The 72089-nt window shown below is 38.3% G+C and overlaps 1 protein-coding gene across 1 annotated transcript; it reads right to left on the minus strand.

Annotated features, from left to right (window-relative positions):
- Positions 1–25079: 25079 nt before the first annotated feature.
- On the minus strand, positions 25080–26724 carry LOC113724345 (GRAS family protein RAM1-like). The gene has a single exon (XM_027247256.2). It carries the CDS (start codon positions 26578–26580, stop codon positions 25192–25194), a length of 1389 nt encoding a protein of 462 aa, XP_027103057.1. The 5' UTR covers positions 26581–26724; the 3' UTR covers positions 25080–25191.
- Between the last annotated feature and the right edge of the window lie 45365 nt (positions 26725–72089).

The following is a 72089-nucleotide window of genomic DNA, read 5'->3' on the forward strand; positions in this document are numbered from 1 at the left end:
GGTCAAACTTGATTTTAATAAGAAATTAATAAAGTAAGAATGTTAGGAACCTTAATACTAAATAGTAAACGATAAAGATTCGATAAAACGGTTTAAGTATACTAACGTTTAATTAGGCCACTAAATCATACTTGAGGAAAATCGTTGATACTAAGTTCGAATCTAAATTCAAGTAGAGGTTAGAGGCAAAGTGAAAGGACCAAAATGCCCTTCGCAGTTCACCAAATCCCCACTGCACCACAACCATCACCACTCACGGCCAAACGACTCCTTGGACACCATGATCGTCCGCCACTCCAGCTAACCAATCGGCAACTTCTCCACTGCAATACACAAGCTATCCCAACACTCCAGCCCTTCCACCAAGCCGCCCCATACCACCAATCCAAATCCATCACCAACTCCACAAGTAAACCAACTCTTACACTCAATCAACTCCAAAATCCCGGCACTCCTTCATTTCATCTCCACTCCACATATCAGACCAGACTCCACCTTCACTTCGCTATTATCGACTGAGTTAGAGAGGGAGAGACCGGGCTTCACTCTGCCATCCGAGAGAGGAGAAAAGAAAGGAAGCCGCACGAGCTGCAACTCTTCCAAGGTTCTGTCTGCAAGCCAGAGTGGAACTAGGAAGAAGCCGTGAGCAAGCTCCATCCCTTTCCGCATCAACAACCAGCTGCAACCCAGCTTCACCTTCACCAGTCGTACCCAGAAAACCGGAACCATCAAACCTGTGCGTGAGCCGAGAGAAAATTTCGTAGCTTTCTTATTCGTGAGCTGAGCTATTCTGAGGTAATTTTCTGGACTATTTTGGGTTGATCAGAGGTAGATAGAGTCACGTAGGGGCATGCATGCTTTGGTTGTGTAGTCGGATGAGGAAATCAAAGTTTCAGAAAAATCTGTTTTGATTAAATGACTCTGCCGAGAAACTGAACTGGAAAATGCAGCCTTAATCTCGGCCATTTGTGGTAATGTGAGCTCAGAAATATGATTACTTATCTCAGGACTAGAGGATTAAGCTTTGCATGTTGAATATTAAACCATCGGATGAGTCATTGGAAAAAGAAAATCTGATTTGCGTAAGAATCTGTTTCTGCCGAGAACTTGAGCTGGAAATTTTGGTTTTAATTTGCTGGGTGCGATGAGTTGAGCTTAATCTTGGATTAACCTGATAGATAAGCTCCTTACTTAGTGATGCATGTGAACTTTAAGGCTCGGAATTTCGGTTGCATGGCTGGAAAACTTATTAGAAAATTCTGGACTGCTGAACTAATTTTCCAGATTAGCCGTTGAAGTTGTTTTGGAAATTGCTTGGGTATTTTAGCATGCAATTTGCTGGAACGTGTTTGATTTCCACTTGGTTAGGTGTTTGACTAATTAAAACTAAATGATTAAGCCTTGCATGAAGTGTTTTGGTCCGGCTAATCTAGAAACAAAAATAAACAAGAAAATCTGCTGCATGCAAGATTATCCAAGAAGAGCCGAATGAATTCCTGGATTTTTGGGATGTTTGTAGTTGTTAATTGAATCTGATTTTGAACGAGAGATGTTAATTACCTAGCTAAGTGGTGGCATGTTGAATTTGAGTAACTAATACCCTGTTTTGGCCAAGGAAAAGTTGGAGTTAAGAACATACAATTGCTGGAAATTTCTTTGTAAACTGCCGTGAATTTGAACCTGGAAATTTTGAAGATTATAACAGTTGTTTAAATTCAACTCTTGAACTGGAAATGTTCATTGTTTAGCTAAGAAAGTGTATGATGAAGCTGAGAGCTTAATAGCATGTCTTAGCCACGGAAATTGTGAATTTATAAACAACGAAGTGCTGGAAATTTTAATGACCGAAAGGTTGAACTGAATTTTTAAGTGGTTCCTGGAATTTTCCTTGGAGTATTATGAGCTCGAAACGCATGACAAAATGTACACGTTAAACTGTGAAAGCTGTTTAGCAATGAAACGTTTTGACATCTCGAAAGATTCAGCCAAAAAAAAAAATGTGGGTATACAACTGCTGGAATTTTCCTTGCGGTTGCCAAAGTTTGAGTTAGAATTTCCAGCTTGAGTGTGAAACTTTCTTTGAAAACATAATGGTTGAAAATGCCTGGAAAATGTGGTGTTAGAATTCTACAAGAGATGTATGGATGGTTTGAATGAAAGTCTTATAGTTTTAAAGGAGAAAAAGGAGTTTTTCACAAGTGAAAAATGAGTTTCCAGATTTTCGGTTTTCACTGACCAGCCTCAGTAAAATGTTTATATCTTAGTGTAGGAAAATCCGATTAAGGTGCCGTCAGTGGCATTTGAAACTAGATTCATGGGCCTTTGTTCTGTAGAAATTTCGTATTTTTACTCCATGTGTACTGCTGTCGGTGAATTTTCAAAGTGAACTGTTTGGCATGAATAACCTGTTTCATTTTGAAACTAAACTTGAATTCGGATTGAGCTTTTATCTTACTAGTGATTCAAATTCTTGACTGAATTGTGGTTTGAGGTAATTGATGATGTCAAGGGCTAATGATTGATGAAGTCCTTGGCCATGTGAATGACTTTATAATTATTACTGGATGACGAACATTGATTGTTGGAATGTCTTGGAAGTTTTACTTTTACTTTTACTTGCTTATGTTGGGTTTGCTAAGACCAAGTGCTAATGATTGATGAAGCCTTGGTTGTTCAATTTTATTTTCATCAGAAATGCATTTATTGAAATCTGGGGCTAATGTTTGACGAAGCCTTAGTAATTTGCTAAGTGATTTTTGCCCTCCATAAGATGATTTCGAAACGGAATTGGAGCTACGGAAATTGTATCGACCTTGCGAACTCGAGTAGCTGTGATCAAAAATATTTCCCAGCTAGTATTAAATTATAAAACTCAAAATCTAGTGTTTTAGCTTAAAACTTTCCAACTTGATAATTCCCTTTAGTTCAAACTAGCCTCGATAACTATCGTAAATAAATTCTATAGCTTTTGAAAATCCTAAGCTTTATATTAAATCCTTTTCTTTCCTTAAGTATTGCTTCTGGCTAGTTAATTATAGGAAAAGTTCCAAAATACGAGTTTCAATAACTCTAGTGAAAAACATGGGAAACTTGTTCGGCAAGAAACCCTATTTTAGTAAAATAGTTTTAATAATAATTTTTGCAAGAGCCATAGCTTTAAAAGAAATGTTCAAAGTAACTTCCTAACATTGATACTAAGAGGCTTATCGACTTATTTCAAGAAAGTAATACCAGTTATTTTCCGCAGGAAAAGTATCTTAAGGAAAACTATGATAAACATTCATTCTATTTTTGTCAAAGTTTCTAAAGAAAAGTAAACTAGTAATATATTAGGTATACCTCGATATTTACAAAGCTCAGAAACTGTATAGTAACTTATAGTTTCAAAACCTGATTTTTTTTAGGATATTGCGAGGACGTGGAATTCGATTCCCCATTCGATATCTGAACTTCACTCTTGGTGAGTGTCTCTGCTTGTTTTATGCCTACGTGGTTAAGTGCTTTATCAACTCGCTATGTGATAATTGTCAAAATGCAATAAATGGTTTCTGATCCATCGAAGTGAGCAGTGTGTACTTTATCGCACTAGCCGTTCGAGTGGTGATGTGTGTGAAACATTTTCTAATGAATCCATGAATCTAAACGTAGTTGCGTCGTTGGGTGAATCCCTCGACTTCTGAATCCAACTACCATAACATCTGAATCCATGAATCTAAATGTAGTTGCGTCGCTGGGTGAATCCCTCGACTTCTGAATCCAACTACCAAAACGTCGTTGGGTGAATCCCTCGACCAATCAATTACGGGTATATCTCGAGTATACTGCGTCGGTAGACGAAGTCGGGCCCGAAGCAGAGGTATGAACGGTGACGGGTTAGGATTAAAATAAGTGGATCGGCATGGACTATAAGTAGTGAAAGTTGACGGAGGGTCAACTACGAGGGTATCTGATCAAGCGAGGAGAATGGCTCCCGAGAGCCCCTGTATCCTACCTTGTGCTGTTATACGCTTTCTTAATTGATTAAATTTGTTTAAATTGTTATCCGTTGTTTGATTTATGTGATTGCATGTTTTGGGGCACCACTGAGCTTTAGCTCACCCCACGTTTATTGTTTTCCTTAACAGGTTCTGGAAACTGAAAGTTGGATGCTTACTTATGTTTCCCTTCTGGATTGTATTTGAATACCATAACCTATTCTATGGGTTGTAATGTGTTTTGGAATAATGCATTTCCTTTTCTTTGGATTGCCACTTGAAGCTGGAAAATGTGTAAACCCTAATTCGGTTACTTGGCTTGTACGTTTGTAATAGAGATTTATGTAGTTATCTATCCGGATTGGCACGACTTTATACTTTAGTACGTAGTACGTGGGAAGTTTAAGAGCCACGACTGGCAAATTTACCATTGCTATCTCTGAAGTTAATGTGGTTTTAAGGATGATCCTAGTTGTGAAAAATTATTTTATCATAGACTAAGTTATCCTTCGGATGGATTTGGGTTAAAATGCTTGCGTGAGTCCTGGCGAGAGTTGGGCAGACGGCCCGCCAACCCTTTGGTTCGCCTTAGGGGGAAGTGGGGTCGCCACAAAAGTTGTGCTTAAGTTCCTTAAACGGAACATATTTTGTAGGTTTGGAGTCCCAAAGGCAATAATAAGCGATGAAACTAAGCATTTTTGTAATAAAATTATTGACACCTTGTTGGTTAAATATGGATGCAGGCATAAAAAGTCACTTCCCTATCATCTTCAAGCTAATGGTCAAGCAGAGTTGGCCAACCGGAAAATTAAAATCATTTTGGAGAAAACTGTCAACCGATCGAGAAAGGATTGGACAAACAAACTTGAAGATGCTCTGTGGGCGTATAGAACGGCATTTAAAACGTCATTGGGAATGTCTCCATATAAACTTGTTTATGGGAAAGTGTGTCATTTACCTGTAAAAATAGAACATAAATCTTATTGGGCCATTAAAGCTATTAATTTTAGTTTTAAATCTGCAAGTGAAAAGAGAATGCTCGAGCTTAGTGAGTTGGAGGAATCGCGGTTAACCTCGTATGAGAATGCCAAAATTTACAAAGAAAAAATGAAATTTTGGCGTGATAAACACATTCTCCCTAAGCATTTTGAAGAAGGGCAAAAGGTATTATTGTTTAACTCAAGGCTTAAATTATTCCCTGGAAAGCTTAACTCTCGATGGTCCGGGTCATTTGAAGTGGTTCGCATGTTTCCTTATGGAGCAGTGGAAATAAAAAGAAAAAATGGTGCCCTATTCAAAGTAAATGGTCAAAGATTGAAACCCTATTTCGCCGGAAAAAAGGTTCCTAAAGGAGTAATTTACTCCTTAGGAACCGCAATGGAGAGTTAAAAAAGCAGTAGGAAAGTCGAGCTTAATGACTTTAAGCAAAGCGCTTGTTGGGAGGCAACCCAATAATAATATTGCAGTTGTGTGTTTTTATATGTTTCTTCCATTTTGGTGTCATTTGATTGACTAATTATATGTATTTCATGTGTTTGTAGGAGGTACCTGAGTTTCAACATCCATCTTGGAGGTGCACTTGAAAAACAATCGTAAATATGGAGGTTTTCTTACCAAATTTGTTTTAAGTGTTTAAATTTCCCATTCATATATAAAATGTTGCATTTCCATTGTAGTCAAGTAAGTTTCGGTGATATCATATTTATAAATGCTCATGGACTCATTTGATGTGCATATCATACCCAAAGGTGTCATTTTGGTGTAAAAATGCAAAAATGATCAAAGAACCTCACCCCTCGAGTTTCAATGTAGATGTATTTGATGTGTTTTGAGAGGTTGAATATAGTGTTTATGGTATATTACATTTGCATGGGGAGTTGGAATTGATAAAAAGTTTGTCCAATGCGTAATTTGAAATTGGCTGGAAAAGGGAGAAAAAGTTTGAAAAAAATGTAGTTTTTGCAAATTAGTGCAAAAAATGACAAATCCGAGCTCGGATCCGACTCAACCCAGACGGATCCGACCTCGGATCAGCTTGATGATCAAAAGCGGAATTGGAGATCCGACCTCGAATCCAAAAGAATCCGAGGCCACGTCTGTGTTTCTGGTGAGACGGATCTGAGCCTTAGGATCCGAGCCATTACTTAAAAAGGATCCGAGTTCGGATCGTGAGTTTTTGAAAAATGCACAAGGGAATCCGAGCTCGGATCCAACAAAACCAAGTAAGATCCGAGAGCTCGGCTGAACTTCTGGAGTGGCGGATCCGATCCGCGGATATAGCAGAACCGATGCCTCGTTTCTACATTTTTCAAATTTCATCTTCCCTCAACCCAAATTTTTTTTTCCAATCTTCCATTTCATCCAATAATTATTCAATCTTTCACCATAAAAACATCTCCCAACCTCTTGTGATCATAAACTCTAAACAATTTCATTTTAAAAACATCAATTTGAGGGGGTTTGATCTTCAAAACGGGAATTAGGGCCGCACTGTACTTCTTCCATTTTGGGGTGAATTTGGGCTTGTTTCTTTATCACTTTTGCATCATTATCATTCTCCACCATCAATCTACACATTTGAGGTAACATTTTGCAATTTTCTTTGAGATTTTATAATTCCCAATTTTACATTTTTCTATTTTTGGGCATATTTTGGTAATTGCTTATAAGTTGAAGTCTCTTGATAAAATTGTGCTACATTGTGCTTAAATAGATTGTCACAACTATTTTCATGCTTAGTTTTGAGAGAATTATGGATTTGGTATTATTTTGTAGATTTTTCTTCTCAAATTTTAGGTTAATGCACATGAACTCTTTAATGAATGAAATTACCCCTCTATGTGAACTACTTGCATGCTTAAAATTGAGAAAATTGCTATTACGGTGATATTTTTGTATATTTTTCTCAATTTTTAAGTTAAATCTTTTGCTTGAACATTCCTTGTTCTTAGAAATAATTGGCATTCATTAAAAAGAATTGGAGCTCATTAGTTGGCACTTTGGTGATAATGTGTATAGTCAATTGGAGTGTAATTCTTGGATAAAATCATGAGATAATTGGCCTGTACATTCTTGAAGTAATGAAATTGATCTTTTGAGAGTCCTTTTTACTTTGAGATTATATGTTATTGTTGAAATATGCATCAATTCTCAAGAGATTGGACTTTTTAATGAGTTTCTAATTAAAATATGTTGTTCAATTGTTGAAAGTGGAATATTCAAACCATGTGTTGAGATTGTAGATTGAAATTGATATCATACATGTGCAATGAGTTTGTGAATTGGTTAAATACAATATGGTTGTGAATTTGTTGATTGTTGGCAGGGAGTTTCTTCCTTTTATTAGTGGAAACTCTGCCTAAATTTTCCCAAATCATTTTTAAACATTGATTGATCGTGTATTTTCAAGGGATTTAGAATTCTTCTAATGTGTGTTTGTTCTTGTTTTTGATATAGGTACCATGGCTCGCACAAGACGATCTCGTGTTCGCACTCCTTCCCCCTTTTCAAGCAAAAAACGCACTCCGTCACCCGAGGAGTCACCAGTGGAGGGATCTCCTTCACCTGAGTAGCCTCCACACTCACGGTGTAAGAGAGCATCTACGAGCCATGAGGAGCCAGCTCCAGATTATGACACCACTCGTTTCACCTCGCTCAAGAATCAACAGTGGTACAAAACCAGTTTAGACAAAGAGATCATAATTGAAAAACACTTGGCACCGGAGGTGGATGACCACTACAAGATCTCCACGGCATTCAAATGACTTGGATGGGAGACTATACTAAATTTGCCGAAGCATTACTATCCCAATCTGGTCCGGGAGTTCTACGCCAATGTAGAAAACAAATAGAGTCATAGTGGCAACCTCATCGTCTCCTGGGTTCGAGGCAAGAGAGTGGCTTTCAATCGGGATACAGTTGCCAACTTCGTCAAACTCAAAGACGAAGGAGTTGATGTCAAATTAACCAAGGAGTTCAAGGCACGTGACGTTTGGCAGGTGCGAGAAGCGGTAGCACGCCTAAAAGGTCAATATAGAGAGCGAGAAAGTTCGAAAAAGCTTACCGTATATGCCGACTCCTTCGAGCCTAGGTACTACTTGATATTCTATCTTGTCGCCTTCAATGTGGTACCAAAAGAAGTGGAAAACGGGAGCTCCACAACAGTGACCTCTACTTCCTAGATAAGATGATGCATGGTTTGGGTGGGCAGCTAACTGGTATTTCACTACCTAGCATCATCATCAGCTACATGCGGACCACCGCTCGAATGAGGGTCGGCGAAACCTGCTTTGGGTTCCCCCGCCTGCTCTCCCTGATTTTTGAGAAGCTCAAGGTTCCTCTTGTAGCCGAGCGAGCTATCGTCACTAGGTCCGCCGAGGAGGTTAGTGCCTCGATACTAAAATCCTTGAGTATCTCAACGGATTTTGGAGCTGCTCTGGTTCGAGACACTGGAGAAGCTTCGACCTCGGCTCAGCCTCCACCTCACACTGAACCACAAGAAGAAGCTCAAGAGACGAAGGCACAGCAAACTCTGCCTCCTCCCGTTCCACGACCACCACCTCCGCCGCGATCCAAGTGACAAGAGCCTCAATACCATCTGCTGTATAGAGACACGGGTCCTGGAGCGCATTGAGCAGATGGAGCGGATGATGACAAAGCGACTCGACAGGCATGATCGCCGTCTTCATGCGATCGAGGATTATTTCCACATTCACCGATCACCCACTCCGATGCCTCACCATGAGGAGGGGCATATTGGAACATCACATGGTCCCCATGGAGTTGAGGAGGTAGTAGACCCTCATTCCGATCAGCCATGAAGATCCTCAGTTGATTGGATCTTTTGTTTCTTTACTTTTTTTTTATTTTGTACCCTTTTATTTTAAACATTGTAGTTTTCCTTTGGAATATCTTGTGCTACTTATGATTTTTCGTACCCTTTTGTTTCATTTTGGACAGAATTTCGATGTTCGGGAGGATTAATGGCTTCGAGTTGCATCACCATTTCTTTTGAGGGGAGTATTAGTTTCTTTTATCTTCCTCTCAATGAGGACATTGTGAATTTTAAGTGTGGGGGGGATTAATTTATCTTATGGATGATTGTGTCTTGAAATGCATGATTTTAGTTGTCTATGGCTTAAAAATGTTGGAATTATATTTGGAAATATTGTCATGAGGTTAATTTTCTTGAAATATATTTTGTTGGTAGGAAGTTTTGTCCATTTTTAAGGGAAAACTTTGTCACAAATTTTTCCAAAATATTTTCCAATATTTCAAGTTAATGGCCAAAATGTTCAATTGTAAGTACCTAATTCTTCCATTGGATAAAATGTTATATGTATTTTGGGAAGGTTTAGTCCTCATTTTGCTTGGAATAAATTATTATGCAATTAGGATTTTTACATTTTAGAAAGTATATTCGGTTAAAAAAAGAAAAATTATGTTTAAAATTTTGCATGTTTAATGATATTTCTCAGTTTTACTTAATTTTATAAGTAAGTGATTGATATAGTCAAGACAAGGCCAGATTCTTCCTTTAAAAATGCTTAGAGGGAAAAGAAGTTTGATTTTAAAATATATATATATAAATATATATATTATAATAATTGTTCTACTCCAATAATTTTTGTGCCGAGTAACCGGGGGTTGGCATTTACAAATGCCGACATTCGCATAAAAAGGTATTTTGAGTATGCATAGCAATTTGAATAAGTGAAATTTTGAATAACCGGGGATCTTCACCTAAAAGTGTCGATTTTCGCGTAAAAAGACATTTTTACTATTTAAGTAAGATGAAGTATAAATAAATCCCTCTTAGTTATGAAAATTTTGATGGATATATGATGAGAAAGGCCATAAATTGACGATGTGATTTACTTATTTGTGAAATTAGGATAGACTGAGAGATTGATTTGAAGTTGTTAAAATTAAGACATAATTATCTTTCTTTAACTTGATATTATGAGTATTTGGTGTAATCTGAGAAATGACATAATGATTGGTTTCTAGGTTTTGAGGAACTAAATTTGACAAAAGTACGTATATTGTTTTATCTCGTGAATCATTGTAGTAAGTTATGTGTGAAATTGCTTGAAAACAAGCAATGATTCAAGTGTGGGGGAATTTGATAAGAGAATATTTAACGTACATTTTGTACAAGTTTGGCATGAACTTTTGGTATATTTTGAGAAGATTAAAACCATATTTGAACTTTTTTGGTGATAATTGCTTAAATATTGTTTAAGTGTTCAAAACTTGATAAATGAGTGGATTAATGCGTTAATTTTGTGAAATTGTGAAGGATATTAATGTATGAAATTCATGCACGAGATGAAAGAAATATAAGGATCGTCCAGAGGATAAAGTACACAAGAAATTAGGAGCAAAAATGAAGAAAAGGAAAAGAAGTGAAAAACTGGAAAATGACCAGCACGGATCCCAGCTCGGATCCGTGTGAATCAAGGGCAATCCGAGACCTCATCTGCACTTCTGGAGCAGTGCATCCGACGCCAGATGATCCGAGCTCGGATCATTAAAGAAAGGCCTCGAATCAGCCTTGATCCGAGACTCAAATCTGCCTCTTTCTTCTGCAAGTGACACAGTCGTTTTTTCTCACTTTTCACACAACTTTCCAGCTATCTTGAGTGAGTGAATTCGGTGGCACATGCTTCTGCAACAAAAGGGAAGACAAAATGAGTTATTGACAAGTCAAAACAACATTTCTTTTGACTTTCTTTACAAAATCTGAGTTGTTGGAATCATGAAAGAGAAAAAAATGATGTCTTTCTACCACCTTTTATGCAGAGACACAGGGGAAAGTCAGATATCACCATACGTAGCTAGTTTTTCTTCTTGCGCAACAAGTTTCTCTCTAGTGAGGAGTTCTTGAGGAAGCAATTGGAGACTCATCTTGTACAAGAACATAGCAGAAATTTGAGGGTTTCACCATTAATTGGTTAAGGTTTCTTTTATCTTTTTTGTAATTGTACTTTATGATATTTTGCATTAATAAACTTGTGAGTTTGATTTTTATTTCATTCATGAATAGCTAATTTTCTTTATCTAGGGAATAGATGAAACTTATGGTTAAATAATATGAATTGAATGTGATTTATACTTGTTATATCTTGTATTAACTTATCTATTTGTGCAGTTGTAATTACTTGTTGTTGTTTGATCACTAATAGCATGTTCATAGTTGTTATTAGTCAATGAGAATTGATAGTAACAATGAAAAAACATGAGTAGAGCTTGAGTTGTATGTTCATGAAAATAGATGTACACTTAAGTGGATTTTCCAGTATTTCATGAAGGAAAATAGAGTAGAACTAGTATTTTACCATGAAAAATAAGGAAAATTATATTGCTCTAGGCCATTTCATCATGAGAATGAGATATGGTAATATCGTAAATAAATCCTTGGTTAAACAAGAAAAATAACAAAAGGTAAATCTATTCATTTGTGTTGTTTATGCCATAAGTGGAATCTACATCCCTAGATTCAATCTTTAGTGAAATTTCTCCATTTGCATTTAACATTGATTAAACCAGAGTTGTAGACAATAACATTATAATTTTCTTGCTCAGATTTATTTTAAGTCTAAATAATAGAGAAAAATAAGGGTCTAGTACTTGTTTAATTTGCTCCTCATGGGATCGATCCGATACATACCCTACATTACGATTTCGGCCTATATACTTGCAGTCAACGGGTATAAAATCGGATTTAAACTTGCATTGATATAAGTCCTGTCAATCACGCAACTAGCCTTGGTTAGGTTGAAAGGGTGTCTTGGATTTTATCCTTGCCTTCCCTTTCTTCAAATGTGACTCCCGAACACTTTTCTCTGATTTTCGAAGAATTGGAGTCGTTTAAAAAGGGTTTTCTCTATTTTTTTTTATTGAAAATTCATTTTAGGTGACTTGGTACACCTTAACTCAATACCAAGTGGCGACTCCTATTTTTTGTAGAAAACCCTTTTTAAACTTTTAATGTGGGCCAAAATCATCGCGCTTTTAAACCCCATTTAGGCCCATTTTCTTTATTCATTCTCTAAAAATCAAACTCTCATTTTCAGTCAAATAAATCAAAACTCATTTTCATAAACTCATAATTTTATTTTTCTTTTTAAAATGGGGCGCGATAGGTATAAGATACATAGAGTACTTATTTTAGCCACAAAACTAGATATAATCAATATATACCTAGGCTGGAAAATCTCACACCAAGCTAGAAAATCACCAACAAAGCTAGAAATCCCTCAAGTGAAGCCAAAATTACACATATAAGCTGGACAAATTATTATGGCAGGTTTATAACTCATAGTAAAGCTGGAAATACTCTACAAAATCTGGAAATCATCAATAAAATCTGGAAATAACAGCCCACAACCTAAACTACAAAATCAGCCACAAAACCTACCATAATCAAGCTATAACTCTCTTCATATGCAAGATTAAAGAGATAAAGTAATTCTCAACCAATAATACCTTCAATCCTCAAGGTGAGCAGCAAACTACAGCTTTCTTTCTCAAGTAACTCCACCAAAAGCTCCCTTCCAAGATTGATTCAAGGTTCTATGGAGTGAATTAAGGTTTTTCTTTGATTTTCCCAAGATTCAAGCAAGAGATCAAGACTAGAACTTGAGTTATTTTCTCTCCCTTCCCCTCTCTATAATTTCGGCCATCCCAAGCTAAAAATGGAGGAGTTTTGGTTAAAATGGAAGCTTAATGAAGATAAGAGGAAAGCTTAGTCTTGCTCAGGTCTTAGTCAAACTTGGTAGGCTTGTTGACAATTGGCAATAAAAGGAGAAATGTCTATCCCTTTGTCTCTCTTGTGTTTCTTATAGCTAATCTATCTTGTTTTCCTCTAATACACTCTTAACACTTTTAATCACATAATTCCTCTAGCACCACACCCATTCTCATCCACTAAATACATTGTGCACATCTCACTAGTCGGTCAAACTACTATAGTATTCTATAAAACTTAATGTGTACCAAAATATAAAAAGGGGGATGATAAAAATCTTAACCTAACCTTTAAAATCACTGTTAAATTAAGGCTAGGAAATAAGCAAGTAAAGTAAAATTAAAAGGAAATAGAAATTAGTTTTTAAAAAACAGGAGAAAATTTAAAATAATTTTCGGGTCCTCACACACTCACCTTTTAAAGTAGAGCAACGCTAAACGTTCAACTCCGAGTCGTGCTCATTCCTGCCGTCAAACCCTAAAAGTAACCAAGACAAGATGTCATGGTCCGATCATTCAAAACTTAGGTTAATAAGATGCTCACTTTAGCCTTAATCATGAGCCATACGCCTATCTAAATTCGGCCTCTCAAAGCACAAAACTCAAAGACAAACTTGAAAGCCAATCGAAGAATATCCAAGTGCATTCTAAGGCTATGATTCAAGTAAGTTATTAGTATGAAATGAAAACACTTGGATTCAAAAGGTGCAAGAAACCATAAGAGAATTATTATATCTATATACATAACTCAGGAAGCTTAGCAAGACATACATAAGATATATGCACCACTATTAGAAGAAAATAACCAATCTCAAGTCTAAAGTTGGACAAACGGAACTAGGGAGCAGGATAGAAGAAACCATTACCTTTTCCCCTTGCTTTGCACATGATTTTTTTTTTTGCCAAAATTCCAGCTTATATGTCATTACCAAGATGGTTCAAGCAACCGCAAGTTATAGGCTATAAAGTACACTTGTTTAAGGCCACAATGTGACGGCCCCACCTCCCCCTAAGGCAAATCAAAGGGTTCGGCGGACCGTTTGCCCAACTCTCGCCAGGACTATGGAATCAAATCACATAAAACCCTGTATAATGCGCGATAGAACCCAAAGAAAACAAACAATTGGAGACTACTAATCCGGAAACACGATTACCAAACTATGTGGTACAATGGTACTTCGATTAAACACTACAATGGAAAGAAAATAAAAACAAAAACAAAATGGAACGAAACATGGTCACGTCACAATCTGGCCAATATCTGGCCGGATTTCCGACCGGATTGGTGGTCGGATTTAGGTCAGTGGCTAAAACTAAAACACATCCAAACTCCCCTGAAAATCCGGCCAAGTATCCAGTCAAGAACTGGTTGGATATACGGCCGGATTCTCTTACAAACTTTTCTGCCAGAAATTTTCTTTCCTCGTTCAAATGCTGCGCTCACTCGACCTTTCTAAAGGTTACATGAAAAGTTCACCAAAGCCATAGAAGCGTAACACCTCAAATGATTGCACTTAATAGACAAGATTAAATACTTATACATGTATTTACATCGGAGTCTTCAATATTTTAACTTGAAGTACAAGCCAAAGTGTTCATGCTAATCAAAATACAATTAGGGTTTCGGTTACAAAGGAGCTTAACAAAATAACATATACATTAGCTCGACCTTTTCTTCCAAAACCATGGTTTCAAAGTTTGTCCCCTGTAAGGAAAACAAAGAGAACAAGAAGGGGGTGAGTTTACGCTCAATGAGGTACCAGAAGTATAAACAGTAAAGAATCATGTAACTTCATTTTCATCAATCATATACACATATCAGATAGAACAGGAAATAGTTAAACACAGTAATTCAAATCGAAAGGATACAGGTGGCTCTCAAGAGCCAAATTCCCATTTGCTTCACCGGAGCTTGATCAAATAATAGTTGACACTCCATCAACTTCCAAATAAAGTAACCAATCCCGTCCAGTAGAGCACCACTTTACACCAAAATCCGTCCACCAAACATACCCCTTACCGGGGTCGAACACCTCAACAGAAACAGAAGTGGTAATACTCGAGCGTACCGGAAATCCAGAGTCTCCAATACCCAAAGATTTCCCAGAAACAGACTACCATGACTCATTGTCTAATCGACCAGACCCTTGCCGACTCGACTCAAGTAACTTAGCCACAGGATTTGAGCTCAGAGGTCACAAAAGGGTCGTTGGATACAAGCCTCCAAACGATGTCAGAACAGATACAGATATAGATAACAGATTCAAATTCACACAATAAATGATCACAAGACAAGAGAACGAGTGTGATAAAGTATACCCTCGTCTCATTCAGAATAAACAGAGTTCATAGTCATTCAAGTCACAGATTTAACAGATTTCAAGTACAAATAAACCAGTTATGCAACAAGTCATGCGAGTAGTACTCACTAATTCAAGCAAAGATAACTTCAAAAGTTTTCTTCCAAAGGATAGCTTTGATCACCGTCACGTCCTAATAACAATCAAGGTAAAACAATTATGGTTTTCCCCATCCACAAACCCAAGAAACGGAATGTACAAATGAGACTCGACCACAAGTCGTATGCCCAGTCAATTGAACCACTAGGGCAAAGAAATAACAATGTGGCTTTGGAATAAAAAGGTAGCGGTTGGTCTTAATACATGAACAACCCTAGAACCCTTCATTTCTAGCCAAAGTCAACCCAAGTTCAAAGGAATCAAGTAGCCCAAAAATTTTGGACAGCATGCCCCTTGTATTTACCTATTTTCCAGCCATTTATGGCTTCATTATTTTTCTCAATTCAGCCCCCAAAATCACACACAAATAATCTTACCACAATAGCCTTTCACTAGGCTCCAAAATCATCCAATTACAACACAAGTCTAATAATACAACCGGAAATTAGTTTTGAAGACAAAAGGCTAAACAGCAGATTTGACATCTTATAGCATTTTGGTCACAACTAAAGCTACGCTTATCGGGTTGGGGTACACTTTATTCTGTTTCGAAGCTAAGACAGAGAACTACATTTCTTATGAAGACATCAACATCCAATTCGTGCATTTTAAATATCAAAATGTGACATCTCAAAGGAAAATAGAAAACTGCCCGCAAAACAGTACATTTGGCAGTCAAGGGTATTTTTGTCATTTCATATGCTTCAGTACTACGATTGAGCTAAACTTTTGTAGGCAGCTAGTTAACACCATTTTCTACAACTTTCATGTTTTGATCTAAGCCTGATTCAGCCTTTACCATGGACGAACATAGAAGTCAGTAACAGGGCAGATTTGAAACCCTAATATGAAATTTAGGTACACAAGCTGAAAATTCCTTTAGGCAAGGTAAACCAGCCCATAAAACCTCAATAATTCATATAGCAAAACTATCAAAACATGAACAACTCTCAAGCATCACATGTGATCAGAATTTTCACCATAAAATTAAAATTTACCATAAAACTACTTCAAACCATAAAATTTTCTCACAAAGCTACTAAAACTACAACCTTAAGACACCAATTTACACATATATGAAGTAGAGGGGAGTTGCTAGCCAAAGTTATCTTAAATCTTATGCAAAGAGGCTGCCGACATCTTATCTTCCCAAATCACTCCACAAAACCCCTTAAACTTCCTTAGAGATCCACTTTTATGGACTAGATTGTAAAACTAACGATTGAAACTCAAGATTTAAGCAAAGAATGGAGGATGAAGTTGAAGCTTTGCTCTCTTGTTCTTTCCTCTCCATAAATTTCGGCCAAAACAATGAAAATGGAAAGAAATTGGGTCAAAATTTGGTTTAGTAAAGGTTAAGACAAGTCCAGGTCAAAGTCAAGGTCCAATGTTTCAAGGACAAATGGCATCCAAGGGTTAATCCTCATCTTGTTGTCTTCCAATGGTTAATCTATCTAACTAACCTCTAATTATCCCTTAGCACCTTATAAAATAATACCCCTTTATGTAAAATTCACCTAGTCATCAAAAATTCATCGCATTTACCGTACTAGCGGGTCCCACGTCCATGATACACTTCAAACTTAACATAAATTAACTTATACCAGGAAAATGATTTAAAAACTATACTCACTTATAAGAATATCTGAAAAATTAATATAATAAAGTAAAGTAAAGAAAATGCATTTGAAGAAATAAAATAAATATAACCTAATTTTCTGGGTTCTCACACACAAAACCATCCAAAATCACACCAATTAAAGTTTAAGACCTAAAAAAGTTTTCTCAAAGTTTTCCAAGTTCCACTCAATTCATTTGACAAAATTCTCAGCTTTGACGACATTCTTTGAAAAAGCATAACTTGAGTTCCGTAGTTGAAAAATAACAAAACTTACACCAGTAGAAAATAGACTCGAAGTACTAATAGACTTTAGAAGACATCTTCATGAAATTCAACTCATAGGTTAGTCAAATTTTCAGTTCAAACTCACAGCTGTCTCATGAGCAAAGACAGAATAGCCATGGTTTTTCAAGAAAATTTGCAGATTTGCTGGTATTTATAGGAGTTGAACCAACCCCTGATTTTTATACCGTTAAAAGCCCTATGAGTCTAGTTTCAAACGCAACAAACAAAACTCAATTCCAACTGTCCTATACAAAGTTATAGTTAATTTCCAAAACTGCGCAGGGCTTCCTGCGAAAATTTCCAGCAAACTATTAGTTTGAAGAACTAGGTTTTCCTTTCCTTAAACCTCTTGTTTTGGCTCAAAGCTAACACATATACAAAGAAATAGCTTGTAACAAGTGTTTTGAGTAAAATCATATGCAAGAGAAAGACAAAAATGCCCTAAATTCACACCTCAATATCACTTCCACTCACATGAACTACAAGAAAAAAAACGGCCAGCATTTCCCCTATTTTTTTCTAATTTTCCCTTCAATTCCAAAGCTGAAGTTTCATAGCAAAACAGCTCCAAACAAGTCCCCAAAATATAAACTACAAAGGGGTCCTTATTAACCCTAAGCTGGAAATTTAAGCCTTAGGCAGGAATTTGACACCAAGAGCTAGAAATCCTTCAAGTGAAGCCAAAAATACATGTATAAGTTGGAAAATCCTCATGGCAGCCCAAAATTTCATAGGAAAGCTAGAAAATAATCATCTCATGGCTGGAAAATATGAATCAAAGCTAGAAAAGTTTGTAGACACCAAATTTTAGCGTGATTTCATTTACTATTTATTTCTTAGTTTTTATTTGTCGTGTTAAATTTTATTCACTTTTTAGTTTCTTTTAGTTAGTTTTTTTTTTAAGGTTTTTAGCGTAGAATTTATCGAAAAGAAAAAATCACTCACAAAAATATGTTTTATTTTCTTTTAGATTCAAATTTAATGTTTTTGTTATTGTTATTATTTTTGTTTCAAATAATTCTTTGAAAAAAAAAGAAAAAGAAGGAAAATCATTCAAAAATATGCTTTAGTCGTTTTAATATAATGTTTTCTCGGGAAAAAGGAAAAAAAGAAAATTGTCCACAAAATATGTCTATTTCTTCTAAATTCAATCTTTTGGCATTTTGTTTATTTTTGTTAAGTTATTTTGAAAAAAAAAAAGAAAAAAAGAAAAAAAGAGAAAAACGAGAAAAACGATGAAAATGGAAAATGAAAAAAAAGGGAAAATTGGATTTGCATTTTGTTGTTTCTAATGTTAATTAAATTGTTTTTGTTTTTAATTTTTATTATTTTCAATTTTGTTACTTAAGTTTAAAAAAAAAAATTGATACGCGACTTGCAAGCTGCGTTTTTCGCAGCTTGCAAGAAAGGGCTTCGGGCAGCCCTTGGCTGCAAATACAGAAGAAGTGGCTGGGTGTTTAGGGTTGGTTTGGCTCCCATATAAATAGAAAAAGAAAAGCAGCCGGCAGGAGAGGGGGGAGAGGATTAAAGATTGACGGCTGAAAATCTGAAAAGGGAGGAGGTTGGATGAAGGCTGGGTGAGAACAAGAAACAAAAGGAGAGCTGAGGGTTTTAAGGCCTGGAAAAAAGCTAGAAACCTGAGGGAGAGGAAACATGGGTGGCTGTGGATTAAGGAGAGAGCAAACGAGAGGGGCTGAGTGAAGGAAAGCCAGACAGAGAGAAACCAGAAAAGAAAACTAGAGGTGGCGGCTAGGCTTTGAGCATAAAAAACGCAGCTTTGAGAGAGAGGGAGATAGACTGAAAAATCTGGGCGGCAGTTGGCAAAAGAGGTAACGAAAGAGCGAAGCAAGAAGGATTCTCGGCTAGGGGATTGCAGAAAGGGAAGGTGACGGAGCCATCTTCAGCGTTCAATACTCGGGAAGATCATCTGAGTTACCGCACTCCAGGTATTGTTTTCATCTTTTATAGCTAAAAGCTGTCTCCTTTAGTTATTACTTGTTTTCCGTTGCCGTCTTCTGGTTCTGTTTTGCTTCAACGTTGATTGATGGCTTTTGCTTGGGTTTGATGGCATTTGTTTGGAGTAAAAAGTCAGCTCCTGTGTGGTTGGGTCTTAGCCGAAAGTAGATCAATGAAAAGTTTCCAACTTTGATTGTTTTTTATCTTTCGGCATGAAACAGATTTGGAGTTAGGTTTTTGGTTTAGAATGTTGGAGTTGCTTTCTTTATATCATTGCTGCATTATTCATATTCATTTGCTTCATGGGTTTGCTGGGGATAGGCAATTGCATTTTAGGTGATGTTGATGACAATGACTGAAACTTTCGATGTCCTAAGTTCAATTTCTTTTGCTGATTTTATGTCCAGCTCCTTTGTCTGATTTTTGGGGGGTAGACAATTGCACTTGAATAATGCTAACAACATGGGTAGAAGTCATAGCATAGAGGCTTGGACAGGTTTCATCTCTGTGTGTCCTTGTGGCATTTTTTCGCATGATGAAAGAACTGATGTTTATCGCGCCCATGTTCCTTCTATCGTTTGTTCATGTGCTCTTGTAGTTGTCTTTTTGCATTCCTGTGGAGTCTTGTTGATCTCTCAAGATTGGGTTTGAGAGATTCTGGTTTACCATGAAGTAAGATTTCCGTTGCTGTTTTTCTTTTCATGATACAAAGCAATACGTGTATTTGGGAATTTGGTGACAAAACCATCGGTTTCATCAGTTTTGTTTCGGGTTTGCTTCCTGGAAAACTGGGTCAGAGTTTAGCATGTATGTAGACCATTTTTTTATGTACTTCAAGTTCGAGAGTTTGTTGGTCCTCGCATTTGATGCTTGAATGAATGGGGCTGAACTTGTTTTGGCTGAATGAAGCAAGTTGCAGAAACTTTCATTATAACATTTGCATGAAAGGTTGCTGGAATTTATATTAGTTCATCTAGTTGTTGGCTTGTTGAATTCTGTGGTGATCTTTAGTTTAATGTCGAGGCTTTGATTGGTTGGCTGAGGTGCTAGTTGCTTTAGGATTGCATTCAAGAAACCCATTGCATTGCAGCAAAAATGGTAGAAAAAAAATGCAGCAGGCTTGCACTTTCCGTTGCAGAAGTTTTTTTTAAAATCTGATTTGCATGACTTTGGTGTTTAAAAAGAAGGATTTCTTGATGCGAAATAAGATGAGTGTTTAGTGATTGTGTTGCACTAGTTGTTTGAAGTATTGAAATGGTGATTGCTTGAACTAATTAAGTGAAAAGAAAGCTGTGGCTGGATTTGCAGAAAGCCTTTCATTCAAATGCATCAGTTTTTTCTTTTGGTTGCAGAAATATTTCGTGGTGTCTGCATGCTTTGCATGAAATTGCATGCAAAAACAATTTTCAGAAATTGCATCCTAACCCCTCAAGTTTCCCCTTATGCCACTATGACCCAAAATTTGGAAAAACTAATCAATTTGGGCCCTGTCATTTTGCAGCAATGCTACAAAGACCCAATTAGGTTCTAATTTATTGCAAATAGGTCTTAGAATAATTGCAATTTTGAGCCATTACTTGACATTTTCTTTGCCCTTGGACCCTTGAAGTTCCTAAAAATGTTTAATTGAGCTTGAGTGTTTGGTTAATGTTCGCAATTGAGTCCTTGATAGCCTCAATTTTTCAACTCAATTATTTGTTTGCTTTCATTAATTACCATGTTTTGTTTAGGTGGTACTTAATGCATGCATTTGTGAACTTTGTGTCTAAATGAGCGTGTGCTTGCCTATCTTCTTTAATTTCCCTAAGTAAATTGGTTACTTGACCTTTTCTTGCTCTTGGACCTCTAAAGTTCCTAAAATGTTTCATTTGGACTTGAATAATCGATTAAGGGTTGTTTTGAGCTCCTATTATTTGCTATATTTGGGAATTTGATGAGTTGTTCCACTTTTCCTTGGTCATTATGCATTATTTAGTAATTTTTTGTTTTTGAACAAGGATTCGATGTTTGGTGGAATCAAAATTGGTTTATATATGTTTTACCACTAAATTGGTGCATTAATCCTTTGTTTTGATGGATTTAGCCCAAGTTATCCCTTGCTTTGGTGACTATAGCCCACATTAAGTTTTGTCCACTTTATTAGCACCACAAAAGGGGGAGGTATAATTTCTTTTATCCTTTTTTTGTCTCTCCTATGTGATCCAACGTGCTAAGTGAGAATTGCATGTCTAATTTGCTTTCCTTGCCTTTCTTTAGTTCCTTTATTTCATTTACTCTTGCTTTTATTAAGTTATTCTTTTAATGGGGTATGTGTACACCTCTTGGCTTGTAATAGATAGGGCTTGACGAGCATTCTTGTCCATTCTCCCCCTTCCCCTTTTGTTTTAGTTAGCAAATGTAATAGGCTCATTAGCTTGGTTGCATGCATAAGTGTTATGTGTTATTTGCTTTATTAGGCCTTTGCATTTAGTCGAGCATGCTACGTGTTATGTGCTATGTGTTTATGAGTGTTTGGCATGTCTACTTGCTTTTTATAGTCGTAGATGAATGTGATGGATGAATGTACGTCACCACACTAGTCCAACGCTAGTTGTGGCTCAATGTCCATTTCCACTAGTCCAACGCTAGTAGGAATTCATAGAAAGGGCTAGTCGCCTTCCCCCTTTCGATAGTGCATATTTGCATGTTCACTACATGTCATGCATTTTTCTTAGTTTTATCATTTGGCATGCTCCTCGAACCCCTTTTCCCCACATTTTTAGGCTTTTTCCATCCTCATGCTAGTTATAGGGTGCATTTGCTTGAGAGTCCCCTTTCGATAAGGGAAACGAGCGAGTTTGGCTACAAAATAGCCTTAGCACGCTAGTTCTTCCTTCTAATCCAAGGGAAAATCAAAGTCGTAAAGTTAGGAGTTCTTCCCGTGCCCGACTTGATGCATTCCCTTAGGGTCATACACTTGTATTCTTTTTATCACCTCCTCACTATTTTAGCCACATTTTCTCACTACTTAGACTTTTCTCAATTTATACTTTCTCACCACTTTCTTCCTATCACTTATTTATTTTTCTATCTCACAAATGGCACCCGATTGCACTTATATGTATCTACTATCCTATTTTTTATCCATTTGCACACAAAACACCTTTATTTTCTCACACTTGCACACTTACACTTGAGTCCTCATTTGCATTAACCACGACTTCCATGAGAGCTTTCCTTATTGGCCACCACAATTCATGTGGTTGGGACCTAAAAGCCTCATGAGAAACATTTTAGGTTTAGGATTGCATTTTTCCTTCCTTTTCGCATCCATTAGTTATATCCAACATGCGATACATACTTTGGGTAGAAAAATTGGAAAAAGTGGGGCTAAGTCACGCAACTAGCTCTTGCTAGGGTAAGGGAGTGCCTTAGGCTTTGCCTTTGCCTTCTCCCTTATCAAATGTGACCCCTGATCCCTTTCTTTGGTTGCGTAGACCTAAAAGTTCTTCAAAAGGGTTTATTTATTTTTTCGTTCAAAAACAAAAAATCATTTTTTGTGACTTGGTACACCCTAACTCTATACCAAGTGGCGACTCCATTTTTCATCCAGAAACCCTTTTGAACTTTATTTGGCCAAACCGTCGCATTTCACAATCCCACGGCCTTTATTTTCACTTTCACACGTTCACATACATATCTCACACACTACTTCCACACCAATTATCAAAAAGTGGGGCGCGACAAAGTTCCACTAACTTCACAAATCTATGATATCTTCCATGAAACCGTCACACTCAAGTCATATTTTGCTTAAATGGCAAAATAAGAAGGAAAAAGAGAGATTCTTAGTATAATACCTCAAAACCCCAAGATAAGTTGCAAAACAAGAGTTTTCTTCCTCAAGTGACTCCACCAAAAGCTTCCCTCCAAGCCTAGCTCAAGATTAATCGGTGTAGATTTAGGTTGGTGTTTGAATCTCTCATGGATTGAGCAAGAAATCAAGATGTAACTTGAGGGATTTTTCTCTCTTTTCTCTCCCTTAAGGTTCGGCCATCATGGAAGAAAATGAAAGAAATTGTGGTCAATGGAAGATAAAGATGGAAAGAAAGTCTTGGTCAAGATTTGGTTTGTTGGTTGACTAGTGTCAAGATCAAATTCCATTCCTATCCCTTTGTCTCTCTTGTGTTTCTTATCTCTAAAATATCTAGGGTTTCTCTAATACACTCTTAACACTTCTAATCACATAATTCCTCTAGTACCACTCTCATTCTCGTCCACCAAATATAACGCACACATCTCACTAGTCGGTCACACTACCTTAATACTCTACGGAACTTAACATGGACTAAAACATAAAAAAGGGAATGATATAACTCTTGACTCAATCAATACAATTACCATGAAATTAAGGTAAACAAGGTAAAATAAAAGAAATATAAAATAATTTTTTTCAAAAATAAGAGAATTTATAAAAAAAAAAAATTTCCAGCTTCTCACACTAACACCTCTACTTGCAAGGCATCAACCTCCCCAAATTCCTTATAAAACACAAAAATAAGCCTACCATCCGAATCACGCAGCACTCCCACCTCCACTTGCCCTACCATTTGCCACATTAACATTTGTGTTCAATTTATACTGAATTCTAGGAGGACTTCTCCAAGAAACCGAAATAATCCAACCCTTACAAGGCACCAATGAAATAAACCGTGTCCAATAGCAATCCAAATCTCTATAAAACTGTACCTTAGCAAACTGTTTTGCTTGCCCGAGCTCATGTAAAAACCCTTCCACCTCAAGAGTCACCCTCTGAGCCGACAAAGTCCAATATACAAGGTTGAGATACTCAAGCATATTAGTACCTCATTTGTCATATTTATTCTGATTGATTAATTTTGCTCTTTCAGGATTGATTGTAAAGTTACCGGTCAATATAACTTCCATTTTGAGCACAAATTATCTTAATGTTTTCACATTTAATTTAGGACCATCTACTTTGCACTCCTAAACTTATACTACTTTCTCACATTGCATCCTAAAGTTTAATTTTAATACTTTGCACCCCAACTCCTAATATGGGAACATTGCACCCTAAACTCTCAAGTTAATTTGTCCCATTTAAATCTAATCAATAATTATGTTTGCAAAATTATCGAGATAAAGAATGGTGAAAATTAATGATAATGTACCATTATCATTTAAATTTTTTGACCACTTCCAATACATTATCTCAATCAGTAATATTTTTAGCAAAATTAACGAGATAAAATATGATGCAAATTAATGATAATGCGTTGTTTATTTTGCTACAGTACCATGGCATCTTTTGATCACTTTCAGCATATTGCCATTGATTTATTGGATCTCCTATACAATTTATTTTGGTGAAGTTGTCATTAATTGGATTTAAATGGGACAAACTCGAGAATTTAGAGTATAAAGTGGTCCAAATTGTGAGTTTAGGGTGCAAAGTGCTTAAAATTGAAATTTAAGGTGCCAAGTGAAAAAATGATACAACTTCAAGGGTGTAAAGTGGAATTAGTTCTTTAACTTAAACTGAATTTTCTAGCTAACATATTATTCAAACTACAAGCATTTCTCATATTTGTATGTTATTTTACTTCGAAGTTTGTTTGCGGACAGTATATATTTTGCTTTGAAGTTCCAAATTTTCAAGGGATTTTCCCAATTGAAATCTTAGCACTGTCACTTCACCTAATATGTGCTTATTATATGGTTAATTTTCCGTATCATCAGTATACTTCCAAAAAAAAAAAAGTTTTGGTATCATCAGTTTTTAACATGGTAGGTTGTAAGAACATGAACAGCGACAATTCTCCCGTTCGCAAAAGTCATGGACGGTTCACTCCTTGTCACGAATTTCAAAATTCAAACTTTAATCAATCCCTATGCACTTTTTCCGAGACGATGGTGCCAAGTTAATAGCTTGAATACAAACACAAATGTACAATATATTATTCTGGAACAGAAAAAATAAATTTACTCTCGACTCGTTATATTGCAGATTACATTCGGATAATATACCGAGAATGAAGGATCAAATCATTGGCTTGGATCTATTATTAATTATTGGCTTTTATCTGTCATTCTATTCAGACAGGATTCTACAAGATCAAAAAATGAATCTGAAAAAGAATAATGTCTATTGTACACAGTGCCATGCAGAGGCTGTTATCAAGCACCTATCTTGCCAACCTAGAGAAATAGCTTTACCGTCAGCCTTTTCAAAAATTCGGAATCCACCATTTCCACCATCAAATTGGATCGGAGAACAGTGGCTTCTGATTTTCAGAAGTAATTTTGCTTGAATCAGAGACCTGGAACTCAATTTAGCTCCACTAAATCCATGACTCTCCATTCTCCCCTTCCAAGTTTCCATCCTCTCATATCTTGGACTAATGTTCACATGATCCTTATCATAGTTCATTACACTTTTAATCTCTTTCCCAAGGTGATTCTTCTCAATGCTCAATCTGTTAGCACTATTAACTGGTAGGCAATCATCCAATGAATCAAACATGGCCGCAAAATAATGCAAGGATTCCATGAACCGCGACAAGAAATTTTGAGGGGTTCGACTCCCTTCATGCTCCACCATTACCACAATAGAAGGATTAATCAAATTTACACATTTCAATGTTTCAGATATTTTGGAGACATTGTTTAGAGTATTAAGATGCAAAACTAAGTTTACCACGACAGTTTCACTTTTCTTTCTCCTTAAACTTCCCAGCATGGATCCTCGCAACAATCCTTGGAATTCAAAATTCAAGCTACGAAAACTCTTAGCAAAGCTGACTAGCCTTGTTTCAGTTTCTTGTAGTTCCTCCATGCTTCTTCCAAAGCCAGTGATTTTCAACGATACTCGTTTATTAGCCGTAGCAATCTCTGAAAGAGATTGTATAAGAGAAGGCCACTGGAATCCGTAAGATATGTCAAAATCAATGACATGCAACACCCGACTGTTGTTTGGTTCTTCTTTCTCAAAGGTTTCAATGATAGATTGGTTAGCCGTGAAATGAGCAAACTGATAAAACGGAGATACCTTATAAAATTCTGTGAAAGCTAAGAATTCTTCTTCAGGTGTTGGAGTCTTCATTATCATGTCGTAGAAAGGCGATTTTCGAGTGAGAAGCCTTGCAACCAATCCATCAGCAAAATAAGCAGCAACCCTTTGGAGGGAATCTCCAGAGAGGCACACGTTCTGGTACAAATCACATAGGTTGTCTACAGCTGATTCGATGTCATTCTCATCAACTGAACTTGCAGATATAAGCAAAGAGTGAATCAGATGCAGGCCTTTGCCGTCTTCAACCCCTCCATCTTTCTTTTGGTTGAACATCTGTTCTCTCATTTCAAGAAGGCTAAAAATTTTACCTTCACTGCTTTCATTCAAATCCCAGCGCACTAAATCAGCTTCTCTTCTCTTCCTTTTGTGCTTGATCTTTTGGCTACATGAATCCGTTGCACTTGTAAGTCTCAGACTCAAAAACTCATCATCTTCTCCAGCTTGAATTTCAAGAACAGACATGGTAAAATAGATAGAGAGAGAGAGACAGGGAGAGAGAGTGATGAGAGGCAACTGTTCTGCAAAAGGGCAGGTGAAGGTATAGTGGAGCTTTAAGGTTAAAAAATATAAGGTTGTACCGGAGTAATTAATCTAAGAAAACTATCTGATGGCCTTTTGAGGCAATATGACACGGACAAGGGAAAGGTACAACTGGTTTCTCTTTGAGCATGTCATCAAAGAGATCAAAACACAAAAAGGGTATCTTTCTTTCTGAAAAATTATTCCTGTTCAAGGTCAATAAACTACTGATGAAGTTATTTTATATTTTTTGGCATAGTCTGCCGTCATTTGGATTGTCGATAATCTTGTAGTGAATGATAAATTTGGGGTTTTCGTTAGTTCGGAAGGGATTGGAAGATGCCATATGCAGCCACCAAAAAACAGCGCGAAAAGTAGGGGTATCGGACCGACCGTCCTGCTGTGAAGACCTGTCCATGACCAAACACATGTTTCTTAGGCTTTCTATTTACAGTTTGTGCTATTGGTTGTATCGTATGCAAACATTAGATGTCAAAGAACAGTTTGGATATTATTCTCCTCTCAAGGAAGAAGTAGCTTTACTTTTCCTTTTTAATTCCTTTTTTCGGCTGAATTACAGCATATGTTTGATTACCATCCCTTACCCTTAAAATAGTGAAGTGATATATCGACGAAATTGTGTCCCATTGGAAGTTTTTGTATTAATGTTTATTAGAAATCAGATCTTCCTTTCGAAACGAGACGAACGGTAAAGACCTTGTTTCTTTTTCTTCCTTTTTTTTCTTTTTAATTTTGCATATCAAGATTATGTGATAATGTCCTCAACTAGAACGAGGCACCATGGAGAGTTGCTTGTTGAAGAAACAAGATGCTTCAGCAATCAATAGCTTATGATGAATTTGACTGAGGAAATGGAAGCATTTTTAAACTGTACATGAGGTGAAATTGATTAAGTCATGCTATTGCTGTAGAACTCCAAATTTCCTGTTCGCAATCAATGTTACATCCAACAAGATGCGGTTTATTGATAGTAATTTGATAAAGGAGGAAGATATTAGTGACTGTATGATATGGCCGGGAGAAAGTGATATTTTTCACATTTTCCAAATCTTCTAGAAGATTTGGTGACAATAATTACTGTTGGGCTAAGATTTCTCAACATCTACCTATGCAAGGGGTGACTCTGATTTGGGCCAAAAAAAAAAAGCTTTGTCTGCAGTTTATGGCAGAGGGTTTTGCACCACTATTTAAACCGGCCAATTTTGCTGATGTTGAACTAATTTCTTGTTTACCTTATCGACTCTTTAATTTTAGCCTTTTGTTCTTAATTGTTATTAAAGGCAGACTTTATAATTATGCACATATAAAGAACTCTGGTATCAGGAATAATACAAAGTAAGCAACCAATTTGAAATCTGCATTTTTTTGGTCTATAAGTTAGATTTTCAAGTACGAAAAAAGTAGCTTTTATTGATTTGATCAAATAGCTTCTGGCAAAACAACAACTATAAAAAAAAATACATAGTCCACATTTTCCTCACCTCTTAGGGATCCAAACAAAGTTCCATTTGGATAAATTTTAGTAAGAAAATATAGCAATAATTTAGACTATGTTAAGATAAGTAAAATTTTGTAATCTAATACTCTATGTTTCTACCTCCAACAGACAAGATAATATACCTTTTTTTTGTTTTGCCTAATAGCGTTCTTGAGATGGGATAAACATTGACCATTGAGATAGGACAAGCTTTAAATCCACAATCGATCTCCTAATTCGCCTGAAGTCACAACTTGTTGATACCTTTGCAGGAAAATTTTGGCATCTTTCTGGAGGAAAAGCCGTCACTGTTTTTGGATTTTGCTGTTTGAACATACCCTTTGGAGTCATTTGCTCAGCTGTCCTCTGTCTTCTTCTCCCTTTTCCCTATTGTAATTTGTCGACCTCACTCAATTAATAATTCTGTTAAGTATTTCATGCTAGATAATTTATAAATATCCCAACATGGCGTTTTGCATTTACATATTCCTAGTTCATTTGGATTAAGATGCGTGGTATGTGATATCTTTCTCCGTCTACCACATATAAATCTGTCTTGCTTCCAAATAGTTCCCATAATACAAAGTCACATTTAGTATGTCTCCATGTTCATTGAATTTATCACACAGACTATAACTGCTGCGGAAAACATTAGGATTTGAAAAATATAAATCTTAAGACTCTTTATCTTAACAATATCCAATTGTTCTAACCTAGTTTTGTATGTCAAATAATTAACCACTGATTTCAAAATAAAGACGAGCTAAGAAAATTTTCAAGATTTTATTCTATGAGTATGCAATACATATCTTTTGGCACATTAATTTAAGAAAATAAACATTTTAATTTTATTTTGCATTACATAATTCATCATCAGATTCTTTATTTCATGATTGATCATTCCTTGTATTCTTGTTTCTGAGCCGAATGAATCAACCACAACTTCGACACATATACGTGGCTAAGAAAATTCTGTATTTTTTTTTTCCTTGATAGCAACTTCAAAATTTTTATTAGACGGAGAAATTTTCGAAGATGCTATATTAGTGTCCAAGGCATATTTGGCTAGTTTTTCCGGTATATGGTTTTCATATATTTATTGGAGTACTCTTCTTACAAGGTCAGTCAAACACTGAAACTACGCGAATTCCATTCATTCTTACTACGATTACCTATTCAACTTTTTTCCTACTATTGACTGTGACCTAGTACCTATTGTCGGAACAATGATAATAGGACTATGAACTAGTACTATTCTTAAAACTATGATAATAGGGAGATATATATAAATTTACATGAAATAAAAATGAGTACTATCCTACCGTTCCTAATTCAATACTTAAATTGAGTTTCATATCCAAAAGCTCTTACCAACTTCTCAACAACTTTGACATAGGAAGCTCATAATATGCTTGTACATGGAAATAGAAAAGCGGATCAATTAATTTATCAGAAGAAGCACTAAACAGTGAAAAATCAATGTCGCAGAATCATTAAGAGAAAGTTGTGAAGAAGACAATAATAACAGAAAAAAGAAAAGCAAACAAACCAAATATCTTCTGTTATTTTTATTAAAAAAATTTTGAAATTAACATCAGAAGATCTTGAGGATAAATTTGACAACCAAAAAGAAAGGAATATTCATCACTCCAGACAAGTCTTTCGATATTTACACCAGCAGTAGCTTGGTTTACAACATGCCTGCATGATCTGTACGTCGTTGGGGTCGAATAGCTCAGTATTTGATTTTTTCGATTGGATTCTTCTGTTCGGCTGGCTCTCAACTGGTGAAAAGCGATTTGAAAACTCACAATCCAAAGTAAAAGATACTACGAAAATCAACTCAAAGCTTATTTAATGTGGAACAAACTAGTTGAATGTTCTTACATTGAAATTGCTGTTTGAAAGAATCAAATCTGATTTGTACTATTGCATAGAAACATGGCAGCCGTTATTGTCATGATGCTCCAATTTCAACTCTGATTGCTATTCTTTTGCATTGTTAATGGCGTTTAAAGTAAGAGTAAAATATATATTGTCAATCTTGTATAATGTGTCTACCAAGAGAGTACAATGCCATACGGCTAGATACTGCACCGAATTCATTTGAAGCATCGAGAATAACACTTCGTACTTATTTAGCATAGCGAAAATTTCCTCTTTTTTTTTTTTTTCTTTTCATTGTATTTCCACAAGGGGAAAAGAACAAAAATTGTGTACTTCTTATAGCTACAAGCTACCCTTTGGGAATTAGTACGTGAAGTATAATGGTATAACTCCAGTTGAAGATGCTTTGATATCAGTGACAACTGTATAATCTGAAAAGTAGAAAACTCGGCACATTATGCGCTGCTTAACTACTTCAAGATTCTTTACCTCTAATGGGTATTCCTAAAGAGTGACTTCTCAAGTATCAAAGATGTTACTAACTGTAACAAACCCATGGTAAAAAATAACAATAATAAAATATTGTGAACATTTAAAGGTAATAATTATATGTTATTGGATAGAAATCTCAACATATGAATTAGACTCGATACGTGAGTAATTTTTTATTTCTTTATTTCTTTCTTTCTTTTTCTTTTGGAAGGCCTCTCAAGAGTTAAATGTGACTTATATACATTACTGTAGAATCCAAAAATTCACCAAAAATGTTGTAGGAGATAAATTTGATAAAATCAATATATATGGGGAGAGGCAATTTACACACATAAAATATGTGTGGGAGAAGAGGAATAATATCAATAATAATCTATTAATCACATCATAAAAACAAGACTCTCAATCCTTCACTCTTCTCAACTAAACACAATAATATGACTCCCTATTTATAGACTAGATGACTTAATAAACAAGTCTTACAACCATAAGAAATTTTCTAATAAGATACTAATTCTTAAACAATAAAACTACCATAACTTGATTCCAATAGAATTACTAAAACTCTAACTTGACTAAAACACTACTAAATAATAATATGAAAATTTTTAATTTTGAGTCTTGATTTAATATGCTAACATTGCCTTCCTTAAATCAAGCTCTCTTTTGGATCTGGTTCACCACCATCACGATCAATAATTTCCCCTTGATTTTTGCTGTTGCAATATTCCACGCACTTGGACAAATTTATCTCATTGCTCAACTTATTTTTCACTTACGAAAATAATCCTTGCTTCTGAATAGACTATTTTCATCATCCAATTTGATGTCAACTTATTGACAATTCACTTTATGATATTCATAATCACAATTCAACTAACAGGATTCTTCTTTGATCTCTATCTTCACAACCACAATCAATTTGACAATTCTTCTGGACCAATCTTGTGAGGACCCGAATTTTTACTCACTTGAATTCTATTTTACTGGCCTATTTAAATATTTATTCACCCGTTTTCTCCGAATAATTTATTTCAACCATTTTAACTCCATTTACATGGAAAAATGTCTTACTTGTTGTACGCGATAAAAATTTCAAGTCTGCAAAACGACAAGAAAAATACACGACAAATATGTGATATATAAATTTAGAAAATATGTGAGTACAATCTCTGGGGTTTTCTCGATCTTGTGGAGAGTTTCCCTCGATTCTCCTCCTCGAACACCAATCCAAGGGCTTCGCAGCTTGTTCTTGGATCAACCAATTCGACTCCTTCAAATCTTGATATGGAAGATTTGAAGGATTTGAAAATACTTGAAGGCTCAAGCCTTGATATGCGGAAGACTTGAGGAGCTTTGAGACCCAGACCTTCGTAGCTTGAAGCTTCAATACTTGAGTGTATGAGATGCTTCTTGATATCTCTCTGTGTCTGTGTGGGTGTCTTTGATTTGGTTGAAAGACCTCTATTTATAGCTGTGGCAAGAGGTAGAGGTTGAAGACCTGTGTACCACTTACTTGTCTTGCAAGACGTGCAGTCATATTAGGACTGCGCTAGCCAAATATTATCTCTTCATTTTATATTTATTAATAAAGAGATAAGTAATTCCTCGATTGGCCAAACTCATGGGGACACGCGACGTGGCGCCGTCTGACTGGCCAGGCTATTGCAGTATATAAGAGATATACTTGGATTAAATAACTCTAAATATTATCTCTTTAATAAGAAATAAATATTTAGATATTTATCCAATAAACATGTGACATGATATGATTTGGTTGGTGGAGATATCCCTGCAATTTGAACTGATCTGGAACACCTCACCTTGACACGTGGCAAAATATAATTGGTCATTTAATAACCAATTTTCCCAAGTGTACATGCCATATGGCAATATCCGATTGGACAAAAATATTTTATAAACCAATGGTAGTTTTTGGAATTTAATTAAAATTCCATTGTCTACAAATGCCCCCTCGAAACTTGAGCGTGAATGCTGGATATCGGAGCAAATTTTGAACGGACAAGTTTTGACACATTTTTTTGCTTCAATTTGAACACCACTGACATATTAGTTTTCAAGTGAAACCCATAAATGGGCTAAACTTCAAGCTTTGCAAACTTTATATCAATTAATTGTATCACATATGATAGTTACGTGGAATACCAACAATGCCTCCCCTATTGAGCTCAATTTCCAAGATTGCTAGCTTTCAATTTCCCGAGGCCGGACCACCTTATATCAATTTCCCAATGCAATCCCGTAGTCCAGTGTCATGCATGGCTAGCTTTCAATTGCTAGCTTTCAATTTCCCAATGCAATCCCGTAGCTTTACTCAAAATCTTGCACTTCGTATATCAATTCGTGAGCTTTGCTCATAAGATGGCCATGTGGGATCCACCAATTCATGCAACATTAGTTATATCAATTTCATGATCATGCCAAGGCTTTGTCGGACCATCAACTCCAGGAGCAATGTCGTGACCTCTGAATTGGTGATAAAGTAGCCGCCAATTTTAATTATACCCATTTGTCCTCAAGAAGCCAACGTATTCATTTGTAGGATATTGCATATCGTATGCCCAATCATCTACGTGCAAGGTGCTTTAAAAATGAAATCACAGGAATCGAATTGATCTTCTATGCACCTTGCTTATCAACTCCACACGGAACTCCACCGCTCCAGAATTTGAGATCATTTTTCCTTGTCAGCCTTGGGAACTCAAGCCGCAAACCGCTAAGAACTCCTCTAACATGACCAGGACTCTTGAACTGACAGGCTCCATTCCTTGTTAGTTTCAAAGTCCAATCAACTTAGAAGTCCGAAATCCAATTGCAATGGGGACCACCATCAAGGCAGAGCGAATCTCCCCAAAGCTTACAAAGACCTCGTGAGAAATTTCTTTCCTTCGGCCGAGAGACTTCCTATTCATTTGCCCAAATTTCCAAGCCTTCCTTTGCTCCTTAGGATGCAAACGACATACACGTGTGACATCTCAAAGCTTGACTAGAACTCTTATCTTTTATGAATTAGTCAATTTTTCCTTGGGCAGGCTCAATCTGCGAAACCTGGAAAGTATACTTTCAAGGATTGCAGACAACTCCTACTGAGATGCAACCTTTTAATTACAAAAGGAAACCGCCTTCCCTTATCCCTTAAAGGCGTAAGCCATGTCAGTACCCGATCTCCAATTAAAGTTTTATGAAGAAAACTTGAACTTCAAGCTTTACATGAACTCATAGCCACAGGCTTTAATTTAGTCACGTAATATAGCCATGCAAAACATTGGAATCCTACCACCGCCCCAATCATCAAACGCGTGTGCATTTTAGTGGGACCTGTGCTATGAATCTCCATGACCAAATGATCTCATACACTCTTTCTTGCAAACTTTGCTTCGTGGTATGCAAACAATATGGACGTTTAGTATTTCAACCTGGACAAAAGGAATCACTTAATTTAATCTATTATAAACACCACCCTTGCTGGATCATGGCTAAAGTAGGCGATGAATTGGAATTCTGAACCAATTTGAAAGCTTTAAGCACTAGTCTCCTTACGGCTTGTAAAATCAAGTCGTAGAAGGATCAAACCTTTTATCAGGAGTCCAAATGGGAGATTATAAATTACAATCCCATACAATAAAGAATTGCTTCTTTTTTTTTTTTTTTTTATCCACCTGCAAATCACACCCGCCACCTTAATCAAGAGGATTTGTGCACAACCCATACAAGAGATCAATTGCCACGGAGAATACCGGGTAGTATTTGAAATCCATTAGGAATCAAATCTGATTAACCAAGTTGGGAATCCCGAAGCTGGATTGCTGTTGGACTCATAGTCAGACTCGAACTCATCTTCCGAATTCCTTTGAATTGAAGAACTTAAACTCTTCTTGGACTCAAAGAGCACTCATTATAAATAGCCAAGACCGAGGCCGGGAATTCTCCACTGAAAGCTTTTAAACCAAGCTTTGTTCCTTTCTCCTTATTTGTCATCGTCCAGCTGCCGCTACCGCGAATTGCTTTGTTGCCACCACCACCGCTTATTATTTGCCGTTCGCCCTGCTTTACTGTCTTTCAATTGATAGAAACAAGTTGGAGTTGGTCATCACCTTTGCCGAGCTACTCTCAAATTATCTGGAGGTACGCATTACTTCTCCAAGCTACGGGTGGATTTTTTTTTCTTTAAAACTCTCCCTCCTTTTTATATTACTGTCTCTCGGACCCAATCACAATGCCACTAACCAAGATTATAGCCGTGTGTTCACTTGTGAGAAGCTAGAGACAGCAATAATCGTTTCCCGCTATTGCCGAGTTGCCTTGTCGCTGCTACCAACGCTTTCTTGTAGTTGGTGATTCGAGAGCTGCTGCCTAGAACTGCTACGGTCGCTGGTGCCACCAGATTGATGCTTGTTACTTGTAAACTGCCTCCATCGTACCGACCTAAAGCTGTTGCGCAAGCCGCTGCCACGAGAGTTGATCATCCTCCGCTGGTTGCACTCCAATATTTCTCCGCCTGCCAGGTACTTGAAGCCCTTTTTGTTTCCCCCTTGCAGCATTTAATTGTTACAAGAAGCTTTGCTCAAGATTTTTGTCAATAAATAGCCTCGGTCAAGGCTCTTGCATGCTTCATTGTTTGACGCTTTGAACATGATCAGCACTTGGAATTTATTTGTCTACTCCACATGTGCTTTTGACTTGTATCTCCAAGACAGTTTTGGCCCTTTGTGATTTATCTACTAAAATAATGCCAAGCATGACATTTGAGTTATCCCTCAAGGCTGAAAATTTAGTCTCGATTTTTTTGTACCCTTTTTGTTTTGTTTTTAATTTTTTTTATTATTATTGTCTCTTTTTGTCGTTCTTGTTTGTTTTTTTTTTTTTTTAGTTTTTTTTTCCATTTACTAGGGTAATACCAAATATGATATTTGAATTCCCCCCTTTTCTTAACACTAAATATAAAATTTTTTTTTTTGCTAATCTATTAGGACAACACCAAATATGATATTTGAACAAAAGTTTTTTTTTTTTTTTGCTTATCCATTGGGACAGTACCAAATATGATATTTGAGCAAGAATTCTCCCCTTCTTTTCGCTAAAACTTTGACCCTAATAAAGAGAGATTTTTTTTTTGTTTTTTTTTTGTTTTTGCTTGAGAAAATATAACACCAAATATAATACTTGAGCAAGCCCCTTCCCCTTCTTTTGCTAGAAGTCCGACATTAAATTTTTTTTTTTAAACCCATGTCAATATCTCAACTTTACTAACTTGCTCTTTTGTAGATACCCCATCTCGTGCCTGAAACGAATCTTGAAACAACTTTGGGGATTTGAAGAGAGACACCAATTAGGTAATTTAATTACCAAAATTTTGCAAGAAATTCCCCTCATTGTCTAATACTTTTTTTTCAAAATCCCAGCAATCATGCAAATTAAGGATTACGCCGTGCCACTGCCGCATATTTCGCTGACGGATGAACGGGGAGGAACGCAATCAAAGAGCTTGTCACTACATGTTTACAAACCCGCAATTGGCCCGCTCGCTGAATCCTTCATACCTCTCGAAGGATGCTTTCATCTCGAAGATTGGACTAGCAAGTGGACTAAGGAAGTGGTGGCACCGTCGACTTTCTCCACTACGTCAAGGGAAGAAGAAGTGGTCGTGCTAAACTCGTCTCTTCACAATGGAGATCCAGAAATAGTCAAATTCACTCTTCCGTTCGTGGGATTCAATGTTGACAAAGTTATATGGAAAACCCCTTCATCATTCTTCGGTGAGGCGTGCTTCACCTCCCATTATTGGGAGTGGGTTGAGGACATGTTTGGAAGGCATAAAGACATACTCACACGCGCTGGCATATTTGAAGCCGTCTACGCGTCGAGATACTCCTACGACCGCTGTGAAAATATCTTGCGAGCCTTCTTCAAATATTGGTGTCCCTCGACGAACACACTCCATACGCCCGTTGGGGAGTTGTCCATCACACTTTGGGACCTTTATCGACTTGGTGGCCTTTCGATCGATGGCGCGTTTTTTGATGAAATTGTTCCTTCGGCGCGGGAGCTCCTCACTCGTGACAAAGAAGGGAAGCCACTTCTCCCCGAGAGTTGCAGGCACCTCTTTTCTGCCTACTACCACCTTTGGACGAACGACCAAGGGGTATGGATGAAGTACTGGACTCGCTTCTGGTTCAAAGGAGAGACTAGGTATAGGGCTCCTCCGAGTAGAGCGAATAGAAGGAAGACCACATCTAAACCAAAAATGACTTACAACCCTTCTGGAAGCATGGAGCCTTACGACCTTGCTGATACGAAGGACTTCAACGTCCCTTTCGACACACTGGACATTCCAGGGTATTTAAGAAAGGAAACCTATATTGCGGCATTCATAGCATGTTGGACTTGCAAGTTCCTTTTGCCAAGCAAAAAGGTCGATCGTATTCGCCCAAGTGTCTTCAAGGTTGCATGCTTAATGGCCACAGGAAAAAGATTTTGTCTTGCAGTTCCTGTCCTTGCGAGCATATATCATGGGTTGAGAGAGATTGTCCACGCCCCTAACCTTGGAGAATGCGGGGTAGCTTTTCCAATCCATTACGTCTATGCTTGGATTGGCCAATATTTCGATGTCTATTACGAAAATCATCAAGTGAGTAGCCACCACGCGCGCATGACGAGATTTAGTGGTGAGAAAATGGCAATATTTTATGGTCAATTGGAAGCTGAGGAAATTTTCAAAGAAGTGAATCTTTTGATGCTCCCTAAATTGTGCTGGACTGAGAATGAGGAAAAGGCGTTGATCGATGACGGATCCTTATCATCAAGACTCACGAGCTATTTCATTAGTCAACGCTCTTGCCATTTAACTCTACGTAAGGACAATACTTTTATTATTGAAAAATATAATCCTTGCAGGTTTAGCAGACAATTCGGCTTTTGTCAGGACATCCCCAACAACTTGAAAGAGATTACTCACACGTATACTTTGGGTGAGGCTATTCAACTATGGGATTCCTCAGTTCGCACGCAGACACGGTCTCGGATGACTATACCCGCGCACAGAAAGCATCCATTGATCACAAAAGACTATGACGCCTGGTGGTCGACTTGGTCGAATAGTGTCTCTTCAACTTCCTTTAAATTCACCGTTAAGATCCCTCAGCAATCATCGAAGAAGGGTAAGATTACCTCCGCTAACGAGTCAGTGCATCATAATGGAGCTATAGAGATTGTAACGGGTCTTGCCTCATCCACCCTGCGAAAGAACAAAACTACTAGCAGTCCCTCGAAAAATATTGCTACAAAAAATAAGTCTTCCAAGGACTCTCGGCAGGCCATCAAAGAGGCGCAACCAGCGGTTCCAACGAAGAGGACGCCGCCCAAAGCTTCGAAATCCTTATCGGCAACTCGTACTGAAAAAGATGTCGAAATTGAAACGGTGGACGATCGTGATTCTATCGAGGCTGTTGAACAAGAAGGGACTCAAGCTCAGGGTATCGAGTCTACCCAAAGAGGAACCCATTCATTGGCGAGTGGCAGTAGTAGCCAGGACCGTCATTGGAACCGATCGAAGAAGAGGACATCTTCTGATTTGGAGGAAGTTTCCTTTTCACCCCCGTTGGTTGGAGTGTCACCACTTAAGGTAATCGTCTCTCAATTTTCCCCCTTCTTTTTTTTTTCTTTGTAAAAAATTTTTTTTTTGTATATATATATATATATTTTTTTCAGCCCCCGTTTCTTGAATTTCGTCAAGAAGGTATTGGTAACAATTCACCACTCGAACTTGAAGCTGATGATATAATCTTAAACAACAAAAATGACGAAGTAGCTATCAGTACTCCCAGACAATTTGCCCCCAGTGGAGATACCTCGTCAATGCATAAGAAGGAACTGACCGGTTCACACGAAATTCGAAAAAGACCTAAGGTAGCACTGGTCTCAGAATTTCATGGCCAAAAGTTGATCCAGGCACATCGAAGAAAGTACTTGCAGAGTTTGTGGACTGATTTTCGCGGACAGATTCTTGACACTCCAACTGAGCAGATCTCTTCTTTAAAAGAGTGTGCAGAGGAAATCATTGCAGAAATCACAAGAACGGATCCCACCAATGGTCTCCCTTTAAAAGACCACTTGATGGAGTTGTTTGCCAAGGCGGAGGCTTATGATGTTCTAGCATCTTCATCGTGGGAAAGAATGAGCAAAGAAACACATGCAGAACTCCTTTCCAAAGCAACCGTCCAACTCGAGAAAGTTAAGGCAAAGGGAGAAGAGCTAACTTGTCATTTGCAACGTTTTGAAGAAGAGTTGCAATCCATTGAAGCCAGGAAGAAGGTTCTACAACAGGAACTCATCAGTTTGGAGAAACAAAGCTTGGAAATCACCTCAACTATCGATCAAGAGCATGCGACTTTCAAAGAGATCCAAGCCGAAATAGCCCAAGCGCATGATGAGCTTTCTTCCATTGAAAATGCTAGCATCTTGACTGATGATGCTGTGAAGGAACTTGAAGACATGAAGTCTGCACTTGAATCATATAAAGTAGCTGTAGTGGAATACAAATTTGATATTTAGACTTTCCACCGTGTTCTTCTTTTCCTGAATGCTTTTGTCATTCTTTTTTTTTCATGTAATGAGTTTTTTTTCCAATAATAAAGCGCTTTTCATTTCTTATCTCTTGTTTTTTTTTCATTTTTTTTAAAGAGAAAAGAACTCAAATGGAGCATTTTATTATGTTTTTTTATTTTTTATTTTTGGAAAGAGAAAATTCCCTTTTTTTTTTTTTTTTTACAAGGGACAAGGATATGATTTGAAATGGTGTAACTGAACTTATAAGTTGCCCTCCAAGCTGCCTACGTATCCCAACAAGGGAATCAAGTCACACGTAGTTCCTGCCGTTCACATTTTAACCTCATGCGGGCCAGGAGTATCTATTTGTTTACCACCTTAGACTTGGTGAAGTGTTTCAGCAGTTTAATCACATGCTACACTATTGGTGGTTGCCATCCACAGTTTTAGCTCATGCGGGCCAGGAGCCTCTCGTGGTTTCGATTACGCATAGTACCTTTTTAGGTACTTGCCATTGATGGGGCCAACCCTTAATCCATCTTCAGCAACCAACTTGTATGAGCCATTTGTATATACTTCTCGAACAACATATGGACCATCCCACTTAGCAGTAAACTTTCTTTGTCCTCCATGAGTGAGAATGATCGGTCTCCGAACAGCGAGTACTAAATCTCCAATTTGAAAAGAACGTGGCCGGACATGTTTATTGAATGCTTTTGAAAGGCGGGCTTGATAACACTCAATCCGTTGCTGGGTTTCCAATCTCTTTTCGTCGAGTGCTTCTAACTCCTCGAGGCGAAGACGGACATTATCTTCTTCACTGAGCCCTTCTTGAATCGCAATTCTTAGTGAAGGTATTTGACACTCAAGTGGAAGAACAGTTTCAACACCATAAACAAGCGCGTATGGGGTCGCTTGCGTGGGAGTTCGAAAAGTAGTTCGGTATGCCCAAAGTGCTTCTCCAATTCGAAGATGCCAATCCCTTCTCGATTTATTCACGACTTTCTTCAACAGATTACATAAGGTCTTGTTGAATGCTTCCGCGAGTCCATTTGCAGCAGCGTAGTACATGGACGAATTGTATTGTTTGAAATGAAACTTCTCGCAAAGTTTGTTCATTGCTACATTGCAAAAAAGCTTACCATTATCGGTAATGATATAACGCGGGACTCCATACCGATAAATGATGTGCAAGCGAATGAAATCCACTACATTCTCCTTTTTGACCTCTTTTAGAGGAATCGCTTCAACCCACTTTGAAAAGTAATCTGTCGCCGCCAGGATGAAAATGTGTCCGCCAGAAGACTTTGGAAGTGGTCCAACTATATCCAAACCCCAAGCATCAAACGGCCAAGAAGCCACAGTTGGGTGCAATGGTTCAGGGGGTTGATGGATGAAATTTCCGTGGAATTGACATGCTTGACACCTCCTAGCAAAGTCAATGCAGTCCTTCACCATTGTTGGCCAGTAGTATCCCATTCTTTTAATACGAAAGTGTAATTTCGGGCCAGACTGGTGAGCACCGCATATCCCAGAGTGAGCCTCCTCCATTGCTTGCATGGCCTCATCTTCTCCAAGACATCGTAGAAACACCCCATCGAATGACCTTCGGTAAAGCGTCCCTTTGTAGTAAATGAAACGTGGTGCTCGACGACGTATATTTACCCTTTTCTTATGATCTTCTGGTAACTTTCCATGATTAAGATAATCAATAATGAGGTGACGCCAATTCTCCTTTTCGATCTCGTGGACAAAAATATGATAAGCATTTTCTCCCTCACCATCATCTTCTTCATCAAACAACGGAGGTATGACCCAATTTTGACATATTGAAATTTGATTTCGATGAGAAGGTAGAGTGATCATGGACGCCACCCTTGCCAAAGAATCAGCTTGTTGGTTGAAATTTCTAGGGATATGTTCTATAGTGACATTACCTAAATAACCCATGAGTTGCCTTGCATACTTGTAATATGGGATCAATTCAGGTTTCTTGACATCATAAACACCAAGGAGTTGATTTACCACCAATTTTGAATCACCGTAGATTCTAAGATGCAACTGCTTCATGTCTATAGCCGTTTCAAGACCGAGAATCAACGCCTGATATTCAGCCACATTGTTGGAACACCGGCGTGTTAAAGTGAAAGAGTATGGCAATATATCCGCTTCAGGAGTATAAAAGACAACTCCCGCGCCAGGTCCATCACGGTGGACAGCTCCATCGAAATACATTGACCACGGCGATTCGACCATAAACACTTCTTCATCGGGAAGTTCATCAGTCAACTCCCACTCGGCAGGTAGGGGATGATCGGCTAAAAAGTCTGCCAATATTTGTCCTTTGACAGCCTTCGCAGGTACGTAAATAATTTCAAATTGTTGAAACTGGAGGTACCATCTCGCGAGCCGATCAGATAGTACAGGTTTTGCCATGACATATTTAATGGGATTAGACTTAGATATGAGTCGAATAGTGTGTGCTTCAAAATAATGTTTTAATTTCTGAATGACAAATATAAGTGCCAAGCACAACTTCTCGATGGGTGAGTAATTCAACTCATTAGGTGTAATCATCCGACTCAGGTAATACAGCGCATGCTCCTTCCCTTCATCATTTTCTTGAGCAAGTAAGGCCCTAACCGACCGTTCTTGAGCGGAAATATAAAGAATCAATGGTTTTCCTGGGATGGGTGCAGCCAAAACTGGAGGACTCATGAGATACGTTTTGATGCTTGTAAAGGCATTCCTACACGATTCATCCCACTCGAAGGGCACCCCTTTCTTCATCAGTCGACTGAAGGGTTGGCATCGCCCGGCCAAATTAGAGATAAACCTCCGGATATATGCCAACTTCCCTTGAAGGCTCTTCAATTCATGAATATTTCGCGGTTCAGGCATGTTCACGATGGCATCGATTTTAGATCGATCGACCTCTATTCCCCGTTGATGAACGATGAAACCGAGAAATTTACCAGAAGTGACTCCGAATGCGCATTTCAAAGGATTCATCTTCAGTTGGTATCTTCGAAGGCGTTGAAAAACTCTTCGAAGGTCTTGAAGATGATCCTCTTGCTTCTTTGATTTCACCACAAGGTCGTCGACGTAGCACTCCACATTCTTATGGAGCATATCATCAAAAATTCTTTGCATTGCCCTTTGATATGTCGCTCCAGCGTTCTTCAAGCCAAACGGCATCACTTTATAGCAATAAATTTTCTTGGGGGTGCGGAAGGCAGTGAGCTCCTCATCCTCGGGCGCCATACGTATTTGATTGTAGCTAGACGATCCATCGAGAAAAGATAGCGCTTCGTGCCCGGTCGTAGCATCTACCATCAATTCCGTGATGGGAGCGGAAAATCATCTTTGGGACAAGCCTCATTTAAGTCTCGAAAATCAACACAAATTCGGATTTGCCCATTCTTCTTCCTCACAGGGACAATGCTTGAAATCCATGTTGGATATTTTACTTCTCGTATGAATCCGGTTTCAATCAATCGATTTATCTCATTTTCTATCAGAGGAATCAATTCGGGCCGAAAGCTCCTTTGCGTTTGCTTGACAGGTTTTGTTCCTCGCTTGACGGACAAATTATGAACGGCGACCCTTGGATCCAAACCAGGCATTTCTGAGTAATTCCAGGCAAAGACGTCCCTGAACTCGAGCAGCAAATCAACATACTCTTTTTCTTCTTCAGGAGTCATACAAGAGCTTATGTAAATTGGGCGAGGATCGTCGCTGGTGCCAAGGTTAATCTCCTTTAGCTCATCGACCGTATTTTTTACCCCTTGTTCAAGTTCAGCGGGAGCGTCATCTGCATCTTCTTCTTCTTCTTCTTCAAGGTCACTGATCGTAATATGGTGACAGGAAGCCGTACTTTCTTGACCCTGTTCTTAAAAAATGGTTTCAATTCTTACATTGAATAAGTCTCCATAGTGCATGAAGAAATTGGAGACTCGCTTTCTTGGTATGTTCTTCTTTATTGGAGTAAGACTTTCTTCCCTGGCAACTTGGTACTCTTGTTTCTTACTGCCTAATCTCTCATAGACGGGCGACTTCAGATTTTTCGGCTGCGGGCCAAGTCTGTCAAACACAGAAGTATGTTTTGACTTATTTCCCAATCGGTCGAACACAGATCTCTTTCGGCTTGTGACCTCCATTTCTTCGTTCACATAGTTACAACTCGCTCTTTTGATCATTATATGAAAAGGAGAGGGCGGTTGATAACCAAGACCCATCGATGAACTTTCAACATTATAGCCCCTTTCTTTCAACATTTTCTGCGTAGGTGTCAATCCGTGAGTCCTCTCGCCAGTCACTTCAGGAGGGAGTTTTTCCAATGTATTCTTCTCATTTGGGTTATAACCTGCCTTAGCAAGAAGTCTATAGGCGTTTGGATCAAAACCTTCTTGAGTCCGATTAGTTGGTAGCGAGTAATGTTCCACTGCCGGTTCTTCTTTGGGACGAACAAACCCTTGCAAGCTCACCTTCTCGATTTTAACAGGCTCTATCTTGGTGAGCGGAACATTTAATGTGTCATTTCTGATAAAAGAAGATTGACCTTCTTCTCTCTTTGATCTTGGAGTATACCGCAAAATGGGTACTTTGGAATCTTGACTTTCTTCCCTTACCGATTCCCTTCTTTTTGCTTCTTTGTGAAGATAAAATTTGGCATCGGCAAAGTGAGTTTCGGCTTCCGTGAAAGGTTTGTCATCGGCAGTAACTTTCTTAACAATACCGTCTCGACAATATTTGAAACATTGATGCAGAGTAGATGGTATAATTTCATTCTCGTGAATCCAGGGTCTTCCCAAGAGCATGTTATAGGAGGTTTTGGCTTCGATGATATGAAATAACGCACTTGAAGACAACTCACCAATGAGCAATTCAAGCCTTATGAGACCAATTGCTCTTTGCCCCCCTTGGTTAAATCCTTGGATCATGAGGCGGCTCTGGGAGAGTTCATCGCTTGAGATTCCTAACTCTTTCATAGCACGCACGGACATGATATTGACAGCAGATCCCCCATCAATGAGTATCCGATTCATCTTCTGCTCTCGGACATACGCACTAACAAACAAAGGTAGATTGTGGGTTTTGAACTCAACAGTTAAATCATCATCATCAAAAACGATGGTCGTTGCACAACCCACTGGTGGTTTCTCATCGATTTTGAGTTTTTTCTCAAATTCCGCGCCAATTTGTGTGACTTGAGAATTTTCAGCTTTGACGACATTACAAGAGATGGAATTATCAGCATCGTCACTTAAATACCCCTTGGGTATAAATTCTCTCAGTGTCACGGGCTGTCGAACCTCTTGAAGGAGATGAAAATCTGAAGGAACTGGTTTTGTGGCCACTCCCTTTTGTTTCTTTGTTGCATTTCGTCGTTTTATTGTCACTTCAGGCATTGTTGAACGAATGCTTTTCGAAAAGATGTACTTCTTTATTTTTGGCTTGCAAGTCCTCTTCCGAGTGACTAAAGTCCATCCTTCATTGTCATCTTCAATAACATCTTTAATTGAGGATTTTTCAAGCTCCTTGGACAAAGCGCTGCTTGTTGTGGATAAAACTTCTATCGGACAACACACAGACCCAAACATTATTGTTGTTTGGTTTGTCGATGCTTTATCTTCCTCGAGAAGGATTTTTCCTTGACGGGCCAATTCCATAATTTTATCTTTAAAGACAAAGCATTTAGTGAGAGGGTGGCCAATCAAGCGATAATAACAGCAGTAATTTGGATCATTGACTTGACCAACTTCCTCTGGGCGCTTCATATCGGGAAGTTCAAGGAGTCTCTCCTTGAAAAGATCATCAAACATTCCTTGTAAATCAGATTCGAGAAAGGGGTATTCCTTTTCTTGCATTTCTTTTAGAGTAGGTCTTCTTACCAACCTATTTTGAGAAGAGTCTACTTTTTCGGTGATTTTTCGACTCACCTTGGTAGCAATTTTCATGGGGGCTGTGTTTATTGCCATGGACTCCTTATTACTGAATTTTGAAGTAGGCTTGCCCCCTTTCTTATTTTCTTGCCTTTCATTGCTTTGACGAGGCGGCTGCGCTCGCGGAGCTTGAATAGGAAACCCGTCAGTTGCATTGGCCGTGATGCTTAGCTCCATATCATGAGCACGAGTAGCTAATTCTTCAAATGTATTTGGGCGTATACCTTGTAGAATATAGCTCAGGCTCCAATGCATTCCTCGGATGCACATCTCTATAGCAGAGGGCTCAGACAGTCTATCCTTGCAGTTGAGACTCAGACTTCTCCACCTATCGATGTAGTTGACTACAGGTTCATCCTTCCATTGACGAGTGTTAGTCAACTCCAGCATACTAACAGTTCTTCTAGTGCTGTAGAAGCGATTTAAAAACTCTTGTTCCAGTTGTTCCCAACTGTCGATGGACCCCGGAGTGAGATCAGTGTACCAGTCAAATGCGTTACCCTTCAAGGATCGGACGAACTGTTTGACTAGCAAGTCACCATAGGTTCCAGCGTTATTGCAGGTTTCGACAAAATGGGCCACATGTTGCTTTGGGCTGCCTTTCCCATCGAACTGTTGAAATTTAGGCGGTTGATATCCGGCGGGCATTGCTAGGTTGTCAATTCTAGCAGTGTAAGGCTTGCAGTAGGTAAAGCTTGACTTTGAACCACCTCCTTTTTATCTTTGATCACGCCTTCAACAAGCTCCTTCAGTTGTTCCACAGGAATAGCTCAATCGGCGGTCACATATACTTCCTTCACCTTGTCTTTACCTTTTTCACGCTCTTGGTGCTCCTTACGATTCGCATGGCTTCCTTCAGGGGCATGATCTTTCTGGGTGAGCAGTTGAGCAATGAGAGCATCTTGGTCCTTAACGTGTTTCATCATGGTTTCCATCATCTTGGACATGTTCGAAACTTGTTCTTCGAGACTCAAAGTATTTGTCATCATGGCAGGCATTGCAGCAGAAGAAGCAGTAGAATCTTCAATACAGAATCTTGAATGAAGAGTTTCATGTGAAGAGGCTGACCCCGTGCTTGATGAATCATCGTCATGCTTATGAAATTTGGGTTCGGGTCCAAATTCGAGCATGGCAAGAGCCTTCTCAATCGAGGTGAAAACGTCTTGGACCCCCATCGTGGAGGAATAGCTCATTTGTGATGTTGACCCGAAGACGGGAGTTGGCGCCCAGGGTTCCATGCTACTTTGGGTGGAGGCCCTCGTCATACTCCTTGTCACGGGACCAATAGTGCGGGTATTGGTGGCGACGTGTGCAGCTTCCTGAACAGGCTCAGCATCAGTGGCCTTGGAATGTGCAATCATGATTTTGTCGCTCTTTGGTGCCATTGGTGATATACGTAGTCGAATATTCGAGGAGAAGAGATGGAATGCAGAGATGGTCCCACCGGGCGTGCCAAAAATTTGTACGCGATAAAAATTTCAAGTCTGCAAAACGACAAGAAAAATACACGACAAATATGTGATATATAAATTTAGAAAATATGTGAGTACAATCTCTGGGGTTTTCTCGATCTTGTGGAGAGTTTCCCTCGATTCTCCTCCTCGAACACCAATCCAAGGGCTTCGCAGCTTGTTCTTGGATCAACCAATTCGACTCCTTCAAATCTTGATATGGAAGATTTGAAGGATTTGAAAATACTTGAAGGCTCAAGCCTTGATATGCGGAAGACTTGAGGAGCTTTGAGACCCAGACCTTCGTAGCTTGAAGCTTCAATACTTGAGTGTATGAGATGCTTCTTGATATCTCTCTGTGTCTGTGTGGGTGTCTTTGATTTGGTTGAAAGACCTCTATTTATAGCTGTGGCAAGAGGTAGAGGTTGAAGACCTGTGTACCACTTACTTGTCTTGCAAGACGTGCAGTCATATTAGGACTGCGCTAGCCAAATATTATCTCTTCATTTTATATTTATTAATAAAGAGATAAGTAATTCCTCGATTGGCCAAACTCATGGGGACACGCGACGTGGCGCCGTCTGACTGGCCAGGCTATTGCAGTATATAAGAGATATACTTGGATTAAATAACTCTAAATATTATCTCTTTAATAAGAAATAAATATTTAGATATTTATCCAATAAACATGTGACATGATATGATTTGGTTGGTGGAGATATCCCTGCAATTTGAACTGATCTGGAACACCTCACCTTGACACGTGGCAAAATATAATTGGTCATTTAATAACCAATTTTCCCAAGTGTACATGCCATATGGCAATATCCGATTGGACAAAAATATTTTATTAACCAATGGTAGTTTTTGGAATTTAATTAAAATTCCATTGTCTACACTTGTATTTAAAAAAAAGTCCCGTTAGCAAATTTAATTTTTTGAAAGCTCGTTTAGTAAGGAATAACGAGTATACATTTTTCGAGGCGATATTAGCTCCGAGAGTGCAATAATCTTGGAAAATTAAGAATAATCCATAATAGATTATGTGAGGACTCATGTTTTATTCCTAAAATAATTATTTTTATAATTATTTACCCTAGTATTAGTTAATTATATTATCGTTATACGAATTTCTTTTAAATTTTGCTTTATCTCGTGCAAATCGGAAGTTCCCGTAATCGAGCCGGAACGGCTAAGTGAAGATTTAAGAAACTTATACTAGACTACTAAGAGTGAATAATTATAGTGTTAAAGGAATTACATTAGAGGTTTAATGCACAAGTGAAACAAACCCGAGAGAAAACAGACACGAAACCCTCGCGCGCTAGTACTATTCCTAGTTGACTTTTGTAGGATTTTTGGCTACAAATTCATGAAGCTTCCAAGGGAAGATTCACAACACACAAACTCTCTCTTCTCTCTCCTCCGTAGCCGGCCAACCTTCAAGGGAAGAAGAAGGGAAAGCTTCACTCAATCTTGCACCATTCTTGCTCCAAATCCCTCACAAATCATCACACAACTTCTATATTACTTGGAGAGCAACTTACGCTTGGTGAAAGGTTCCTTCTTGCGGTTTTCTTGGAGCTTTTGTGGGGATAAATTTCTGATTTTTCAAGAGCTCAAGAGGTATCCATTATCTTCTCTAATCCTTCCATTTTTCTTCAAAGTTTGAGCTTCAATTGCAAGGGTTTGAAACCCTATGCATGAAACTAGGTAGAGGACTTGAGGAATCCATTTTTATTGCTTTAATCTTAGGTAGAGGTCTTCAGGTGACTTCTAGGTAGCAGACTTGAGGTGTAAATGCTTGAATGTGTTTGTTATGTGTGTAGATGAAAAGATTATGGCTAGAAACGAAGGAAGGATCGAAGGAAAATTTTGCAGGAATGCTGGCTGAAACTGTCCTGCTCTTACCTTGCTTATATTTCGAATTTTTGTGGGTTGTTTTGCTGTGAAACTGATGTATATATGTTGTATATGGTGTTTAGAAAGTTTCTACCAAAAATCATTTGAATTGATTGAACAAAACTTGAATTTTCGAAACAAGAAGAAATCTGGAAAATGTGTTCGGGGCATCCGAACAGTGTCTCTTTAATCGAACATATCTCTATGTACAGACGTCAAAATTGAGTGCCATTTATGGCATTTAAAACTAGACATTTGTACTTTCCAACGGTATAAAATTCACCATCTAGTGCGAACTGAGTGATCCGTAGTGGTTCACCAAGGTTGCCTGTTCTGTTCGAATAGCAGTGGGAAGCTGCAACTTGTTGCTTGAATTCGAACTACCTATGAACTGATTTTAAAACGACTTGTTCTGATGAAATGTAGCCTTTTGAATCTAGTTTTCAATGCCACCAACCATTCTCAATTTCAAGTTGCATTGAGTGAGATATGGTCAAATTTTCAAACTGCGACAAAGCTGGAAAACCCTTCATTTTGCTGGCCGACTAGTTTAATTGTTTGTGGGATGCTTTATTTCGTAGTTTTGATGTCAACCAACTATTAATTGCTTATGCAATGTTTATGGACCCTTGGTCTTAAAAATGAAGTAGAATGGGACTGATTTCATGGTGCAAAATGTTTGGAAAAAGAAATAAAAGCAAGAAGGCAGAATTACTTTGGAAATCTTCCGAAATTTGGTGACTTTGTTAACTGCCTTCCCGTGCGAAATTTTGTGTGAAATTTGATAGGGAAGTAGTCCTCATATGGAAGTTTTAGTGTACCAAAATTGGTGTTATTCTAAGACTATTTCGATACTCAACTGAAGTCCCAAAGTTTGTGTTTCAAATCTGGAAACTCTTGATCAGTGAGAAATTTTCAGCCGACTTTGAGTTACTATATCTTGACGCTCAAAACCCTGAATTTAGTTTTGTTTGTCCTGTTTGAATCTTTGTTTGGAACTCATATTGTGTTACAAATTTCAAAGGCTAGTTTACTTTCTGTAAATTTTTCCGAATTTCCAAAGTTTACCGAAAAACAAGACTGAATCTGTCTTGCTTACTCAGATCAGCCACTTTGAGCTGAAAATTGAATGCCTTCCATTAAGAATCTTGGAAAGGTATCTTCTAGGAACTTTTAGTACTTCAAAGCAAGATTCCAACGGTATAAAGTTTTCCAATTTTGGACTTACTGAGTGCAAGATCTGATTTTTCTAAATTTGACATGCAAAGCTGAAAATTCGCCGATTTCTTAAAAAAATGCAATTTTGGGAACTGGACTTCTTTTCTTGATATTGATTGAACGTTTTGAACTCAATTTCATGGAAGATGCTAGTATCTCTCTTGGGACTTTAAAAATTCACTTTTGAACCTCTACTTTGAGTGATTAAGGTTCTTTGTTTGAGGCATTGACTAGTCTAAATAAGTGTGCCTTCTTTCTTGATTAATACGCGGTTATGAGTTAAAGTACTTGTTATATTTCCAGGCGCTCAAGAGGATCTCGAAGAGAATCCTGAAGCGAATCATTAAAAACTCTTCGCTCACTTTTGACTTGGTGAGTGTCAAGTGCATGTTATGTGGCTAAATACGTGAATTGCTTTGCATCAATTATGTGAAATTGGAATTTTTGAGTCGAGTGTGTACTTTATCTGTGACGCCCCCACTTCTCCCTAAAGCGAACTGTAGGGTATCCGCGGAACGCCTGCCCAACTCTCGCTAGGACTCAAGCAAATTCATTCAAGCTTAATGCCAGACCGAACGTCACAACAAGATAGAATACATAAATACAAAATGCGGAAGCGTTCAAGCATAAAATCATACATTACCCCACCTCTAGATAGGGCGTTCAAGATACAACTTAAATCCGAAATGTACGTCAGGCCCAAAAGTTACACTTCAATTTCAAAAATACAATCCCGACAAAGGGCATAGCCAAAAATCATAGAAACCTTAAAAACAAAAGTACAGCGAAGGGTTTCTCCAAACTTCTCTGAGATTCGGTCCTGTTAAGGAAAACAAAACTATAGGGTGAGCAAAACGCTCGTGAGGCCAAAGACACACATGCAAACACGTTGAGCAAATAGCAAACCCAAATTCATTAAATAAAACCAGGATATTTCAAAATCAATCATTCGAGCAGGAAAAGGAATCAGAAACAATTCAAGGATATAGTAGCTCTCAGGAGCTAAGTTCCACTCGCTCAACCGATGTCGTTCGTATACCTTCCCGCGATGACCCTCCGTCAACCGGGTCGGTATTTCCATTTCCGTAGATCACCACTTACATCCCTCCGTCCACCATACACCTCAAGGGCCCACAAGTCATTTATAAGGCGATACTCCATGAGTATGCCAAGCAAGACCTCTCATTAGGTCGAGCTTATATATATCTCATGGCTCGCCCAAGTCCCCGACCAAGCCCATTGCCGGCTCGAGTCTAAGGTTGGCCTATGAGTTTGGGCGTCCCCCATTCATTTGAAAGTCGAGGAGATTCACTCCAGCTACATATGTAATCATAACATAACATTGCATTTCATTCATTCATTCAATGCGTTTCATTCATTCAACGCATTTCAATCATTCATTTGAAATTAGGACGAGTGCGATAAAGTACGCACCCGACCTTATTTTTAAAACTTCCAACAATTATCACAAATAAGCAAGTATCAAAGATTCACACACTTGACACTCACCGAGCAATTCAATAAGAATTATTTTCTGGGAGTTGAAGTGTCCACTGTGAGATCCTCTTGAAGGTCTCCTTGTGCGCCTGACAATTAATAGTGGATAATCACTCAATAATCCAATTATCAAGGAAGATTGTACACTAGTACAATCTAAAGATTATTTCACAAAAGAAACCTCAATTACTCGTAAATCGAGGTTCAACTTGCATTTTATTAAGTACAATATTAATTGAGTGTTTATCATGAAAATCGAGGGCACAACGTTTGAATAATACTAAGAGAATTAAGATTTTTGAAAAAAAACTCGTTTGCCTTGAAAATTGAGAAATTTCAGTTTTATCCTAAATCTTTGAAAATTTGAATCTCTCTCGATATAAGCCCAAAACTGGAAAACTTTATACCGTTGGAAACCTTTTGGAAAGTGCTAAATGTTTTTAGAAGACACCTTTCCATGAATCTAAGTGGAAAGTACTAAAAAATGAGCGTGAAGGGGCAGACTCAGTTTACAAGGCAGAATTAAGTTGGTTTTCGGCCAACTTTGAAAATTCGGCACGATTTACGCGTTGCAAACCAGCCTCTGAAATTTGTAGCTCAATTAGAGTTGCAAGTGAGGTTTATAGCAAAACAAGCGGATCAAGAATCGGAGTATCGAGTACCGAGATACGGTAGCTCAAAGTTGGGGAAATTCAAGACTGGAGAAGAATTTTCCAGATTTGAACCTCCAACACTAGAAATTTAATTAGGTATTGAAACAAAGTTGGATTGATACCAACATTGGCAGTATTTCAATACTATATGGAAGGTATCTCTCTGTCAAAATTCAGGGAAAAATACCATCGGGAAGGTAGTTAACTAATTATCCAAAGTTCCGGAAAAATTTCTAAGGCGATCTGCCTTTAGACTTTCATTTTCCAAATTCAAATCGTTTAATCATGAAAGCTATCCAACCATGGTTCATTTGTGAAATAAAGGTCTAAGATACATCCATGATACCTTTGGTAATGGTTTAGCATCAAAATTTCAATTAATAAGATCACGCCCAAGTTTTTGTCCCAAATCAGTCCAAATATTACGTTTTTCCAAAACAGGGCAGTCCTCTTGTTTTAGTCACAACTCAATCAATTTAGCTCGGAATTGGGCGTGGTTTATGGCGTTGGAAAATACATTCAGAGGACTAAAAGTTCACAAAAGGAAACGTTTTGAAATTTGGCAAGCAACCAGCTCGAAATTGAGCCTCAAGTTGCTGCCTCTACAAACCATTCCAGCAAATCCGAGAGACAGGACAGCTATCTTAAAACGAATGGTTCGGCTCACTCACAAGGAATCAGAACATGCATTTTATCTCAAATTAAGGCCTGGGATGTCTAGTTTCAAACTCCACCAACGGAACATGATTTTGACATCCGAGGACAGAGTTATAGCCGAAACACCACCGCTGGTCTGAGCCATACGTGAACAGTTTCCAGGTTTGTTAGTTTCACAAAAAAATTCATTTGCCCAACCAAACCTCATTATTTTTCAATGAAATTTTCCACACATCTAATACATCATATAAGCATCCAATTCAAGCCATTAGATCATTTAAAATTGGTCTTAAAATGGCCGAACAAAGCAGGGGTAAAATCGAAAACTTTTGCTTCTTGCACCCAATGAAGTTTCTATCGACTACACACCATTAATCCATCATTTTAACCACTAAACCAACAATATAACCACCATCAATCATCAAATCAGCAACAACCCAAGTGTGGGAATTCCTAGAGCCCACTTTTCAAATTTCCAACAATACCAAGTCACCCATACACATGCAATAGCTTAAGGATGCATTTCTACTATCATAGTCCAAGTTTAAGGTGTAGGATGAGGTTATACCTCCTTAGTGCTTGAAACCAGAAGTTTTCGGTCCTCAAGAGCTCCAAGAAACCGTGAATTGCATCCTTTTAGCTAGCTAGATCCAACCTCCAAGTAGTTTGCTAGATGGCCTTCAAGTTTGGTGAAGATTGGTTGAAGTTTTGGGTTGATTTGATGAAGGAATTTGTGAAGCAAGAGAGTGAGAGAGAGGGAAGGCTTGGCCGGCTGTTGGAGAGAGAGGAAGGAGTGAAATTTTGATCAAAGTTAGCTTCCAAGAGAAGATTAAATGAGTGGTGTAAATTCACTCCAAAGTCAACTCTCGTTAGGGGCCGTTTGGCGCGATTACGGCTCGATTTTCTTGCGCGTTTGGTTCACTAGTGCACTAAACCTCCAATGCATATATATTCATGTAAATATTATTCACTCTTAATTGTCCCGAAATAAGGGTCTAAAGTCCCTCAAATAAAGTCGCGCGTGTGAAAACGCGTACCGTCAATTTTAACGCTATAACGCGAAACTTCCGAGAATTTCTTATAATGATTGTACTACTAACTATCATTTGAGTATTTATTCATATAATTACCTATTTTAGGACCGTAGTACAAGTCTCCAATATTCCAAACTTATTGCACTCTCAAGCGGACAAAATCTCCAAGCACTATTCACTATTTTTACTAAACGCACTCCAGGAAATTAATTTTTGAAACGAGTCACTTTAAAAATATAGCGAAGTTATATTATCATGTATTTATGTCTAATAAGACTAGAAAATATTTCTCGTGGCAAAAATCCAATTAAATAATTTATTAAGCCATAAATTAGGCTTTAAAAATAATAGTTTTTATGAGTCCTCACATTTTCTCCCCCTTAATAAAATTTCGTCCTCTAAATTTTGCCTTGGTTGCTGAACAAGTCTGGATACTTCTCTCTGATTGTTTCTTCAACTTCCCATGTCGCTTCCTCCACTCCGTGGTTCTTCCATAGAACTTTCACTAGTGGTATCTGCTTGTTCCTCAATTTTTTCACCTTTCGATCCAGAAGTTTTACCGGTCTCTTCTCATAGGTCAAGGTTTCATCGATCTCAATATTCTCCGATTGTAAAACATGAGAAGGGTCTGGATGATACTTCTTAAGCATGGACACGTGGAACACGTTATGGATTCGAGATAAGGTTGGCAGTAATTCCAGCTTATAGGCTACATTCCCAACTCGTTGGATAACCTTGTAAGGTCCTACAAACCTTGGTTGTAGTTTCTTCCCTTTTCCGGACATCAAACTTGCTTTTAAAGGCGTAATCTTGAGAAATACCATATCTCCAACAGTGAACTCCAAATCTTTTCTTCGATTATCGGCATAACTCTTTTGTCTACTTTGAGCAGTTTGAATCCTTTGCCGTACTAACTTTACCTTTTCATTAGCTTCCTCAATCCAAGACACTGTAGTTGGGTCTAAAATTTTTCGTTCACCTACTTCATCCCAACAAATCGGGGATCTACACTTTCGACCATAAAGTGCTTCATATGGAGCCATCTGAATAGAAGAGTGGAAACTGTTGTTATAGGCAAATTCCACTAAAGTCAAAAACTTACTCCAATTCTCTCCAAAATCCAATACACAAGTCCTCAACATGTCCTCAAGGGTCTGAATTGTTCTTTCAGATTGTCCATTAGTCTGAGACTGATAGGTGGTACTAAAGTTTAACTTAGTCCCCAACACTTCTTGCATCTTTTGCCAAAATCTCGAAACAAATCTTGGATCCCTATCGGACACAATACTCACAGGTATACCATGTAGTCTGATGATCTCATCCAAGTACAACCTGGCCAGCTTTTCTAACGGATATTTCATGTTAATCGGTAGAAAATGAGCCGATTTAGTCAATCTATCCACTATCACCCAAATGGCATCATGGCCTTTCTGTGTCCTTGGTAAGCCTGATACAAAATCCATGGTAATATTTTCCCATTTCCACTCTGGTATTTCTAGAGGTTGCAAAAGCCCTGATGGTTTCTGATGTTCGGCTTTAACCTGTTGACAAGCCAAGCATGTCTGAACAAATTGGGCAATTTCCTTCTTCATATTTTCCCACCAATATAGACTTTTCAAGTCTTGGAACATTTTATTCCCTCCTGGGTGTACCGTAAACTTCGATCGGTGTGCTTCCTCCAAAATTTCCTTCTTAAGTGTTTCATCCTTTGGTACTACTATTCGATTTCGAAATCTCAATATTCCATCGGGTCCCAAATTGAAATCTGTCTTGTCTCCCATCTTAACTTTTTCCACCAACTTTTGCACTTCAAGATCCTTTTCCTGAGATTCCTTAATGCGTTCCAACAAAGTGGAGGTTATTACAATATTCCCCAAAATCACTTTCCTTAGTTCTAATCGAGGATTCCAATAGCTAACTTCCTCCAACAACTGAAATTCCTTAACCATCAATCCCGCCATTTGCACCTGACGGCTCAAAGCATCGGCCACTACATTGGCCTTTCCAGGATGGTACTTAATCGTACAATCATAATCTTCCAGAAATTCCATCCATCTACGTTGCCTCAAATTCAGCTCTTTTTGAGAAAATAAGTACTTAAGGCTTTTGTGATCTGTAAAAACCTCAAATGTTACTCCATACAAATAATGTCTCCATTTCTTCAAAGCAAAGACCACCGCCGTTTGGCAAAGCCAGCACAGGTGCCCTAGTTAACCGTCTTTTCAATTCCTGAAAACTTTCCTCACACTCAGGATTCCATATAAACTTTCCATTTTTCTTGGTCAATTCAGTCATGGGTCCAGCAATTTTCGAAAAATCTTGAATGAATCTCCGGTAATACCCTGCCAATCCAATAAAACTCCGAACCTCTGTTGAATTTTCCGGTCGTTTCCATTTTGAAACAGCTTCAACTTTAGCTGGATCCACTTTAATCCCATCCTTAGAGATTATATGCCCTAAGAAAGTCACTTATTTTAACCAGAATTCACACTTGCTAAACTTAGCATATAATTGATGTTCCCTCAAGATTTGTAAAACAATTCTCAAATGTTTCTCATGACCCCTCACATTCTTAGAATACACCAAAATATCATCAATGAAGATCACCACAAATTGATCCAAGTAAGGCTTAAAAACCCTATGCATTAGATCCATGAAAGCGGCAGGTACATTGGTTAACCCAAAAGGCATTACTGCAAACTCGAAGTGCCCATACCTCGAGTTAAAATCAGTTTTAGGTATGTCCTTCTCCAAAATCCTCAATTGATAATAACCCTGCCTCAAATCCAACTTTGAAAACATTACCGCCCCCTGCAATTGGTCAAACAGTTCATCAATGTGGGGTAGCGGGTATTTATTCTTAATCGTAACATCATTTAAGTCTCGATAATCTATACATAACCTCAAACTCCCATCTTTCTTCTTTACAAACAAAACAGGGGCTCCCCACGGGGAATCACTCTCTCGTACAAAACCCCGTTCCAATAAATCCTGTAATTGCAACTTCAACTCCTTTAACTCAGCTGGAGCCATCCTATATGGTGTCCTTGAGATAGGTGCTGTTCCCGGGACTACATCAATTTTAAAAGTTATTTCCCGTTCCGGGGGTAAAAACTCCAATTCTTCAGGAAAAATATCTGGAAAATCCTTTACCACTGGTGTGTCTTCCAAATTCACCTTATCACTAGGAGTGTTAATAAGAAAAGCTAAATACCCTTGAGCTCCTTTACTTAATAATTTTCTAGCCCGAATTTTCGAAATAAGTGCAGACGAAACTAACTTACCCCTCACATCCAATTTTAGGGTTGCCTCCCCTGGAATACACAATTCTACAATTTTCGTCCTACAATTCAGTTGGGCATTATAACGGGCTAACCAATCCATCCCTAGGATCACATCATACCCTTTAATCGCTAAGCCTATCAAATCGGCCAGCAATTTTCTTTCCCTTACGCAGATTTCACAATCCTTAAACACCAGGTTAGCAATTAAGCTTTTGTCTCCAGTAGGTGTTTTAACTTCCAAATCATATGGTAACTTAATTGGCTTCAAGTCTATTCCACTCATGAAATCAGGGTTTACAAAAGAGTGTGTGGCACCCGGATCAATTAAAACCCTAGCTAGGCGGTGAAAGATTGGAATTGTACCTTCAACCACCTCGGTCGCCTCTGGAACTTGCTGATAATCCAGTGCGTAGACCCTAGCCGGTACTTTCGGTCGACTCCCTCCGGCACTGGTCTGCTTAGAGGTTGATTTTTCAGGCCTTGGCAGGTTTCCCCCTGTCTTCGACGATTTCAGACAATTTGCAATTTGATGCTCAGTGCTCCCACAAAGTAAGCATTTTCCCAACTTTCTCCAGCAATCGTTCTCAGAGTGGTTGGATTTACCATAATACCCACATGTAACTTGAGGGGTCACAGTCGATCCAACAGAAGGTGCCCCCTTTACTTGAATCGTCCTGCTACGACCTCCTCAAGATAGAGCTCCCCTAGAAGCTCTAGCAGTTCTCGTTCCTCCTTCCCCTCTTCCCATTTTAGAAGGGTATACATTCTTACTAGTCTGCCCAGAAGTACGACTAGGAAAATTCCTTTTTCTGTTGTGAAAATCCCTCACTTGAGATCTCGCATTCTCAACCCTTTGCGCTTTCTCTAGAGCCTCAGCAATTGTAGAGATTTGGGCTGCAGGCAGGCCCTCCTGAAGTTCCACATTAAGTCCCTGCACGAACCTTCTAATCCTCCTCTGCTCATTGGTTACTAACTCGGAAGCATATTTAGAAAGTTTAGTGAACTTTCCCTCATATTCTGCTACAGTAAGGGTTCCTTGTTTCAACTTAATAAACTCATCCTCCCTCTTCTCTTGGATTAAGGGCGGAAGAAACTTTTCATTAAACTCCCTTGTGAAATTCTCCCAAGTCCAAGGGGTTCGAGCCCTTTCCCATTTTCCTTTTATCAAATCCCATCAAGCACGGGCTACTCCCTCAAATTGGAACGCAGCAAAGTTCACTCGCCTCTCCTCAGTGTAATCTAGAGCGGCGAATATATTGGTCATCCTCTCTAACTAATTTTCCGCTACTTCGGGGTCAGGTTCACCCATAAACTTAGGCGGGTTAAACTTTAAGAATCTTTCCAGGGCTCTATCCTCCCCTCTATCCTGACCCCCAGGTTGGTTAAATGGTGCAGGACCTTGTCTCTCCGCTAGACGTTCTAGGATATCAGTCATCCTATTGATGGTAGTAGCCACTTGGTTACCCTCAATGTTCTGGGTCGGTCCAGTTGCCGATCCCTGGTCATCCCCCTGAGGTTGGGCCTGTCTAAACGTTCGCCCACGGCCTCGACCACTCCTTAGTCCTTCCATTAGTCTAAATGTGCCTGGTGCAAGAAATAGATTAATTTAAGTGAAAAAGAAGAAATATATCAACATGAGACCCTAGATAGGGCGTTCAAGATACAACTTAAATCCGAAATGTACGTCAGGCCCAAAAGTTACACTGCAATTCCAAAAGTACAATCCCGACAAAGGGCATAGCCAAAAATCATAGAAACCTTAAAAAAAAAAGTACAGCGAAGGGTTTCTCCAAACTTCTCTGAGATTCGGTCCTGTTAAGGAAAACAAAACTATAGGGTGAGCAAAACGCTCGTGAGGCCAAGGACACACATGCAAACACGTTGAGCAAATAGCAAACCCAAATTCATTAAATAAAACCAGGATATTTCAAAATCAACCATTCGAGCAGGAAAAGGAATCAGAAACAATTCAAGGATATAGTAGCTCTCAGGAGCTAAGTTCCACTCGCTCAACCGATGTCGTTCGTATACCTTCCCGCGATGACCCTCCGTCAACCGGGTCGGTATTTCCATTTCCGTAGATCACCACTTACTTCCCTCCGTCCACCGTACACCTCAAGGGCCCACAAGTCATTTATAAGGCGATACTCCATGAGTATGCCAAGCAAGACCTCTCATTAGGTCGAGCTTATATATATCTCATGGCTCGCCCAAGTCCCCGACCAAGCCCATTGCCGGTTCGAGTCTAAGGTTGGCCTATGAGTTTGGGCGTCCCCCATTCATTTGAAAGTCGAGGAGATTCACTCCAGCGACATATGTAATCATAACATAACATTGCATTTCATTCATTCATTCAATGCGTTTCATTCATTCAACACATTTCAATCATTCATTTGAAATTAGAACGAGTGCGATAAAGTACGCGCCCGCCCTTATTTTTAAAACTTCCAACAATTACCACAAATAAGCAAGTATCAAAGATTCACACACTTGACACTCACCGAGCAATTCAATAAGAATTATTTTCTGGGAGTTCAAGTGTCCACTGTGAGATCCACTTGAAGGTCTCCTTGTGCGCCTGGCAATTAATAGTGGATAATCACTCAATAATCCAATTATCAAGGAATATTGTACACTAGTACAATCTAAAGATTATTTCACAAAAGGAACCTCAATTACTCGTAAATCGAGGTTCAACTTGCGTTTTATTAAGTACAATATTAATTGAGTGTTTATCATGAAAATCGAGGGCACAACGTTTGAATAATACTAAGAGAATCAAGAGTTTTGAAAAAAACTCATTTGCCTTGAAAATTGAGAAATTTTAGTTTTATCCTAAATCTTTGAAAATTCGAATCTCTCTCGATATAAGCCCAAAACTGGAAAACTTTATACCGTTGGAAACCTTTTGGAAAGTGCTAAAAGTTCTTAGAAGACACCTTTCCATGAATCTAAGTGGAAAGTACTCAAAAATGAGCGTGAAGGGGCAGACTCAGTTACAAGGCAGAATTAAGTTGGTTTTCGGCCAACTTTGAAAATTCGGTACGATTTATGCGTTGCAAACCGGCCTCTGAAATTTGTATCTCAATTAGAGTTGCAAGTGAGGTTTATAGTAAAACAAGCGGATCAAGTATCGGAGTTTCGAGTACCGACATACGGTAGCTCAAAGTTGGGGAAATTCAAAACTGGAGAAGAATTTTCCAGATTTGAACCTCCAGCACTAGAAATTTAATTAGGTATTGAAACGAACTTGGATTGATACCAAAATTGACAGTATTTCAATACTATATGGAAGGTATCTCTCTGTCAAAATTCAGGGAAAAATACCCTCGGGAAGGTAGTTAACTAATTATCCAAAGTTCCGGAAAAATTTCTAAGGCGATCTGCCTTTAGACTTTCATTTTCCAAATTCAAATCGTTTAATCATGAAAGCTATCCAACCATGGTTCATTTGTGAAATAAAGGTCTAAGATACATCCATGATACCTTTGGTAATGGTTTAGCATCAAAATTTCAATTAATAAGATCACGCCCAAGTTTTTGTCCCAAATCAGTCCAAATATTACGTTTTTCCAAAACAGGGCAGTCCTCTTGTTTTAGTCACAACTCAATCAATTTAGCTCGGAATTGGGCGTGGTTTATGGCGTTGGAAAGGAAACGTTTTAAAATTTGGCAAGCAACCAGCTCGAAATTGAGCCTCAAGTTGCTGCCTCTACAAACCATTCCAGCAAATCCGAGAGACAGGACAGCTATCTTAAAACGAATGGTTCGGCTCACTCACAAGGAATCAGAACATGCATTTTATCTCAAATTAAGGCCTGGGATGTCTAGTTTCAAACTCCACCAACGGAACATGATTTTGACATCCGAGGACAGAGTTATAGCCGAAACACCACCGCTGGTCTGAGCCATACGTGAACAGTTTCCAGGTTTGCTAGTTTCACAAAAAAATTCATTTGCCCAACCAAACCTCATTATTTTTCAATGAAATTTTCCACACATCTAATACATCATATAAGCATCCAATTCAAGCCATTAGATCATTTAAAATTGGTCTTAAAATGGCCGAACAAAGCAGGGGTAAAATCGAAAACTTTTGCTTCTTGCACCCAATGAAGTTTCTATCGACTACACACCATTAATCCATCATTTTAACCACTAAACCAACAATATAACCACCATCAATCATCAAATCAGCAACAACCCAAGTGTGGGAATTCCTAGAGCCCACTTTTCAAATTTCCAACAATACCAAGTCACCCATACACATGCAATAGCTCAAGGATGCATTTCTACTATCATAGTCCAAGTTTAAGGTGTAGGATGAGGTTATACCTCCTTAGTGCTTGAAACCAGAAATTTTCGGTCCTCAAGAGCTCCAAGAAACCGTGAATTGCAGCCTTTTAGCTAGCTAGATCCAACCTCCAAGTAGTTTGCTAGATGGCCTTCAAGTTTGGTGAAGATTGGTTGAAGTTTTGGGTTGATTTGATGAAGGAATTTGTGAAGCAAGAGAGTGAGAGAGAGGGAAGGCTTGGCCGGCTGTTGGAGAGAGAGGAAGGAGTGAAATTTTGATCAAAGTTAGCTTCCAAGAGAAGATTAAATGAGTGGTGTAAATTCACTCCAAAGTCAACTCTCGTTAGGGGCCGTTTGGCGCGATTACGGCTCGATTTTCTCGCGCGTTTGGTTCACTAGTGCACTAAACCTCCAATGCATATATATTAATGTAAATATTATTCACTCTTAATTGTCCCGAAATAAGGGTCTAAAGTCCCTCAAATAAAGTCGCGCGTGTGAAAACGCGTACTGTCAATTTTAACGCTATAACGCGAAACTTCCGAGAATTTCTTATAACGATTGTACTACTAACTATCACTTGAGTATTTATTCATATGATTACCTATTTTAGGACCGTAGTACAAGTCTCCAATATTCCAAGCTTATTGCACTCTCAAGCGGACAAAATCTCCAAGCACTATTCACTATTTTTACTAAACGCACTCCAGGAAATTAATTTTTGAAACGAGTCACTTTAAAAATATAGTGAAATTATATTATCATGTATTTATGTCTAATAAGACTAGAAAACATTCCTCGTGGCAAAAATCCAATTAAATAATTTATTAACCCATAAATTAGGTTTTAAAAATAATAGTTTTTACGAGTCCTCACATTATCACACTTGTTCTCTTTCAAATGAAAATTTTATTTGAATTTGGCTATGTGCATCATACTTGAAACCGTCGATTGGAGCGTTGTCTCAACGACTTATATTCGTATGATTGTGATTCATATTCATGATTCGTATTTGGAATCGTCGATTGGAGCGCTGCTCATCGACTTATATTCGTATTCGGGGGATGCCCAAACTCATAGGCTAACCTTGCGACTCGAGCCGGCATGGGTTTGGCCAGGAAGCTTGGTGAACCATGAGATATTCGTAAAGTTTGATCTATTTGAGAGATCTCGCTTGGCATACTCGAGTAGTATCACTTTTTAAATGATGAGCGGGCCCGGAACAGGGGATGTAACGGTGAACGGGATTCGTGAAGTAAAACAGTGTTTTATGGACTAAAAATACCTACTCGGATGACGGAGTGTTATCACGCGGAGGTATATGATCGAGACTCGGCAAAGCAAGTGGAACTTAACTCCTGAGAGCTCCCATATTCTTATCAAGTGTGATTTGTGTTATTTTGTGAACTACTTGAATGTTATAGCTTTATTTCTCGTATGAGTTTATTGCTACTTGAATTACGTGCTTGCATGATTTTCTTGGCCTCACTAAGTGTTAGCCCATCCCATTAGCTTTGTTTTCCTTAACAGGGGTTGGAATGGAAGGAATTGTGGAGAACCCGACTCGATGATCTTTTGATTAGGGTATTAAATGTATTTAATTAGACGACTTTTGGAAGTTGTATATTTTAGGAAAGTTTATGTATTTTGAATACTTGTGATGTAAGATTTAATATTCGTGTATGGAAATGACTTCTTGTCTTTATTTCGACTTTCGTTATCCTTTAAGTTTGAACTGGAATTGTACTGAGTTCTGGCGAGAGCTGGGCAGGTGTCCTGCCGATACCCTTTGGTTCGCCTTAGGGAGAAGTGGGGACATCATAGTTGGTATCAAAGCTTAGGCTCCAGATCTTTGTAGTGTATCCTAGATTTAAAAGTTTAAGACGCCGGACTATGGGACTGGTTTGAAGGTTAAATGATTACTTGTATGGATGAAATTTAATGCCTAGGTTTAGAGATCAATTTGGGAATGTGTTACAGATTTTACCCTTGAGGATAGGAATGAGATAATTTTAGTATACCTTAAGATGATGTTTGAACGAGTTAGTAACTTTAAGTTTTTAACTTGGAAATTGTGGTTGTTTCGTAGAGATGGAGAATGGAAATAGGAGTCATGCTACTAATGGTAATGGACACACTAATGGCCACGTGGAGTCCCTTAGGTCTATCTTCTATCAAGCACTTGGTGGAGGAGCTCGTATTCGATTTTCGCCCTCTTCTAGGTTTCCCCGTTGTCCCTGTAGGGCAACACACGCGTACCCTAATGACCTGGTACTGTCCCTTGATGATAAGCGTCGTCAGTTAGTGAATGCCAACCGAGCTTTACTCCAGGAGATAGAGGAGCTGAGCGCCATGATGGATGCTTAGGGTGCTAGGATTGTTGAGCTTGAGGGCACGGTGATAGATGAGCGGGTTAGGACTGAGGCCGCCCGTGATGAGTTTCAGAGGACTAGGGTAGTCGAGGAGGTCCGTAATCGGGCTGCCGGGATTCTAGCCGACATCTCTATGTTGATTGATGAGGTGATGGATGTTATTCAGAACCCGGTTCCTCAGGGCACTCCTGAGGAGGACCCTGAGGAGGAGGTCCCGCCTGACGGTCCTGCCGAGGATTAGACTAGGAGTGATAAATCTTGACTTTTGTAGTTAGGAATAGCTGGGGTGGTGCTAGTTCAAAGGCCATTGTATTTTGCTTAACTGTGTGGCCTACTTTTGAAACACTTGAATTTACTGTGCATGACTAAAGGTACTTTTCTGGCACCTGTGTAGTATATTTTTGTAAATGCCCCATAACTTGCTAATTGTACGAACCTTGAAATGTTAATATATGCTAGTTGTTTTTATTTCAAATGTTTTTCATGTTGCTTTTTTTTGTTTTAAGTGTTTCCTCACATAATTGTTCTTATTTTATATTTAGACACACTTAAAACTATGAATGGCTGTGGAGGGCGTGGGGTTGGGCGACCTTGTGAGGACCCGGATTTTATTTTCTTACTTTTATATTATTTTAATGGCTTAATTATTTATTTATTCACCCGTTTACTTTGAATAATTTATGTCATTCATTTTAAAACCCATTGTATGCAAAAATGTCTTTTTTATATTTTTAAAACGTTTCGTTCGTGAATTTAATTTATCTACGGCTCGTTTAGCGAGAAATAGCAAATACACATTTTTTGAGGTAATTTTTTATCCAAGAGTGCAATGATCTTGGAGATTTGAGGACTCATGTTTTATTCTTAAAATAGTTACTTTTATAATTATTTACCCTAGAGTTAGTTAATTATATTATCGTTACAAGAATTTCTTTTAAGTTTCGCTTTATCACGCGCGAATTGGAAGTTTGCGTATATCGAGCCGGAACGGCTAAGTGGAGATTTAAGAAACTAATACTAGACTACTAAGAGTGAATAATTATAGTGTTAAAGGAAGTATATTGAAGGTTTAGTGCACAGGTGAAACAAACCCGAGAGAAAACGGAACGAAATGCGGCGTGCGAGTACTATTCATAGTTGACTTTTGTACAAATTATAACCACAAAACACTTAAGCTTCGAAGGGAAGCTTTATTCATCAGCCATACTCTCTCTCTCCTCTCCTCAAGCTTGGCCGAACCTCCAAGGGAAAAGAAGGAAAGAAAACCTTTTCTTGTCTTGCTCAAATCTTGCACCAAAACACCATCCAATCTTCTAACTACTTGGAGATTTACTTAATCTTGGTGGAGGACTTCATCTTGTAGTGATTCTTGGGAGTTTTAGTGGTGAAAAATTCTGGTTCTTCAAGAGCTAAGGAGGTAACAAACAACTCACCTCATCTCCTCATTTGATTCAAGATTTATGGTTGTAATTGCGAGGGTTTGAACCCTACACATGGATTAGGCTAGTGGACTTGAGGAGTTTACTTTCTTGCTTTTAAATGTTAGGCTAGCGGTCTTGTGGTGACCTCTAGGTAGCGGGCTTGAGGTGTAAATGCTTGAATGTGATTGTTATATGTGTAGATGAAAAGATTATGGTTAGAAACGATGGAAAAATCGAAGGAAGATTGCATTTGGGTGATGACCGAATCTGTCCTGTTCTTGCCGTGCCTTTATTTTGAATTTTTGATGGTCAAATGATTGTGAAACTGATGTATATATGCTGTATATGGTGTGTAGAAAGTTTCTACCAAAAATCATTTGAATTGGTTGAGCAAAACTTGAAATTTTGAAATGTGAAGAAACCTGGAAAATGTGTTCTGGCAGCTTTAACGGCGTCCCTTTGATTGAACATATCTTTTTGTACAGATGTTGTAATCGAGTACATTTGTGGCATTTGAAACTAGACATTTGTAGATTTCCAACAGTATAAAATTCACTGTCTAGTTCAAAATGAGTGAGCCGTAGTGAGTCGGCAAATTTGCTGCCCTGTTCTGTTGGCCTATCCGAGAGAAAGGTAGAAGCTGCATTTTGTGGCTCTATTTTCTCTCACTTAGGAATTGATTTTGAAAATGATTTGTTCTGATGAAATGTAGCTTTATGATTCTAGTTTCCAACTCCACCAACCATTCTCAATTCCAAGTTGTATTGAGTGAGATACGGTTCTATTTCCAAACTGCGACAAAACTGAAAAACCCTTCTTTTGGCTGGCCAACTGATTTGGTTGCTTGTGAGAGGTTGTATTTTGAAAGTTTGATGTCAACCAACTATCAATTGCTTATGAAATGTTTCTTGGACCTTGGTTTCATAAATGAACCAAAATGGGACTGATTTCATGGTGCAAAGTGTTTGAAAAGGAAAAGAAAACAAGAAGACAGATTTGTCTTGGAAATTTCTTGAACTTTGGTAGTTTTGTTAACTACCTTCCCATACGAGTTTTCACATGAAATTTGATAGAGAAGTAGTCCTAATATGGAAGTTAAGTGTACCAAATTTGGTGTTATTCTAAGACCATTTTGATACCAAAATGATGTACCAAAGTTTGCTTTTCAAATCTGGAAAATTCTTGATTAGTGTTCAAATTCCAACCGACTTTGGACTATTGTATCTCGATGCTCAAAACTCCGAATTCAGTTTTGTTTGTTCTGTTTGAAACTTTGTTAGGAGCTCTTATGGTGTTACAAATTTTGTGACGACCCTACCTCCCCCTAAGGCGTACCAAAGGGTTCGGCGGACCGCCTGCCCAACTCTCGCCAGGACTCACTCACTTGTATCACGTGCATACATCCATGGACCATAAATAACATCGCAATTCAAACTTATAATTTACATTGATGTAAGGTCAAGGTACAAAGCCTCAATATACCCAAATGGGTTCACAGTATATACAATCCAAATACAAAACATCCTATTCGAGGAATAGCGCGAGTACAAGCCAAAAGTCAAAAGTGAAAACAACTAGGCTACGCTAGTCTTTACACGTCCCACGCCTCACTCGCACCCCTGTAAGGAAAACAAACTAACGGAGTGAGCCAAAACTCAGTGAAGTTCCAAATATCAAATTGGCCAGCAAACAAAATAATAATCGTGTGATAGTGAAATAGTGAGCAAACAAGTCCAATCAAAGAGATAACACTTCAAGTAGTCAAGAAATATATGAATCATATCCACATGTAAGGATACAGTGGCTCATGTCTCAGTTCCATCCCAGCTTGATCGATTAGTAGTTGACACTCCGTCAACTTTCAAGTAATAAACTAGTCCAGAAATAAAATCCCAACTTCACGCCAGTCTCCGTCCACCGATCAACCCCCTTTTCCGGGCCCGCACGCCACACGAAACACGAGCCCTTGCCGATCGACCAGGCCCTTGCCGGCTCGACTCGATTAACTAGCCACAGGGTTTTTGGAATTCCAGGCAAGATGTAATTCATATGCATGTAGAGCAAGTCAAATGGAATCGATAAACAAGAACAAATTTGGATAGGGCAAGTGCGATAAAGTACACCCTTGCCCTATCAAATCACTTATATATCATGTTGGTCAAAGGTAAATAACAAATATCAAGTTCAATCAGATATTTGGAAGCACTCACCAAAATATAGTGCCTCAAGTATTCACGTTCAGTTATACTCCAAGTTTGGAGTCCAGATCTGCGATGAAATTCAGTTTGAGAACTTTGAAACATGACTAAGATTCGAAACTTAGACGTTTCGTTCAATAAGAATTAAGAAATAAAGTTTCACTTGGTGAATAGTCGCAAAACAGTTGCTCGCTTTTCAAACTGAAAATTTGGTAGCATGTTTGCTTGGAAATAACTTTTGAGTCGAAAGTACAAGGAAAACGGATTTACATTGGTTATTATGTCTTTTCCTCAAGGGTACAAGTTCGGCTAGGTTCCAATGTATAACCCTCGATAACCAAAGTAGTAAAAGTTCTAGATGGTTCAAGTGATATTCATTTATTCACTTTACCCAAGTCACAAGTGTTTCTCTAGTCCTCGAGCGTAAACTTGGGCAGCATGCCCTTTGTATTTTCCTATTTCCAACCGTTTATGGCTTTATTATTTCCTCAATCAAATCCAAAGTTACACACAACACAAATTCATTTCAATAGCCGTTCCATAGGCTCAAGACAATACAAGGACAACAATCAAACTAATAACAAGTGCGGAAATGAACTTAACAAAAGACAGATTTGATGGGTTTTTGCGGAAAGAACACATCCGAGGCTACGCTTATCAGATTGAAGTACAATGTATACCGCTTCAAAGCTAAGATGAAGGCCTACAACTTTCATGAAGATCACTTAGTCAAATTTCCAGCGTAACCCAGTCAAATTCCCAATTTACAGAATCAAAATCCAACTAATCGGCTATCAAACTGTACTGCCTTCAAATGGTCATATCTCAGGCTACCAAAGTCCGTTTAAGGCGTTCTTAGAGGCATTGAAAATATAAGACAGAGTACTAAAACTTTCATGTTTTGGTAATAGACTAAATCCACACGGATTATAGTGAATAGATACGGCCAAAAGACTGAACTGTCTAAACGGAACACTGGAAGGCAACCTAGGGCAGTGAGGGTATTTTAGTCTTTTCACAGGCTACATTGCTCCGATTGAGTTGAAATTTTTTAGGAAACTATAAAATACCATTATCTACAACTTTCATGTTTTATACTAAGCCTAATTCGGCCTCTAACCACACGAACTGGAACCAGACAGAACAGGGTGAAATTTTTCCAGAAATCTGGAATTTTTGGTTTCAATGATAAATTTCTTCATTTCTTGCTTCACTTGCTACCAAAACCCCCTATATAATCTTGGATACAACATATATTAACCATACATCAAGTATAGGCAGCAATCCATCAAACCCTAATTCATGTAACTAAAAGGAAAAACACCCAAAACATGATAACAACCATCATTCACCACAAATTTGAGATGCTAAGCTAATTTAAACAAGATCGAGAGTAAGAAATGGAGAAATCATCATCCTTACCTTGCTTAAGTGTTTACCAAGAGAAACCCTAGCTTCCCCTTCAAAATTTCACCAACACCTCACTAAATAAACACTCAAGGATAGCTTTAATCGGTTTAGTTTTCTTTCTTTCTCACTTGGTGGCTAGATTCAAGAAGAAATGGAGCAACTTTCCCTTGGTGTTTTTTCCTCTCTCTCTCTCGGCCAAGCAGCAGAAAAAAATGAAGAAGAAAGATGGCTCCAAGTGATAAGAAGGTAAGATAAGTATCTTGGTCAATGGCCCTTAGGTGGCCAACAAGTGGCTTCACCACCACCACTCATTTTTTTGTTTCTTTTCCCTTGCATTTTTAGCCCTAAATTTCGGTCAAAGCTAGCTGGAAATAAGGATATATTTTGCTCAAGTATTAATGAGCTCATATGGTAAGAAAGTGGTGGTCAAGTGGTGCGTTCAATTGGTAGTGCGCGGTACCCGTCGGTTCGCACCGTTTTTCCTTAAATCACACGTACTAGGGTTTTTACTTCCTATTCACTAACTTTTTATCATTGCTTCTAATCACATATTATTTCTCATCCAAAAGTCACTCTTAAACACCAAATTTGATCCTTGCTCCGTACCAGATAATTACACTACGGATACACGTGAAAACCCTAACTTGCTCCAACTTGAAAACGAAAAGTGAAACCCTACTTTCTAGGTTCATTTGCACTTATTGTGGAATGATTGGATAGTAGGGCTATAATAAATGAATAATTTCCAAATAAAAGGGCATTTTTGAGAAAAATATAAGGAATTTGCGAGTTCTCACAAATTTCAGAGGCTATTTCATTTTCTGTGAATTTTGCCAAATGTCCAAAGTTTGCCAAAAAAAACATGACTGAAACTGTCTTGCTTGTTCAAGTCAGCCACTTTGGGCTAAAAATTGAATGTCGTCCATTTAGAATTCTGGAAAAGTATCTTCTAGGGACTTTTAGTACTTTAGATCTAGTTTCTAACGGTACCAATTTTCCAATTTTAGACCTACGGAGTGCAAGATTCGATTTTTCAAAGATTGTCGTGCAAAACTGAAATTTCTTGATTTTGTATGAAATGAGTTTTTGAGAACTCATTGTTCCTTCTCGATATTGATTGATCGTTTTCAACTTGATTTCATGGAGGAAATCTGTTTCTCTTGTATTATTAAACCCTCACTTTTGAATCTCGATTTTGAGATATTGAGGTTTTTTGAAAAATTGTATTAGTTTGAAAATGAACGTACATTCTTCCTTGTTTGGTACGGAGTATGTAAGTAATTATAAGTGATTGTTAATTGTTATTTGATTAGGCGCTCAAGAGGATCTTGAAGAGAATCCCGGAGCCGACTACTAAAGGCCTTTTGTACTTACTCCCTTATTTTGATTTGGTGAGTGTCAAGTGCATGTTAAATGCTTATCACACTTGTTAAAATAATAGTTTTTACGAGTCCTCACATTATCACACTTGTTCTCTTTCAAATGAAAATTTTATTTGAATTTGGCTATGTGCATCATACTTGAAACCGTCGATTGGAGCGTTGTCTCAACGACTTATATTCGTATGATTGTGATTCATATTCATGATTCGTATTTGGAATCGTCGATTGGAGCGCTGCTCATCGACTTATATTCGTATTCGGGGGATGCCCAAACTCATAGGCTAACCTTGCGACTCGAGCCGGCATGGGTTTGGCCAGGAAGCTTGGTGAACCATGAGATATTCGTAAAGTTTGATCTATTTGAGAGATCTCGCTTGGCATACTCGAGTAGTATCACTTTTTAAATGATGAGCGGGCCCGGAACAGGGGATGTAACGGTGAACGGGATTCGTGAAGTAAAACAGTGTTTTATGGACTAAAAATACCTACTCGGATGACGGAGTGTTATCACGCGGAGGTATATGATCGAGACTCGGCAAAGCAAGTGGAACTTAACTCCTGAGAGCTCCCATATTCTTATCAAGTGTGATTTGTGTTATTTTGTGAACTACTTGAATGTTATAGCTTTATTTCTCGTATGAGTTTATTGCTACTTGAATTACGTGCTTGCATGATTTTCTTGGCCTCACTAAGTGTTAGCCCATCCCATTAGCTTTGTTTTCCTTAACAGGGGTTGGAATGGAAGGAATTGTGGAGAACCCGACTCGATGATCTTTTGATTAGGGTATTAAATGTATTTAATTAGACGACTTTTGGAAGTTGTATATTTTAGGAAAGTTTATGTATTTTGAATACTTGTGATGTAAGATTTAATATTCGTGTATGGAAATGACTTCTTGTCTTTATTTCGACTTTCGTTATCCTTTAAGTTTGAACTGGAATTGTACTGAGTTCTGGCGAGAGCTGGGCAGGTGTCCTGCCGATACCCTTTGGTTCGCCTTAGGGAGAAGTGGGGACATCATAGTTGGTATCAAAGCTTAGGCTCCAGATCTTTGTAGTGTATCCTAGATTTAAAAGTTTAAGACGCCGGACTATGGGACTGGTTTGAAGGTTAAATGATTACTTGTATGGATGAAATTTAATGCCTAGGTTTAGAGATCAATTTGGGAATGTGTTACAGATTTTACCCTTGAGGATAGGAATGAGATAATTTTAGTATACCTTAAGATGATGTTTGAACGAGTTAGTAACTTTAAGTTTTTAACTTGGAAATTGTGGTTGTTTCGTAGAGATGGAGAATGGAAATAGGAGTCATGCTACTAATGGTAATGGACACACTAATGGCCACGTGGAGTCCCTTAGGTCTATCTTCTATCAAGCACTTGGTGGAGGAGCTCGTATTCGATTTTCGCCCTCTTCTAGGTTTCCCCGTTGTCCCTGTAGGGCAACACACGCGTACCCTAATGACCTGGTACTGTCCCTTGATGATAAGCGTCGTCAGTTAGTGAATGCCAACCGAGCTTTACTCCAGGAGATAGAGGAGCTGAGCGCCATGATGGATGCTTAGGGTGCTAGGATTGTTGAGCTTGAGGGCACGGTGATAGATGAGCGGGTTAGGACTGAGGCCGCCCGTGATGAGTTTCAGAGGACTAGGGTAGTCGAGGAGGTCCGTAATCGGGCTGCCGGGATTCTAGCCGACATCTCTATGTTGATTGATGAGGTGATGGATGTTATTCAGAACCCGGTTCCTCAGGGCACTCCTGAGGAGGACCCTGAGGAGGAGGTCCCGCCTGACGGTCCTGCCGAGGATTAGACTAGGAGTGATAAATCTTGACTTTTGTAGTTAGGAATAGCTGGGGTGGTGCTAGTTCAAAGGCCATTGTATTTTGCTTAACTGTGTGGCCTACTTTTGAAACACTTGAATTTACTGTGCATGACTAAAGGTACTTTTCTGGCACCTGTGTAGTATATTTTTGTAAATGCCCCATAACTTGCTAATTGTACGAACCTTGAAATGTTAATATATGCTAGTTGTTTTTATTTCAAATGTTTTTCATGTTGCTTTTTTTTGTTTTAAGTGTTTCCTCACATAATTGTTCTTATTTTATATTTAGACACACTTAAAACTATGAATGGCTGTGGAGGGCGTGGGGTTGGGCGACCTTGTGAGGACCCGGATTTTATTTTCTTACTTTTATATTATTTTAATGGCTTAATTATTTATTTATTCACCCGTTTACTTTGAATAATTTATGTCATTCATTTTAAAACCCATTGTATGCAAAAATGTCTT

Source organism: Coffea arabica, chromosome 10c, assembly GCF_036785885.1.
Source record: "Coffea arabica cultivar ET-39 chromosome 10c, Coffea Arabica ET-39 HiFi, whole genome shotgun sequence".
Taxonomy (NCBI): Eukaryota; Viridiplantae; Streptophyta; class Magnoliopsida; order Gentianales; family Rubiaceae; genus Coffea; species Coffea arabica.

Coding starts and splice junctions, on each gene's coding strand:
- LOC113724345 (XM_027247256.2), bottom strand. CDS start 26,580: ATGTCTGTTCTTGAAATTCAAGCTGGAGAAGATGATGAGTTTTTGAGT.